This window comes from Oncorhynchus gorbuscha, linkage group LG07 (genome assembly GCF_021184085.1).
Source record: "Oncorhynchus gorbuscha isolate QuinsamMale2020 ecotype Even-year linkage group LG07, OgorEven_v1.0, whole genome shotgun sequence".
NCBI classification, from domain to species: domain Eukaryota; kingdom Metazoa; phylum Chordata; class Actinopteri; order Salmoniformes; family Salmonidae; genus Oncorhynchus; species Oncorhynchus gorbuscha.
Genome location: NC_060179.1, coordinates 41,961,237 through 42,022,184, shown reverse-complemented (window position 1 = coordinate 42,022,184; position 60,948 = coordinate 41,961,237). Strand labels below are relative to the sequence as shown.

General features: G+C 43.4%; 3 protein-coding genes and 1 pseudogene across 4 annotated transcripts in view; 2 read left to right on the top strand and 2 right to left on the bottom strand.

Moving 5' to 3' along the window:
* The first annotated feature begins 2,715 nt into the window (after positions 1-2,715).
* Positions 2,716-24,249, top strand: LOC124039877 (eomesodermin-like). Of its 2 annotated transcripts, none has more exons than XM_046356384.1 (6): positions 2,716-3,579; positions 13,638-13,792; positions 14,504-14,625; positions 19,180-19,338; positions 19,648-19,709; positions 20,042-24,249. In XM_046356384.1, the coding sequence occupies exons 1-6, from the start codon at positions 3,032-3,034 to the stop codon at positions 20,832-20,834; spliced, it is 1,839 nt and encodes a 612-aa protein (XP_046212340.1). In that variant the 5' UTR covers positions 2,716-3,031; the 3' UTR covers positions 20,835-24,249. The 2 variants fall into 2 exon arrangements, with proteins under 2 accessions (XP_046212340.1, XP_046212339.1); XM_046356383.1 differs by having other exon boundaries at positions 20,009-24,249.
* LOC124039876 (oxysterol-binding protein-related protein 7-like) lies at positions 24,206-46,950 on the bottom strand. The gene is made up of 21 exons (XM_046356382.1): positions 46,728-46,950; positions 38,813-39,058; positions 38,434-38,574; positions 38,301-38,354; positions 38,097-38,210; positions 36,616-36,777; positions 36,090-36,243; positions 32,905-33,026; positions 32,327-32,425; positions 32,013-32,036; positions 31,361-31,532; positions 31,168-31,259; positions 30,873-31,035; positions 29,923-30,206; positions 29,504-29,641; positions 29,335-29,398; positions 29,082-29,160; positions 28,683-28,978; positions 26,308-26,434; positions 26,013-26,135; positions 24,206-25,866 (listed from the first exon to the last, which is right to left on the bottom strand). The coding sequence occupies exons 2-21, from the start codon at positions 38,951-38,953 to the stop codon at positions 25,758-25,760; spliced, it is 2,658 nt and encodes an 885-aa protein (XP_046212338.1). The 5' UTR covers positions 38,954-39,058; positions 46,728-46,950; the 3' UTR covers positions 24,206-25,757.
* Positions 46,951-47,621: 671 nt separating this feature from the next.
* LOC124038996 lies at positions 47,622-48,570 on the bottom strand (annotated as a pseudogene).
* A 7,430-nt stretch (positions 48,571-56,000) lies between these two features.
* LOC124039212 (pyridoxine-5'-phosphate oxidase-like) overlaps positions 56,001-60,948 on the top strand; it is a 6,989-nt gene continuing 2,041 nt past the window's right edge. The window contains exons 1-5 of the mRNA XM_046355117.1: positions 56,001-56,566; positions 58,743-58,867; positions 58,965-59,064; positions 59,923-59,976; positions 60,162-60,290. Of these exons, the coding sequence (XP_046211073.1) occupies positions 56,378-56,566; positions 58,743-58,867; positions 58,965-59,064; positions 59,923-59,976; positions 60,162-60,290 (597 nt within the window). The 5' untranslated portion in view covers positions 56,001-56,377. The remainder of the gene's footprint in view (positions 56,567-58,742; positions 58,868-58,964; positions 59,065-59,922; positions 59,977-60,161; positions 60,291-60,948) is intronic.

The window sequence follows — 60,948 nt, the reverse complement described above, 5'->3', positions numbered from 1 at the left end:
AACTAGATTGTAAACAGGTGTTGTCAACTGAGAAGCATGAATTATGCAGTTCAGTTTGACATAGTGTCCCGTGTTGTAGCCCTCCGTCTAGGCACCATACTGCCCAATCAGGTTCAGTGGGGGGTTGGGGGCACTTGTTCCCTTCCTCTCCGCACTGAGCCAATGGGGACATGATACAGACAGAATCAATGTATCCGCCTGAAGGAATAAGGACCGTACTGTTGTCAACAGTTTGTAAATGTAAATGTAAATGTTATGGGTAACAACCAAGCATAGTGTTCATTGATCATTTGAGGTGTTGTCTAATCTATCAGTAACTTTTACGATCATGTAAACCCTTTGGGTATATATCTTCAGAGGCCACTCGCTAATGTCCGATGTGAAATACTTTTCACAAAAATGTGTCACTGTTAAGTCAAGGCGCTATAGATGACAATCATGATAAAGATCTGGATTAACCAACTTGACTCCACACCGGAGCGTAAATCATTCAGAGGTCTAGCACTTCTAATGTTATATCTGTCAGCCCATGGAAGTCTTTAAAAAGCTAATGATCCATTCTAGCTTCTTCGATTGCCAGGTCAAAGAAAATCTTTTAACTGAATTTTGACCAATATATAGTGGCACATGGCCTGTTTGTAATTGTTAGAGGATCAAATGAAAGCTGATTGTGCACACTGAGGTAATGTCCTGGGGAAACCTGCAGTAGGATGACATGAGAGCAATGCAGGAGAAATGGTGGCTCTGCCCCGGAGGCTCATGGGTACGCCTGGCTGGCCTGGCCGCTGTGTTGCTCAGACTGTGGCCCTCTCGCCATTCGTGTCAACAACGATGACTTCAGCGGCGTGCCCTTGTGAGCTCACCTTGCTAGGAGATACACAGGAAGTTAAGATTAGAGCAATGACAGTGTGGAGTGGGAGGACTGTGTCATACCTGCACTTGGGGGATTTCTGTGTATTAGTGTGTGTGTGTGTGTGGGGGGGGGGGGGGTCAATACCCCTGGAGTTATCTGTTTTATCTGTGTTTAACATAAAGATCTTCTCTTTGAGCAGATTTAACAGTTGTGTCTGTGTTCTTGGAACACACAAGGACAGTTGCTGGAGTCAGTCATAGACAATATTTCAGTCACCTCAGTCTCTATTTCATCTTGTACACTATTCTATAGTATTCTTCACTCTGCTACTGAGCTAATACATTTATTGTAGCGGTCACATCCCATTATTGTCACTGAATTATTAGAAATAACTCCCTTCTTTGTGAAATCAATGCATTTATGTTGTTCATTTGACAGCAAATGACACAGATTTGACCAATTTAAGTTCAACAAACAAAACTGTTAAACATTTTAAAAGTCACGGTTAGAAGAACCTCTGGACTATTATGTATTCAAATGTTATACATCCCTTTTCAACCAATCAATAACTGATCATAATCAGGCTCATTTAAATGCATCACGGTGACAATTACTGGTATTTGTTTGTTTTTTTTGTTACATTTTCTGAAACATGATTGAGTCAATATATGAAATACATGTGATATGCATTAATTACAAAACATTTTAGAAACGGCATTTTATTAAACATGACAAAACTCTGAAACTTTTGTTAAATTGAATCGTTCACACTCGTTCTGTTACCCGATTAGACGCTTTTTCTAAATGAAATCCAAACCTTGTGGGTGTGCGGATACTTTTATTAACCCTCCCTCTGATGATGACTAAAACATTGAAAAAAAATTGCGTTTAATTCAAATGTTGCATGTAGGCTGAGGTAAGAAAGTTGGTTTAAAGTCAGAGACGGGTTGAGAGTATATTAATCACAGTCTGGTGTCAGTGTGGTACAGAACGTGTTGCGCACATCAGTGCACACTGTCTCAGTTAACCAATGCGTTGTAAATGGTTGGTATTTCAACATTTGAATTATGACAAAATGAAGCCCAGAAATGTGCATGCGTTTATATCTTAAGGTTACGATTAAACGAAAGACTAACCATTAACTTGTTTTTGTTTGTTTGTTCGTTTTTAAAACAAAAGGGCAAAATATTGTGGGCCAAAATCAGAGAAGAATAGGCTATCGAAGAATAGGCTCACAACAGTTAGGGTATGACTATGTTATCAAGCTATAGGAATAATTTACATCTGATGAACAATATGCCTATATGTATGTATATGTTTATTATCTGTTTCATTTCTCTGTATGCTGTATTCAAAATGACTCATTTATCATTAGGCTATTAGGCCTAGTACAGTAGCATTATAGTGGGTTACTACTAAGTAATCATAATAATATTGTTGATGTTGTTATTATTATAATGTTCATTATAACGGGTTAATGATTTTATCGTTGCCTACCTGCATCTGCCACTACAATAAAATATTGAGTTTATTTTGATCACATGCAATTCCAGTAATCAATGGACTTTATATTTCCTAAAATGTGTTATTGACATTAAGTATCCTAAAGTGAGAAAACGTTGCACTCACAACCGTTTCAGAGAGTTTAATAGTTTGACAATTGTTTATCGTGTTGTCTGCTTATTTAGACTATATGAGCCGCACGAGCAAGTCCTTGGGAAATGGGGAGGGTCTTTGCGAAATTCAAGCCTATCACGTCCAGCTTCGGCATCAGACCCACCTCCAGCCAATTACCAATCGCTAAATGTATATATCATAGGTTAGGAAGCAGGGCATGTGTTTGAGACACTGGTAGGCTCTTGGAAAAAAGACAAGTCAATTATTTCCGAAGGTTAACGATAAAATCATTAACCCGTGACTTTTACTAAAAATATTGCCTATTTCTTGATATATTGAAATTGAGGGTGCGTTTTCCAGGAGTCGATAGACCTATTGTTCTATGAACTTTAGAACGTATTATTTAGTTATTGGGTGAACAAAAAACGGTAGGTGGACGAAATGTTGATTTGTGTGCCTTTATCTCAAAATCGTTAAACGCGCTTTCATTCCACTCGACTTGAAACAAAAGGGGCACGGTGAACCTATGACATTGCGCATACATTGAGACTGGGGCTGCACATGGGCGGCATAGGTCCCAATCTTTATCTCAGTATGTTGAATGGGACTGATACGCAAACTTTCGGAAAAGACACCGATATCAACAATCACCTTCAACGCAGCAAGGATTTAGCGGAGTTCAAAATGGGAATTCAAGACACCAGGTTATATTACCAAGACGCAATTCAAAACGGACAAGACGGGTTGGTACTGCCATACCACGCAGACCAAACTGTGGCAGGTTTCGGAGCACAACCCGGGAGGTTTTACTCACCAACTCCCCTCAATAGCTGCCACTTCAGCAGTGTCAGGTCGCCAACTAGAAACGGAATGGGACAGACTTATTTACCGACGGGAGGCGAAGGTTTCTCGACAACTAGCAAAGAAGTTTACCCTGCCTCTTCAGAGAGTTATTCCGCACCCTTTCAACACGGGTACCCTCGCACTCCGCTCTACCCATTACCTGGGCTACAGGTGTGCGGGAAGACGCAGGCTCTCCTCAACAACTATCCTCTGTGGGCGAAGTTCCACAAATACCAAACGGAAATGATCATAACGAAACAGGGACGGTGAGTAAAAAAAGCAAATTCCCTCAGAAGGAAACGTTATTGCCTGTTTATTATAAGCCTATAGCATCTGATGTAGACACCAAATGACAATAAACTGGGCACAGACGTCAGTTCCAAATGTATTTTTTTGGTTGAGTTGTCAACTAACGTGAATTCAACATGACACCATGACAATGGATTTAAGCTAAACGTTGGTTAAAAAAATAATAATAATCAAATCCCTTTGATGATTTTTTTCAAATCCAATCAGTTTTCTATGTTGATACAACATCGTCACACGTATTGTTTTTGGTGGAAATGAGGTGGAAACAACATGAATTCAACCAGCAAAATGTGTTAGTTCCTTCCATAGGTAATGTAGGCCTAGGTCAATCGCGCTAAAACGTTTTTGACAGGTCTCAAGGCATGAGAACATGTGAGCTAATCATTGGTGAGAAAGTTCAGGGAAAGTTGTTCCTTGGTGCATTGCTCATGTTTTCCTCAAACTCATTCCTAAACATTGTATGTGTAGGCTACATAATGTTAGCCATATCAGTGTGTGCCAAACTGCCAAAGCCGAGTATGTCACACGAAAATGAATTGGGCCTATAACATTTACATTTAAGTCATTTAGCAGACGCTCTTATAAGAATGAATCCAGACACGGCATGAGACTATTGACCCGCTACAGACAAACAAAGTGCTCAAAAATATTCAGGCTTGTTTATTCGATATTAATTCATATGATGCACAAAACATAATCATTCACATGTTAAACTAGCTGGCTATTTTAGTTGTTGCTTTTTGCCCATCATGAAATCTGCATGCTATTTAAGGTTAACTTGAAATAAACTCCAACATTGTGAGCTTCTCACATATTTTTCTAGTTTTCCTTTGCATATTTTTTTACAATTATATGTTCTAACTGATTTAACTTGTGCAACTTATCATGAACATTTTAGGCAAAGCAATCCAAGTTCTCATGCGCTGGTTTGAGTCCAATGTGCTATGATGAGGAGCATAAATACTAGCCACAATATCATGGAAATATTGTTGCTGGAAAACATTATGATACTTCAGCCTGACTCCCTGAAGTGCATGCCGAGTGTATCACCACGCTGGCATAATCCGCCGTCTCTAATTGAACCATTTTCCTATTGGTTTCAAATGCAATTTTGTGCTGCTACAATGGTAAATATGAAAATAAAACCTTATTCCAAATTAAAAGAACACTCCCACTTCTCTGTAATGGTTTAAATCAATGACAGTTGGTTCAGGTTCTGTCAATCGCATTAATCTCTCTACTCGAATCATTACTCTGATGATTGTGTAGGCCTACAGTATATTGGTGCTTGCCTCTGTCTGTGTCTGTGTGTGCGTTTGTCAGTTTTTGATATAACCTCTCCTGGCAGATAACCCTGTGGAAAATGACAGTCTGGTCATGGTCATCTCGGCTCTTATAATTAAAGTAATTAATGCATATCTTAAAATACACATATTGCCGTGCCCCCCGCCACCCCCCTTCACACACACACACACACACACGCAAACACAGAGGCACAGGCAACATACATCCCTACATAATCATGATATTAATGATCACATGCACATTGAATTGAAATACATTATGTGTAAACAGACTTACCACCAAATAGCTACTCTCATGATATAATTTTCCACTGATAGTGAAAGAAAAGTATTGGAACCATTGGGTTCTCTAATGCTACTCACTTCCAATGGAAGTGAAAGGGTGAGAGAGAGACAGAGAGAGACACAGAGAGAGAGAGACATAGAGACTCAGAGAGAGACAGAGAGAGACTCATAAAGAGACAGAGACCCAGAGAGAGACAGAGACTCAGAGACTCAGAGAGAGAGACTCATAAAGAGACAGAGAGACTCAGAGAGAGACTCATAGAGACAGAGAGACTCAGAGACTCATATAGAGAGACTCAGAGAGACATACTGTAGAGAGAGAGACATGGAGAGACACATAGAGAGACATACTGTAGAGAGAGAGACATAGAGAGAGCACGCAAGTGCACGCAAGAAAGGGAGAGAGAGGGGTATGGGGTGAAGGGCAGAGCAGGCACCAGCGAGGCTTCAGATGGCCATACACAGAGCAGTGGTGCTAGGCACCTTTTGAAGTCCAGGAAGGAAGGCAAGCTTTTTTTCCTCTTTCTTCACTCACACCTCTTCTCTGGTACAGTTAAGAGTATAGGGAGTGAGGATCCCATTCCCTCAGAAGAACAAGTCTGGCCTTTTGAAATGTGCAGCAATCCCTAGGCATGCAGCAGGGGCAAGGGTTCTCCTGCTCTTTTCAAGTGTTCCTGTAAGACAAGACCAATTAATTTAACATGGGCTTGGACCAGCCATCTCCACCACCACTGACTCTTTGACTCATGGCAGTGGAAATGGAACCATACCTGTTGGTGAGAGGTTGCTACTGATTGTGATAGTGGTCCACCATGTACTTAGATTGCTGATAGAAACATAACTGAGGAGATTATGTTAGGTGCTGGTTCAACATGATTGGTATTTAAAACTTCTTGGCGCACCCATCCTTTTAGCTGGATCATTTTCGTCAACATCCGCTGGGTTGCAGCGCATCAAATTCAAATTAAATTACTAAAAATATTTAATTTTCATGAAATCACAAGTGCAATATAGCAAAACATAGCTTAGCTTGTTGTTAATCCACCTGGCGTGTCAGATTTCAAAAAAGCTTTTCTGCGAAAGCTATCCAAGCGTTTATGTAATGGCATCTCTCTCAGCAGACAAAACATTACAAACAGCTGGCAGCAAAGTAGATTGGTCACGAAAGTCAGAAAAGCAATAAAATGAATCGCTTAACTTTGATGATCTTCGGATGTTTGCACTCACGAGACTCCCGGTTACACAATAAATGTTCCTTTTGTTCCATAAAGATTATTTTTATATCCAAAATACCTCCATTTGTTTGGCGCGTTATGTTCAGAAATCCACAGGCTCGAGCAGTCACGACGGGGCAGACGAAAATTCCAAATAGTATCCGTAAAGTTCGTAGAAACATGTCAAACGTTTTTTATAATAAATCTTCAGGTTGTTTTTACAATAAATAATTGATAATATTTCAACTGTAGCTTCTTCAATAGGAGAGAGAGAGAAAATGTCTCCTCCAAGCTGCTCACGCATGCAAAACGCTGCTGGCACCCAGCCATCCACTGACGTGATGTGATCTTTCTCGCTCATTTTTCAGTATAAAAGCCTGAAACTATGTCTAAAGACTGTTCACACCATGTGGAAGCCATAGGAAAATGAATATCCCTTTAAATGGAGGGAAGGGATGCAATGGCCCAGGGAGCTTTCAAAATAGAAGGAACTTCCTCTTTGGATTTTCTTTGGATTTTCCTCAGGTTTTCGCCTGCAATATCAGTTCTATTATACTCACAGACAATATTTTGACAGTTTTGGAAACTTTAGAGTGTTTTCTATCCTAATCTGACAATTATATGCATATTCTAGATTCTTGGCCTGAGAAATAGTCTGTTTCATTTGGGTATGTTTTTCATCCAATCATCAAAATACTGCCCCCTACACTCAAGAGGTTTTAACCAAGACATGCATTTTTAGCAACCACTGCATTCAGCCATTGTTAGGTTTCAGAAACATCTCTTGTCAAAGAAGACATGAGCATTATGTTGTGTGCTTTTTGGATTGTTGTAGTATTCAAATTTTGAATACTCTATAATTGGATGACATCTCTAACTGTTATTGATCTATAGCAAGATGTTTTCTTGGACGGAGATATGATTGAGTAAGTTCTTACAGTGTAGGCAGCCCATTTCAGAGGAAGAGTTCTGCCCTAACCTGAGACTCACGGGAATCATGGTAACCTGCTCAGAGAAAAATACATCTCTGTCTCTCTGGTTCAATGAATCTCGGTAATGTTGTGAGAAACACATCAAGTATATATTTCTCACTTAATATGTTCCAAAAAAACATTTAAACATTCAACATTGTAACTAGGATCAATCAATCACAATGTAATTAAACCATTGTGTTTTGACTGTTTATAACCCATTTATAAATAAACAAGTAATGAACACTCTTCAAAGGATAAAGTAGAGTTTTTGTTGATTGGTTTTAAGTGTCTTTGGTCCTATAAAAGTACTATATAAATCCAATGTTTGTAATACATTTTTTTACTATTCAAGTTCATGGAGTAATACTATGTTGGCCATTGACACTGTAGCAGAAAGTGTTGGACGTTTTAGGCTTTTAGGTTTATTTACTGTAGCTGTAGCTGTGTTTCTGAAAACTGGGGTTAAATAAAAATGCACATAAGCGTTTGTAGAGATATAGCAATCAGTGTCTGTCAACATCAAGTGCAACCTAGTCTGTGTCTGGGTAATGCATATATGCTCCACCTCTCTCTCTCTCCAGTGAAGCAGAAGTAGGGACTATTTCAAGGTTTTGATGTCTTAGACTTTTTAAACAACTTGTCACATCCTGTACAGATGTTGGTGTGTGCATACATAAAGTATGCAGTGTCTTGCAGAAACCTCTAATACCAACTTTTCAGAAGGATCTAACCCAAGTACTTCCTATATGCTCTGATGTTTAGGTTCTCATCGCCTCTTGAAAGATGTCGAGAATGGGGAGCATGTCAGGCCTCTACAGTGTGACTCACACTGTAGTAAAATAGTTTAGGAGCACAAATTTCTTTGTGTGTGACTCCATTTTTAAACTTAGGCGCACACATGCTACTTGTAAAAAAATATATTTAAAAAAAGTCTGCGTTGCCGTAGAGCCCGGCATGTATGGTGGCACCCACTCATAGAAACCTTTGATTTGAAGTTCATTAGTGATGCACCGATATGACATTTTTGGCCGATACCGATATCCAATATTTTCCTTGCCAAAACAAAACTGATACCGATATCCAATATTTACAATTCTAGCAGCCTTTTAAGCATTCTACTACAGTTACACAAACACACATGGACGCAACACATGGACGCAGCGGTCTAAGGCACTGCATCTCAGTGCAAGAGGCGTCACTACAGTCCCTGGTTTGAATCCGTGCTGTATCACATCCGACCGTGATTGGGAGTCCCATAGGGCAGCGCACAATTGGCCCAGCGTCGTCCAGGTTTGGCCGGGGTAGTCCGTCAACTGACTTGCATAGTTAAATAAAGGTTACACACACTCACACACCACACTGACCAAAAAGTTATTTTGTTGGCATTTACGTATGTCCCCATTACCAGTAAAACATCATCAAAACCTATTTCTTTCACATACTTGCTGTGCTGTTTCGTTGTCCATTTGTTGAGTCATTTCATTCTCAACCAGGACTTCTATGGAATGCCATTTGGGTCTTTGCATGTCTATAAATATACTATTTAACACTATTTGGTGTGTGAAATAACACTATTTGACGTGTCAAGTAAGCTTGTTGACCAATCAGGACTTGAATGTGACTGCACATCACATAATAATTTAACACGTTCATAAAAAAAATTACGTAGTTATTACACATTGATTACACTATCACTCGTATTTCATATGTCACAATGAGTCATCGATATGTTTGCTATGATGCTGGTAAAGTTGTCTCGCACACCTACAGTGCTGGCCATTTAAAAAAAAAGCTAGCTAGCTCATGGATGCAAACAATGTTCTTCCCCAAAAACATAGAAAAACGACATCTGTTTCGATAGCTATAGTTAGCTAGCTAACTATAAGGCTAGGTGTCATCATCTAAAATTACCCTAATTTTTAAAGACAGTTCTTATTTGACTAATGGTGGTCGGACCCATCTGTAAAGCTAGCCACAATAAGGATTAGCCACAATAGTGGACTTTAAGGTTAGCCTTCAAAATAAAGTATGACATAATTTCAATTTCAATAGGCGAACAACAAGTGGCAACTTAGCGAATACTTACTCACAAGGATTCCTAAATCATTGCTAAGAATAATGAACATGACTGCAGTTTCTACTGGTCATTGTTTTCAGGCTGGTTGTATTGATGCTAGCTAGGTACCAAGCTAAAGCTATCTACCCCGGAAGTTGCGGTTGAACACATTATGCTTAATTACCAACACGGTATTGTAAACACATCGTTCGTGGCCGGTGTTTACTTGTTTCCTGACTCGATCCAGACAGCAGACATTGTGGGCTAGTTTAGGAATGTTGTGTGTTGCAAGTATAGCGCCAAATTTTATGTGGTGTCTTTACGTCATGTTCCTTCATTATATATGCACGTCAGTTTTGACATCGGTTTTGCACATTGGGCGTTAAACTAGACATCGATTCCGATATGTTCACAGATATATCGTGCATTCCTAAAATTCATGCTTTCAGCAAAAATATGTTGTTTGAATATATTCTGTGTATTTTAATTACTGTCCAGCCAATATCTAAAGTCCAATGCAAACAGTACATTATCAATCATATCTTCATGGTGTTATCAAATAACATCATCTGACTATATTCCTGAGCTGCTGTTCGGTCTTCTGTCTACACAAAGGTTCTCTGTACTGTACCTCGATCCATTGGATAGAGAATAGGTGCCTATAAATAGTGTGATACTCTCCTTGTGTCCAGCAGCAGCTGTAGACTGGCATGTTCTCATCACAGATGATCAAGTGTACATGTGTGGTGACATAAACTGGACCTGAACTCCTGTCCTGTTGAATCAGTGGGTGCACTCAAGCAGAAAAGTCTTCTCCCCTGTGAATATGCAGTCACTCACCGGCTTCTGCTTCAAATCCCCAGGGCTACCCCCTTTCTCTTTCTCTCTAACCCCAGCCGATGTTTGTTTGTCATTGAGCTTTGTTTTTCCCAACTACACCCACATGTTGAATGATTGGCTGTCTGGCAAGTATTTGACTTAAATATGCTGATTTAGTTAGAACAGGTACTACCTGTGGCACACAGACAGTAAAGTAGGAGTCAATAGACATGGAATCATGGCATGGCTTAGACCAGTCTGTGGCTGCCCACTCTCAGTCAGGCTCTCTGCCTTTCAGACTCAGCCCAAGAAGTTTCCAGATCTCATCCTGCATAATCAATAATGAAAACCCCTGAACCTCCCCCACATCTCTGTGGCTCGCCTTTTGGTTTCCTCTCGACATGTTCTGATTTCCTATAAAAGGCCTCAGTTTAAATAAGTCTGACAATATCAGTGAAGGAAAATGTCAGCTATCAGTGTTCTTGTTTTCTGTTTTAGGGTAATGGGGTTCCACTCATGACTCAAACAGTGCCAGTGTCTGTTTTCACTTATATTAAACACAGCCATGGAAGGAGAAACCTATCACCTGTTATGTCCTAGCAGCTAAGGAGCTGCCACAATACTTGGGTTTCACAGAGATTTGAGATTGATTGTTGCACTGGACTGCCCATGATTCAGGTAGACATATTCATATCCAACAGTGTGGAGATTTACTGTAAAAGGAAAAAATATCATCACCCAATTGTATTTTGTCTTACCATATGGTATGATGCGTGTAAGGTCTCGTGTGGGTTTTGTCAATGGCACATTTCCTCGTACAGATATGACAGCCTCTTCCATCTTGTCACATAAAAGCATGCAGAACAAACACAAACCAAACAGATTTTATAACAATGTCACAACCTAAAGTGGTCTGTTTTCTGAATACATTTTAATTTATTATATAGTATTCTGGCACAGATCCTTTGGGTTCCCTAATGTCTGTCATTGAAGAGGAGAGGTTAACGCTGTCTCAGCAGAGTACAGTTTGCCTTGACTAATTGACTGTGGTATTGAAATCTGTGAGATACACACATATGCCATGCACACACACCCAATTGGAGTAGGAGTTACCCTCCAGAGTGGATGCCCTCTGCCTCCCCCCCACACACACACACAAACAAACATTTGCCCCCAAAAGAAATGTCTCTTTGTACACCTCACTTGTTTTACACTGCTAAATGCTGAAAAAGCTTGAGGGTCGAGCAGACTGAATTTAAATGAGCTGGCTAAGTGGAAAAGGTAATGCCCCTTCTGTCATACCGAGGTAGACAGGGCTGTCAGTGTAAGAGGCAGAGAGTAGCTCTCTCTCAATCTCTGCTATAGTATTGTAGCATTACATACGTTACCATGGTTTCATTTAAAGCAACCTACATATAACCCTATAAAAAGTAAGTGCCTTCAGTATTAATTCGGAATATTATAGCAGAAATTGCCTTCATATTCTCACCATAGTAGTCAACCAACAAATAACCCTCTAAAACGTAAGCACCTTCAGTATTAATGATGAATATCGTAGCAGAAATTGCATTCAGGTTCTCACCATAATAGTAATTTCCTGAGTTGGCTAGTTGGTGGTGGTGGTGAGAGTATCTGGAAAGGAAGTGTGTTTTTAGCGCAGCTTTTTGAACCACTAAGGAGTGGGCACAGCCTTATCTGATCAAGTATCTACCTTCACTAGAGGCCCACTATCTCGGTCTATGTGTTGCGTTGGAAGTGCTGTACAGCTATAGCCTCAGGTACTATGAAGTATCAAAACAGCAGGCCAAAAGCAAAGCAACATCAATTACCCTGTGCTCATCTCAAACAGCCGCAACTTGCTGTATCATAATGAAGGCATATACAGCCTAGTGTAAACTGATATGTATAGTGTATATGCCAGGGCGACAAAGGGCAAGGGGTTATAAAATGTACACAGGCTTAGAGACTGTTAATCCACGCCGACAGAAAGTAATCCTGTGGTTGTGTTGTGCCATGCTGTCCCGGTAGCCTTGTGTGTGTGTGTGTGTGTGTGTGTTTTACAGTACATTATGTATGTATGAGTGTGTTTTTCCTGTTTTTGGACAAACTTTACCCTCCATTTCCCCACTGTATTGCCTTGGGACAGGCTGACCTCCCCGTTACCTCCTCAGTGACTGCCCCGGTGATCAAATCAGTTCACCAAGTAAAGCTCCAGCAATCAGACGCTGCTTTCTGGCCCATCTTTTATTAACAGCCATATTAAATATTCACCTCCACTACAACACCCTGCCCCCCCTCTCCTATCACCCCGCTCTGCCCCTCAGCCATCTGACCTCACACAGAAGAAACACACACAGAGCTTTTAAAAAGAAATCCCCTCTCTATCTTGCTCAATGTTGTTTCTGACAAAGATGCCTTGGGGTTGGTTCAGATTGTAGTACAATTTGTAGCTCGAAGTAGATTTAGTCATTCTGATGGTAGTGTTGTAAAAGCTGTCAAGTCAAGAAATGTTTGTGTATTTTAATTCCAATTGTTTGTACTGTGTATATCCACATTGAAATAATAGGGGTAAAACGTGTACACCAAACATTATAAGGTTATTAGAAAGAGCAATACTGTATCATATTTGTGTTTCTTAATGGAATAATTCCACTCAAACTATATTTTGCTATTTGTTTCGTTATTCAACTGTCTTTTTGACTGTATCAACAGTGGACCAATAAAACAAATACCAAGAAATGCATTTTTTAGTGGTATTTACCTCTCAATTAAATCTTGCCCTTACAGTACATCTCTTTTGTTGTATATTTAATTTATTTTTAATTTGACCCCTTTTTCTCCCCAATTTCGTGGTATCCAATTGCTTTTGTAGCTACTATCTTATGTCATCGCTACAACTCCCGTACGGGCTCGGGAGAGACGAAGGTTGAAAGTCATGCGTCCTCCGATACACAACCCAACCAAGCCGCACTGCTTCTTAACACAGCGCGCATCCAACCCGGAAGCCAGCCGCACCAATGTGTCTGAGGAAACACCGTGCACCTGGCAACCTTGGTTAGCTCGCACTGCGCTCGGCCCGCCACAGGAGTCGCTGGTGCGCGATGAGACAAGGACATCCCTACCTACCAAACCCTCCCTAACCCGGACGACGCTAGGCCAATTGTGCGTCGCCCCACGGACCTCCCGGTCGCGGCCGGTTACGACAGAGCTTGGGCGCGAACCCAGAATCTCTGATGGCACAGCTGGCGCTGCAGTACAGCGCCCTTAACCACTGCGCCACCAGGGAGGCCCCTCTTTTGTTGTATTTTAACCAACTATAACTCCCTCTTCTCTCATCTGACCATGATCTCTCTTCTACTCTAGGAGGATGTTCCCCTTCCTGAGTTTCAACATCAGCGTTCTGGACCCGTCAGCCCACTACAATGTGTATGTGGACGTGGTCCTGGCTGACCAGCACCACTGGAGGTACCAGGGAGGCAAGTGGGTCCAGTGTGGCAAAGCAGAGGGCAACATGCCAGGTATGATTGTATTATAATTAAGCAATAAGGCCAGAGGGGTTGTGGTATATAAACAATATACCACTGCTAAGGGCTGTTCTTAAGATAGACGCAACGCGGTGTGACTGCATACAGCGCTTCACTGTTGGCTGTATACCACAAACCCCCGAGGGGCCTTATAGCTATTATAAACTGGTTACTACACATAATTAGAACAGTTCAAAGTAAGGTTTTGTCACACCCGTGGTATACGGTCTGATAAACCACGGCTTTCAGCCAATCACTATTCAGAGCTCGATCCGCCCAGTTTATAATATTTCCACACCCCACTCTCTGTCATCCATACAGCTCCAATCAATGACATACAGTGGTACAATCAGTGAATCCCCAATACTCCTCCAGAGGAGCCTTGAGAGTTAGAGCATCAATTTGAACTACCACACAGCACTGCAGTCATCGAAATAGGTCAACTTGTGTCATAGCAGGTATGGTGGCTGTGTGGCACCGGACTTATTACAGTGTAGAGGTAGTTGTGGTAACATTGCCATGGTAGCTAACGATTATGTGGTGGCGGGTTAGAATGTTGTTGTGCCCATGTTAACTGGAGCTGTGATTGTGTAGTAGGGCATTTGCTTGTAAATGATTTGTGAAGCATTTATATAGACTTATTTAGACTTATAAAGGGCTCAGGAAGGCTTCATTAACGTTGTTATTAACTCTTTCTTCCCATAGGGAACAGGATGTATATGCACCCAGACTCTCCCAACACAGGGGCTCACTGGATGAGGCAGGAGGTGTCATTTGGCAAGCTCAAGCTCACCAATAACAAGGGCAGCTCCAACAACGTTGCACAGGTAGCAGAATACAGTATGCTCAGAAAGTCATTTAAATATGTCATAAAATCCTAATGTTTTATGTTGTTGCTTTTTTGCTGTTTGTGTGTTTGTTCAGTAGTTTGAATATTTATCTAAATTAGATTTTCTATTGATGGTGCTTTTGATCGTATTTCATGGTCGTCATAGTAGGGGTGCGTATTTCATGGTCGTTTGTCTGTTGTAAGAAGAGAGTCAGACCGAAATGCAGTGTGTAGGTTACTCATGACTTAAATGAAGATAATCGCGGTACATGAAATAACTGAATAAATACAAAAACAACAAACGGAACGTGAAACCTATTACAGCCTATCTGGTGAACACTACACAGAGACAGGAACAAACACCCACAAAATACACAGCGAAAGTCAGGCTGTCTAAATACGGTTCTCAATCAGAGACAACAACAAGCACCTGCCTCTGATTGAGAATCGCCTCAGGCAGCCAAGCCTAACTAGACACACCCCTAATCAGCCGCAATCCCAAATAATACAAACCCCAATACGAATACAACATATAAACCCATGTCACACCCTGGCCTACCCAAACATATAACAAAAACACAAAATACAATGACCAAGGCATGACACCCCCCCCCAGAAAAATAATGAAAAATATATGTATATAATGTGAGGTCGGCCGATTATGATTTTTCAACGCCGATACCGATACACCAAAAAAAAAACTGCTGCCGATTAATCAGACTATTTTTATTTTATATATATATATTTGTAATAATGACAATTACAACAGTACTGAATGAACACTTTTATTTTAACTTAATATAAAAAATACATAAATAAAAATCTATTTAGTCTCAAATATATAATGAAAAATTTTCAATTTGGTTTAAATAATGCAAAAACACAGTGTTTGAGAAGAAAGTAAAAGTGCAATATGTGCCATGTAAAAAAGTTAACGTTTAAGTTCCTTGCTTAGAAAAGGAGAACATATGAAAGCTGGTGGTTCCTTTTAACATGAGTCTTCAATATTCCCAGTTAAGAAGTTTTAGGTTGTAGTTATTATAGGAATTATAAGACTATTTCTCTCTATACCATTTGTATTTCATATACCTTTGACTATTGGATGTTCTTATAGGCACTATAGTATTGCCAGCCTAATCTCGGGAGTTGATAGGCTTGAAGTCATAAAGAGTGCTGTGCTTCAAGCATTGCGAAGAGCTGCTGGCAAACGCAGGAAAGTGCTGTTTGATTGAATTTCTTACGAGCCTGCTGCTGCCTACCACCTCTGTCAGACTGCTCTATCAAATATCAAATCATAGACATAATTACAATATAATAAACACACAGAAATACGAGCCTTAGGTCATTAATATGGTGAAATCCGGAAACTATCATTTCGCAAACAAAGCGTTTATTCTTTCAGTGAAATACGGAACCGTTCCGTATTTAATCGAACGGGTGGTATCCATAAGTCTAAATTTTGCTGGCTAAAATTCAGGCAAGTCTTTGTTAGGAAGAAATGGTCTTCACACAGTTGCAATGAGCCAGGCGGCCCAAACTGCTGCATATACCCTGACTCTGCTTGCACAGAACGGAAGAGAAGTGACACAATTTCCCTAGTTAATATTGCCTGCTAACATGAATTTCTTTTAACTAAATATGCAGGTTTAAAAAATATATACTTGTGTATTGATTTTATTTTAAGAAAAGCATTGCTCTTTATGGTTAGGGACATTGGTGCAATGACAGTGCTTTTTTTCGCAAATGCGCTTGTTAAATCATCACCCGTTTGGCGAAGTAAGCTGTAATTCGATGATAAATTAACAGGTACCACATTGATTATTTGCAGGACAAGCTACTTAGACAAGTAATATCATCAACCACGTGTAGTTAACAAGTGATTATGTTAAGATGTATTGTTTTTATAAGATAAGTTTAATGCTTGCTAGCTAGCAACTTACCTCGGCTCCTTGCTGCACTCGCGTTACAGGTGGTCAAGCCTGCCACGCAGTCTCCTCGTGGAGTGCAATGTAATCGCCCATAATCGGCGTCCAAAAATGCCGATTACCAATTGTTATGAAAACTTGAAATCGGCCCTAATTAATCGGCCATGCTGATTAATCGGTTGACCTCTATATATATATATATATATATATATATACACAGTGCTTTCGGAAAGTATTCAGACCACTTAACTTTTTCCACATTTTGTTTCGTTACAGCCTTGTTGTAAAATGGATTTAGAAAACAATTATTGTCAGCAATCTACACACAATACCACAAAATGACAAAGCAAAAACAGTTTTTTTTTACATTTTAGCAAATGTATTAAAAATAAAAACATATACCGTATTTACATAAGTACTTCAGAACCAATTCTGTGAAACTCGAAATTGAGCTGAGGTGCATCCTGTTTCCATTGATCATCCTTGAGATGTTTCTACAACTTGATTGCAGTGCATGTCAGAGCAAAAACCAAGCCATGAGGTCGAAGGAATTGACCGTAGAGATCCATCATACTTAAATGGAAGAAGTTTGGAACCACCAAGACTCTTCCTAGAGCTGGCCACCCAGCCAAACTGTGCCATCAGGGAAGAAGGGCCTTGTTCAGGGAGGTGACCAGGAACCCGATGGTCACTCTGAAAGAGCTCCAGAGTTCCTCTGTGAAGATAGGAGAACCTTCCAGAAGGACAATCATCTCTGCAGCACTCCACTAATCAGCCCTTTATGGTTGACTGGCCGTATGGAAGTCACTCCTCAGTAAAAGGTACATGCCAGCCCACTTGGAATTTGCCAAAAGGCACCTAAAGACTCTCAGACCATGAGAAACAAGATGCTCTGGTCTGATGAAACCAAGATGGAACTCTTTAGCCTGAATGCCAAGCGTCACATCTGAAGGAAACCTGGCACCAGCCCCCACATTGACATAAGTATTCAGACTCTGTACTCAGTACTTTTGTTGAAGCACCTTTGGCAGCAATTACAGCCTCAAGTCTTCTTGGGCATGACGCTACAAGCTTGGCACACCTGTATTTTGGGAGTTTCCCCCTTTCTTCTGTGCAGATCCTCTCAAACTCTGTCAGGTTCGATGGGGAGCGTTGCTGCACAGATATTTTTAGGTCTCTCCAGAGATGTTCAAATGTGTTGAAGTCCGGGCTCTGACTGGGCCACTCAAGGAAATTCAGAGACTTGTCCCGAAGCCACTCCTGCATTGTCATGGCTGTGTGCTTAGGGTTGTTGTCCTGTTGGAAGGTGACCCTTCGCCACAGTCGGAGGTCCTGAGCGCTCTGGAACAGTTTTTCATCAAGGATCTCTCTGTACTTTGTGCCGTTCATCTTTGCTTCGATCCTGATTAGCCTCCCAGTCCCTGCCCTTGAAACATCCCCACAGCATGATGCTGCCACCACCATGCTTCACTGTAGGGATGGTGCCAGGTTTCCTCTAGATGTGACACTTGGCATTCAGGAAAAATAATTCAATCTTGGTTTCATCAGACCAGAGAATCTTGGTGCCTTTTGGCAAATTATAAGTGGGCTGTCATGTGCCTTTTTAGCGAGGAGTGGTTTCCATCTGGTCACTCTACCAAAAAGGCCTGATTGATGGAGTGCTGCAGAGATGGTTGTCCTTATGGAAGTTTCTCCCATCGCCACAGAGGAATTCTGACCATCGGGTTCTTGGTCACCTCCCTGACCAAGGTCCGCCTCCCCCCGATTGTTCAGTATGGCCAGGCAGCCAGTTCTAGGAAGAGTATTGGTGATTCCAAACTTCTTCAATTTAAGAATTATGGAGGCCACTGTGTTCTTGAGGACCTTCCATGCTGCAGAAATCTTTTGGTACCTTTCCCCAGATCTGTGCCTCAATTACAATCCTGTCTCGGAGCTGGACAATTCTTTCTACCTCATGGCTTGGTTTTTGCTCTGACATGCAACTGTGGGAACTTATATAGGTAGGTGTGGCCCTTTCCAAATTATGTCCAATCAATTGAATTTACTACAGGTGGACTCCAATCAAGTTGTAGAAACATCTCAAGGATGATCGATAGAAACAGGATGCACCTGAGCCCAATTTCGAGTCTCATAGCAAAGGGTCTGAATACTTATGGAAATAAGGTATTTCTGTTTGTAATTTTTAGAATTTAGCAAACATTTATAAAAACCTGCTTTTCCTTTGTCATTATGGGGTATTGTGTGTAGATCAATGAGGGAAAATAATTATTTAATCAATTTTAGAATAAGGCTGTAACGTATTGTGGGGAAAAAATGTGGAAAAAGTGAAGGGGTCTGAATACTTTCTGAATACTTTCTGAATGCGCTGTGTGTGTGTGTGTATGTATGTTCTCACAAATGTAGTGCACTGGGCCTTTACTAGTCCTGTATTAGCAGACCGATATAGCCATCTGTAGCGCGGATAACACTTTTTTCAGCGCCGCCCCCCTCCCCCTTTGACCCAAAATTCTCAGCATCCCCCCTTCCCTCCCACAGCGAAAAATACCGCAGCACCCCCACTACTTCCTAAGGCTATGATGGTTGTAATGCTCTTCTATAACTAACTCTACAGTGCTGTTCCCTCCTAGATGATCGTGCTGCAGTCACTCCATAAGTACCAGCCGCGGCTGCACATCATTGAGGTGAAGGACGATGGTTCTGAGGACCCCTTCCTCACCACCAAGGCCCAGACCTTCATCTTTCCGGAGAACCAATTCATCGCTGTCACAGCCTATCAAAATGCAGACGTGAGTCACCTCGCCTGACCTCAACAGCTCATTGGGCGTGCCCTTTTCCATAGCGTATCATAGACAATTATAACTTAATTAGGAATAGAAGTATACTCGCACAAAGGTGCCAAAGCAGAAGACTTTCCCATGATAAGAAAAGAAACTGTGTGTAACCCTCATTAATTATTTCATGCAGTCAGTGATCTCTCTCTCTCCCTCTCTCTCTCTGTTTCTAATGCATCTACGCTCTCACACTCTCTCTCCAACGATCTGTCTGTCCTATCCTTGCCCCCTCTCCCATCCTGTCTCCTGCTATTTCTTACACAGATCACTCAGCTGAAAATAGACCATAACCCCTTTGCTAAAGGTTTCCGGGACAGTTATGACACGTGAGTATGCCAGAAAATAACTGAATTAATAAAGAGAAAACAAAACCCTGCTCTCCAGAGGGGCCTCTAGTCTTGAATGAGAATGTTTAAAGCTGCTCTATGTCTATACAAGCAGGCGCTGAGGCACAGTGCTCACACACCTACTCAGTCCAACCGTATCAACACGAGCTATCTCCATCTAATATATCATGTAAAATTGCTAACACTAGTAGGCCTATGTATTTCTATCTCACAAAGATGTGTTGATATGAGTAGGCGTTAGAAGCCTTTTAGTTGATTGAGAGATATTTTTGGCTTAGGTTTTGCCAGGAAGTAACACCTCCCCTGCCTAGGCTGTATGCACCGCCTGACACGGACCGCCTCACCCCGTCCCCCACCGAGGGCCAGCAGTTTTTGGCGGGGACCTGCTACACACAGGGGTACCTGACGGACCAGTACATGAACCCGCTGCCCCAGAGCCGATTCTACAGCCGGGAGCACATGGCTGCCATGGGCCAGCAGTCCAAAGACCCTTCAGCCAGCCCCCACAGCCGCTGGTACCTTTCCCCCCAGCAGAGTGTCACCTCCAACCAGCTGGACTTCAACACCTACGAGAGTGACTTTGCTAACAACAGCTTCTACAAGCCCTTTCCCCTGCAGACGTCGGCCCACCACGCGCTGGGCTACTACGGGGACAGCCCCTTCGCCTCTGCCAGCGTATCCGTCTCGGGAGCCTCCTCAGCAGCCTGGACCACCAGCCGACCCTCCCCTCAGTACCTTAACCACCCCCACCCCAGTAAAGCCGGCCCCAGTCTAGGCTGGTTCAGGCCCGTGTCCTCTACCAACTCCTCCTCTTCAGGTCATGCCAGGCTCCACCCCCCGTCCCTTCTAGAGCCGCTCCGCCCCCCACCCCCACAGGACAAGTCCAAGGAGGTGGGGGGAGAGGACCCCTGGCTGGAACCCCCCTCGGTCAAATCAGTGGACTCGGCCGACTCCGGCCTGTTCGAGAGTGGGGTGGAGAGCAAGAAACCGCGAGTGTCGCCCTACGCCTCTAGCACGGAGAACTCGCCACCCACCCGCAGTGCGGAGGTCTGTGAAAAGGACAGCAGTAGTGACGCCGGCTACTACGGCTTTTACACCCACTGAGCCCCCCACCCACCACGTAAATACCCTCTCCTAGTGTCCTACCCGATCCTCTTTGTGCTTTAGTATCTCCCACATGGCCGTGTGTCTCTGCCTGTCCAATGAAGTCATGTAATGGCGCTGGACTGGAGCTCAATTGGCTACGGAAGTCCAACAACAAAGGGTGAAGACAAGCCAGATATCTTGTACCTCAGCTATTTTCACACACACATATATATATATATATATATATATATATATATATATATATATATACCTACTTTACAAATAGAGTAGACCTCTCTATAGCCCAAACGTGTGGCTACTCTACTCATAAGACCCTCTCTTTGTGTGTTGGCTACGTGTTTCAGAACAAGGACCCTTTGAGGTCAGACACTAACACTTTGAAGGTGACTGTCAAAGTGTGTGAGGGCCAAAGAGCCAAGGCGATTTGACTGGGGCCACTGACACTGCCCTAGAGACACGTAGACACAACGACACGCAGACCTGTGACTTAAGTCTTTCTAACGTTTGGGGATTAGAAAATAAGACGTCTGCACACCTGCTGACAGACCCCTGCAGGGACTGTCCGGTCTTCCCACGTCACACACACACACTTACACAATCGCCCACACACTTTCTCTCTCACACACACATGCTCACGCACAGACATTTCTCTATTCTCCCAACTCTTTTAGTATATGATCACAATTACATGCCCCAATGTACAAGACTGGTTGCATGTTAATAACATAGTTGAATAATTTCTGATTTATCCTCCCTCTACTGTCTGAGGAGATTGCAACTCCCCCTTGTGACAGCAGTGAAAAACTGCAAGCTGAGGGTTGAGCACACAGGCGAGAGGTGAGGGGGACCTTAGCCCTGAAGTGGCAACGCTAATCAGCCTCAAGCCCGACGGGCCAGTCTTCCTCTGGTCTTCTGAAGCCTACAGCACGTCTGTCATTTAGAACTATTGGCCTTAGCAGCCGATAAGGAGTCGCCACTCTGAAAGACTCACAACACAATGGAATTCAACATATCTCACAGACACTCTGGAGGCAACTACAATAGTGATTCATTTGAATTTGTAAGCGCACAAAGGGAACCTAAATCATTGGTTGAATTTACTCTCAGGCTTCCATCCCAGACCATTTCAGGGAGCTGCGTTCGGTATTACAGGGTCAAAGTTTTTGACGGTTTCGCTGTAACAGAGGTCGCCCTCTGTGTGATTTAAATCAATCTGAGAGTGTCCCCGTCACCACACAAATAAAGACCACAATCAATAACTGCATTAAAACGGGGGCCACTCGGACAACACACACTGGAAATCCTACTAACAGAGAGCTGATAATGACACACACAAACACACAGACACAATCATAATGCCAAAAGCCCATTATATGGCCTACACAGGGTAATAGTAATATAGGGTAGTATTTGTATTTATTTATTGGATTTCATGCCCTCTGTTGCTTCTCCATTTCCACCCACCCCGATACCAGGCAAATATGTATCCTAGGGCTAAGAGAGAGCCAAACAGACAGGGTACATGTAGACTATGTATTGTCACTCCCAGGCTTGGTTAGGGTGACCTGACAGACCATGTCCACCCCCAGACGTTAGGTTCATCATGTCGTGACAAAGGCGCAGCTTCCTGGCAAGGTGACGAGATCTATATATATATATATAGAGAGAGAGAGAGCCTCCAGTCTGAGCTGATCAGAGCCCTGGCCTTCACAAGGTGCTAATGACCACAGACAACTATTGGGTGACAGTCAGCCACTCACTCAGAGGACCCTGGGATAGTGGTGGTCTTAAACCACGTATTGCTGGGTTTGTGTGCTCCAATTGCAAGCCCATCAGAAAAGAGACAGGAATGTAATCAAGGCAAGACCTCATTATTTATCACACTTCTGTAGCTAAAGTATATGATTACAGTATATGATGCACAGAGGACAGACATGGTATAATTAGCATTTAGTGAGTGACAGGCCAACCATGAAAACATGACTCATAAACACAGTCAACCACTCACTGGAAGGTGACAAACACATCCACTTTCAAATTTTAAAAATAATAGAGGTCTGTGTGTCTATAGTCAACACTGCTGGCTAAGATTGAATATACTTCATGTAAGATATAATTGTATTTAAAAAAAACATACATATACAGTATACTAGATGTTCATTTTGTTGACCTCATCAAAGTGTTTTTATATTATTCATTCATGACTTATAGGTGCCAACTTTCAAAAGGAAATTCTGCCATTTGTGTCAGGCTAATCAGGGATTCTCTGACAAAAACTGGAGCGATAGGATGGAAAAGACAATCAGGTCTGTAGTATTGCAGAACTCTATATTAAGTATGTTTGTAAACAGAAAGACATCCCTAAACGGAACTAATCTTGACTACTGTGACACCATCATAATGGAATAATGCTGCAGCACAGTAAAGGTCTCGCACAGGACATTGGACTGACTTCATGTTTTTAAATAGGGAAAGGGAATAAACTGGAACTTGAAAAGTCAAGCAAGATGTTTTCTTATGCAGAATCTTATGCTGGACACTGTACAGAAATATTATATTGCTTCCTGAACATTTTGGTTTTACCATTAAGCAGTTCAAATGAAAAAAGGACGAGGTTTCTTAATATATCTTATTTGATAAGAGGTGGAGATTTATTTCACGTTATTTAAGTGCAATTATTTATAAGGTGTTCAATATGGCAAGAGCAATTAAAAACGTTGGTTTTATCAAATGCTATGGAAATGTGCTGACATTTTACTCTGTATCTTTTTGTATGTTACACTGGCACTGAACCTGCACTAACATGACAGCTCGTGAGTGTCTCTGTTGGGAGAATTCTGTATGCGTGGTGTGGACTCCTCAGGACTGCCACCTAGTGGTAATCTTACTCCTTACAATGAGCAAAACAAACCCAACTCGTGACAATAGAAATCTTCCGTAAACACTCCATAACCAATGATTATTTTCCATCCTCTAACGTTCATGTCCCCAATATCAGAATAAACCTGTGAATGGGAAATGTAGTCCCCTGGGATTGCCATTGTCTACAGAAGTAATGATGACTTTAAAAGGCTTAGAGAACAAGGTGTAGACTTGAAAGGTCAAATTCTCCATCCAACATTGGATAGTGAATCATCTTCCTTTGTGTTTAATGTGCACTGTTTGGTCTTGGAGTAGGGCACCTTCCATTCTGTGAGATGAATTATCCTCATGTTTTATAGAGGTGTATAAATCATCATTAACTCAATCGGTCCGAGGAGGCTGGAAAGGGATACAGACTCAGATGATTCAGGAATGCTGTAGAGAAATGCAAAATGTTGTGTTTGATTTATTCTAATGTAAAAAAAAGACTTGAATGGCAGAAAACAGAGGGGGAAAAAATGTTATTTATTAAAGGTGGCTTACGTGTGTATTGTACTGTTGTTTTTTATTCATGAATTAAAGTTTAACTATCTTAAATCACAACTGTTTGGTTTGGTATCTCATTGAATGTAAATACAAACTATTGAATAATAGCCATATATCCATTGTACTGTATATTACACATGTTGATATTAAGTCTAGTTTGATCATAATTTGATTATACTCATAATTCACCATTATCAAAGGTACCATAAAGCAGATTAATTCTGATGAGTACAGTACATTCAGTTCCCACTCAACCAGTTTCGACTTGGTAACCTCTTTCATGAGAAATATCTTTAATAATCACAATAGCATTATTAGTGTTAACTAAAATCACAAATCAAAAGCACAATTTATGCAAGCTAGATGACAAGTTATAGGTTATATTCCCATGTCAAATTGTTTGACTTACTAAAATTAACTCTTGTAAAAGAGAGATATTTAATACACTAGTGCCACTGAAATAAATATGATTCAACAATAATTCATAAAGGGTCGTATCTTAACTTAAAATCCACTCACATAACTAAGAATCATGCATAGATTTCTTTGGGAGATGTATGTGAAAGTGTTGAGTGATGAAAGACAAACATCTAGTTAGGATTCAGCCCAGAGAGTATAAAATACACATTTCAAAATATACAATCTATGAATATTAGTCCACAGTAAATGTTTTTTTGACCTGAGCAAATGAACCTCACACTTCCACCCCTCGAGGCCGCTCAAACTCAAACTCTGAACCGCGAAGCCAGTCCCACTGATTGTTTTCATTGATCCCCTCTAATCAGGTACTGATTTAGACCTGACACACTAAGTGGTTGCAATTAATGATCAGGTAGAACAGAAAACCAGCTAGCTCCGGACTTCGTAGGGCAAGAGTTGAATACCCCTGCTCTAGATAGTGTTTCTCAACTCGAGTCCTCCAGTACCCCCCAACAGCACACATTTTTGTTGTTGCCCCGGACTAACTCATCTGATTCAACTCATTGAGGGCTTTGTTGATTAGTTGACAAGTTGAGTCAGGTGTGCTTGTCCAGGGCTACAACAGAAATGTGTATTTTGGGGGTATTCGAGTACAGGAGTTGGGAAACACTGCTCTGGACAGAAAATGCATCTTGATAGAGGAACATAAATGTACACAAACAATAGGGAATGATCGTAACTACATTGCAATGGACAATACAAGTACCAGTAGAAATGCATTAGAAAAATTAACAAAGTCTCTCTTTATCCTTCTCAGGTGATGCTACACTTTCAGGGGATTCTGGGAACTATTTTCAACTTGACTGTTCACTGTTGACTGTTCAGTGGATTCAAGTAGTTTCCAGACTTTCCTGGAAGTTTTCTTTGTCTTGGGAGTGCATATAAGATGGTGATGATAGAAGGTGGGCTTCTCAGGACAGTTCATCCAAGCCTTCATCAATTCCCACCACGTATCCTCTGGGTTTCAATACAGACTTGGGTCATTTTGTCATTTGATTCTCGCAGGCCACCAAATGGCCCCAGTGCGTTTCTTCACCATAGTTCCAGGTTGTTTGTGTTAGCAAACCCAGGGTTCTCTCTGAATTTCCAATAGGTTCCGTTGGTCAGCCACACATCCCTCCCAGAGGAATCCACGGCTTTCCTGAATATGGAAAATGAACAGAAAATGTCAATTACTGAAAGCATACCTTGAAGTTAGGGCTTGGCCAAGTATTATCCTAGATATAAGATGACACACTGATTGTTATTGCTTCAGTATCACTGAAGACTAAAAGAGCAGGGACTTACTTGAAGAAGCGTGGCTTGTGCTCTTGTCCTTTCTTGGCCAGTTGTTTCCTCCGCTCCCTCTGCATGTCCTCCACTTCTTCTTTAAACTTATCACAATCATCCACCCTCCCATCCTCCAGCATCCTGAGGAAAAGAAAAACCTCCAATTCATCAAACCTATCACATCGTATCAACAAGTAAGGCCCTGAATTTTTCCTGGTTCAAAAATGTAAGGCCCTTATCAATATAAAAACATGATTTGTAAAATTGTTTCATAATAATCGAGCCCTCCACGGCCCATTGAGGCACCACTCACCTCTGGTCAGGGCGAAGGCGTGAGTCTGTGGGGGGCAGAAGAGGCTTCAAGCCTGGGGTGAGCTCGTTCAGCTCCAGTGCGAAGTTGGAAAAGCCGTAATACAGGTAGTAGTCCTTGGGCTGGGGATCTGCACAGTGAAAGAAGCCAATGAGGTGAGCTACAATAATAAGCTACTGTAACCACAGTCTCAAACCACAATGTCTTTAGTTAGCATACCACGAACCATGAGAAAATGTCCTAAAACACCGATGTATCTTAACAAGTGGTGTGTATTCATGGATGCCAAGGGAAACCAGGCTTGCCCAAAACGTTTATCAAGAAAAAAAAGAAACAAACATTTAAAAAATGATTTATCTTTCGTCTCTCTGTGTTCATAGATTTCCTTCAATATGCAAGAGGCTGAATGTATCTGACCGGAGAAAGCATCAGAGCGAGTGAAACAGTGCCCCTCTGTCTCAGTATGTGTAGCATATCTATTTGATGCTGTCTGGTTAAAAAGAGTATGACATTGTTGCCGCCCGTAGCATTGAATGTAAGGGGAGCCAGCGAGCATTTGGCCTACCTTGATATATATATATATATATAATATATATAATATATAATAATAAAAATAATAGCCAATCAGTGTTGAGCTAAACTGAGTGAGCTCTGCTGTGAATAGTCCTGGCGCACCCAAAAAAAAGTGTCATGACTGGGCCCTACACCCAAACAAGGGCACTGCGTTCATCCACCTCTGGCCTGCTCGCCTCCCTACCACTGAGGAAGTACAGTTCCCGCTCAGCCCAGTCAAAACTGTTCGCTGCTCTGGCCCCCCAATGTTGGAACAAACTCCCTCACGACGCCAGGACAGCGGAGTCAATCACCACCTTCCGGAGACACCTGAAACCCCACCTCTTTAAGGAATACCTAGGATAGGATAAGTAATCCCTCTCACCCCCCCCCTTTAAGATTTAGATGCACTATTGTAAAGTGACTGTTCCACTGGATGTCATAAGGTGAATGCACCAATTTGTAAGTCGCTCTGGATAAGAGCGTCTGCTAAATGACTTAAATGTAAATGAATACAGATATGCATCTGTTGGTCACAGATACCTTTAAAAAAAGGTAATATCAGAAAACCTGTCAGTATCTGGTATGACCACCATTTGCCTCATGCTGCGCGACACAGGGGCAGAGGGTAGCCTAGTGGTTAGCGAGTTGGACTAGTAACCGAAAGGTTGCAAGTTCAAATCCCCGAGCTGACAAGGTACAAATCTGTCATTCTGCCCCTGAACAGGCAGTTAACCCACTGTTCCTAGGCCGTCATTGAAAGTAAGAATTTGTTCTTAACTGACTTGCCTAGCTAAATAAAGGTCAAATTAAAACATCTCCTTCACATAGAGATGCTGATTGTGGCCTGTGGAACGTTGTCCCACACCTCTTCAATGGCTGTGCGAAGTTGCTGGATATTGGAGGGAACTGGAACACCGTCGTACACGTCGATCCAGAGCATCCCAAACATGCTCAATGGATGACATGTCTGGTGAGTATGCAGGCCATGGAAGAACTGGGACATTTTGAGCTTTCAGGAATTGTTTACATATCCTTGTGACATGGAGTCGTGCATTATCATGCTGAAACATGAAGTGATGTCGGTGGATGGATGGCACGACAATGGGCCTCAGGATCACGTCACGGTATCTCTGTGCATTCAAATTGCCATCGATAAAATGCATTGTCCGTATCTTATGCCTGCCCATACCATAACCCCACCGCCACCATGGGGCACTCAGTTCACAACGTGAACCAGCAAACCGCTCGCCCACATGATGCCATACATGATTCACGCAGACGGTGTCTGCCTTCTTCCCGGTACAGTTGAAACCGCGATTCATCCCTGAAAAGCACACTTTTCGAGCGTGCCACAGTGGCCATCGAAGGTGAGCGTTTGCCCACTGAGGTCGGTTACAATGACAAACTTGCAGTCAGGTCAAGACCCTGATGAGGATGGCGAGCACACAGATGAGCTTCCCTGAGACGGTTTATGACAGTTTGAGCGGAAATGATTCCGTTGTGCCAAGTCCCAGTTTCATCAGCCGTCGTGGTTACACGTGGTAACAGCTCTGGTGGACATTCCTGCAGTCAGCATTTGAATTGCATGCTCCCTCAAAACTTGAGATATCTGTGGCATTGTGTTGTGTGACAAAACTGCACGATTTAGAATGACCTTTTACAACTTGGTCTTTCTAAATAGGCTTCCTACATACTACATATTTGTATTCAATGGGTGTCGAACATAATGAGTCCAATTTTCTTTACAGGAGAAATAAAGCCTTTATACAAGATGTATGCTTTAAACTCTCTGAGTTTTTTCCCTGTGTGGGTGGGATACTCACTTGGCTTCCAGATACACTGCGGAGTGGGAAAAGTGTCACAGAAGATGCCCTCATGCCACAACCCGCCGAACCGGTGGATAACACTCCCAGTCTGGTCCAGCACAGTGCCCTGCACCTCGTTCTTGATGGTGTCCGAACCCCAATAGCGGGACTTGACAAAGGTGATCTTACAAGTGCACGCGTTGCTGTTGAGGTTACGGATGATAACCTCCCCATAGTGCTCCAGGTAGCGTTGCTGGCTCAGGACATTATGGACACAGGTCACTACTTTGTTCCACTCATAGTGGTCCCCGAACCTGAAAGAGTGATTGAAGGTAGAGTATTTCACATTTTATTTTCTAACAGCTAGAGAGAGTAGACAGTAAAGATGGCCACCAGGATGGCCACCAGGACACGTACCTTGGGAGAGTGACGTTCACGATCCCTGTTGGCATGATCTCCAGTGACTTTCCCCAGAACTTATTCTTCCATCGCTGGTCTGTTCAGGTGAGATAAATATGTTGTGTTCCATGAGAAACATTATTGATACAAGTGTACGATATTATAGTTACAACAACAAAAAAATCTAAAATGGTTCAAGGCAAATGTTAAGACGCTTACCGCTAGCTGACTAGAAGAAAGGTTTTGCTCGTTTATAATCAAGAAATCTCACCCTGCCACAAGGAGAAGTTATCTGAGTCAGCGTGACACGCAGAGATGGGGGGATGGTGGCAGACCTGATGAAAGACAAGAATGGTCTAGTCTGAATCTGACAGAACTAGTCTGGCCTGGTCGCTCTTCAGTTCTGCTGAGGGATGTCAGAGAAGGTTCAGTCCTCCTACCTGCTCACTGATGTAGCGGAAGCCCTTGTCCTCTCTCAGACATTCATAGGTCTCCCCCAGGAGTGGATTAAAGGGCTTGTAGCGGTTGCGGTAGTGAGCTGTAGCATAACCAGAGATGGCAAAGGCACCAATGTAGACCTGCGCAAGAACAGAGAAACACCTTCAGTCTTCTAATCTAACATACTGCAGCTGTCGTTACGGGGTTTCATTTCAATCCTGAGGCTCAATGTATACTGTACTCTATCATATACATTTGACAGTATGGAACATCTTTATCATAGTTTATTGATGTGAAAAAATGCTGCTACTTTGAGCACTTTCCCATTCAGTGTCTTTAAGATGTATCTAAAAGCCGTACATCCTTTGCGTTACCAAATATTAAAGACATATACATTAATGTATTTAAATAAAATCTTTACCATCCTCTGGTAGGGGTCCTGTGTGTTGTTGGCAATGTCCAGCAGCTCGGAGTACTCCAGTTCCTCACACAGTCTTTGTATCAGGTTGATAGGCTCGTTGAGAGCAGCAGGCATGGAGACACGGGACAGGTCCTTGCCTATATTGTTGTAGAGGATCTGCATCAGGCCCACATGGGCATTCTCTGGGCAGTGGGCAGGCAGAGTGGTACGGCGGCCAGTGTTCATGGGCACAACACTGTTGGGAGCCTTAGAGATGCTGGCACGGTACTCACGAGTGGCCGAAGCTGTGAGGAAAATGTATAAAAGTTTCAATACATTGAAAACAACATATTTCATTTTTGTACATTTTTACCCCCTTTTTCTCCCCAACTTCGTGGTTACGATCTTGTCTCATTGCTGCAACTTCCCAACGGGATCGGGAGAGGCGAAGGTCGAGTCATGCGTCCCCCGAAACATGACTCACCAAGCCGCGCTTCTTAACACCCGCTCGCTTAACCCGGAAGCCAGCTGCATCAATGTGTCGGAGGAAACACCGTTCAAGTGACGACCTAAGTCAGCCTGCAGGCGTCCGGCCCGCCACAAGGAGTTGCTAGATCGTGATGAGCCAAGTAAAGCCCCCCTGGCCAAACTTTCCCCTCACCCGGACAACGCTGGGCCAATTGTCTGCCGCCCTATGGGACTCCCGGTCATGGATCGAACCCCAGGCTGTAGTGACACCGCAACACTGAAAAACGACTTCTAATTGATAACTGGTTATAGTGTGTGTGTGTGTGTGTGTGTGTGTGTGTGTGTGTGTGTGTGTGTGTGTGTGTGTGTGTGTGTGTGTGTGTGTGTGTGTGTGTGTGTGTGTGTGTGTGTGTGTGTGTGTGTGTGTGTGTGCGTGCGTGCGTGCGTGCGTGCGTGCGTGCGTGCGTGCGTGCGTGCGTGCGTGCGTGCGTGTTCACACTCACCATGGCCCTCCTCAGGTTCAGAGTTGCTGGTGGTCCTGTCGCTCAGACCAGACTCGTCAGACTCAGAGGAGCTCCCATTCAGGACGTCGTCACTCGCATCAAAATACTCTGCTGCAGAGTCTGTCACTGAGGGCGTGCGGCGGGACTCGTTCCCAGATGCAGTCTAAAGAGAGGGGAAGAGTGACGAACAATAGACACCATGAGAAAGACAGCAAAACAGACAGAATCGGTGACGAAAAGCACTCACAGGTCTATTGTAAACCAAACCTATCTCTTTGAAGGTGTGTACCCTCACCTCAGCCTGTGTGGTTGATTGGTGGTAAGTGTCCTGCAGTCTCTGACGCTCCTGGGCCAAGGCCTCATGCACAGACTTGAGGGACGTGTGCACTGATGGGGACAGGAAAATCAAGAATTCACATTTAGCATCAATAGTAACAGTAACACCTGAAGGCAAAGTGTGTGTGTGTATGTGTGTATTTGGCTCTGACCTCTTTGGGACAAAGTACAGATGTCCTGCTGGATCTTCTTTCCTTCAGCAGAGGTGTTGGTGGGAGGGGACAGCTGGGAGCAGACGTAGTCTGGGATGGAGGGTACATAGTCTGGGAGGGAGGGGACAGACGCACCCAGTTGGGAAGAGCTGTTCAGGTGACTGGAGGACAGCTACAAAATTGAGGAATGGTGAAGAATGAAAAAGTAGAACAAACAGAATAGCCATTGTCTACAGTATTTGTCAGTCACTGATTCCCCGCATTAGTGAGATGTTAAATATGTTCAAATGTAGATGGAAAATTAAGGAGAGCTGTGTATAAGCCATGCAATATAACTACTATGGAAGGCTAAAAGCTAACGTCAAGTTCTAGGAGCATGTATGTCCTACAAGGTTTTAGCCAAAACAAATGTCTTATTTCTCAAACTTTTATCACAACTACAATTTGAAAACGTCCATCTGATAGCAATGTTTACTGTAAAGTCGTTGCTTTACTCTGTCCCTAAAGTTACATCTGATATGATGTTACTTTCCATTGTAAACAAATATACCCCTTTGTCTATATTTGGCTGTCTGGACAACATGGAAGAGCTAAATTAGGACTAGTTGTTCCATGCTTTGGCAGTCTGCCTAGTGTCATAGTCTTGACTCACCGATTTTGTAATCCCACGAAAAGGCTTTGGATTAAAAAGAAGTCTAAAAGTTATCAGGGGATTGGGTTGGCTAATACACAAAAGCAACACATTCTATTCATAACAGATTGGTTAGTGGTACACGATCACCGTTAGGAATTTCAGGATTTGGGGGATTTAAAAATATCTGAATATTAGTACCAAATCCATTGGAAAATTCACTGGAACAATATCCATAAGTCAGAACTAAAAGGTGAGTCTAAAGTTTTCCTAAATCACCTTCACATTTAATCTAAGAACCACAGCTAAAACCAAATGCTTTATGTGTTACAAACCTGTCTTACCATTCCGAGGGCCTCCACCCTTGACATTGTGCGTGAGTGACCCCATATCTTGCCAGACCTGGACTTCTTGGGTTTCTCAAGGGAAAGATTCTTGGTGGAATTAAAAAACAGACTCATCTTAAATCACTGAACAGGCATCCCATTGTGCACAGACATGAATTCAACGTGAAATCAACCCAACATTTCACCCCGTCATTGGATTTAGTCTAGTTGGGTGAAGACAATATGAAATTCCCTTTTCAAAGTCATCACGTTGAATGTTTTGGTTGAAATGGTGTGGAAACAATGTTAATTCAACCAGTTTTTGCCCAGTGGGATGAGCCAGTTGTCTCATTACATTACTACATTCGAGCATATCTCACACCCTTGTCCTGAAACTCACTGGTATGCCTAGTTCCAAAGTCACCCCTAGCCCCTGGGAAAATGTGTAGACATGAAACATCTGGTTAAGTGTTGATATTTGATCCTATCCTCTGAGACGGCTGGGGTGGAACCATTACCACATTGCTAAACCTATCCTAGGAAGTTTTAGATTGGAACTGGGCCGTAGTGGTGTTGCGTCATCTCACCTGCATGCTGATGATGCGCCGCAGCTCTCCATTGGTGAAGGCTTGCTGCCCCCCCTCCAGTGACTGCAGCCTCTGGACCAGCCGGTTCAGCTCAGACAGGTCCAACTGACAGCGGTTCAGCTCTGCAAAAACAATACAGATGCTGTTAAGGGCAGGTCCTAGAACAGTTCTATTGGGGAGTTAAGAGCAAAACACTTGTATCTCCTAACTGTGGTCGTCCATGATTCATGATAATTAGGAGCTATAGATATTGTTTGCATGAGTACAAAAAAAATCCTATATTTATACCGTTTGGCAGATGGCTGCTGTTTTGCAATACCATAACCAATTGTGCTATTGTGTATGTTTTTTCGGGTTATTTGTAACTTGTAACTTACTTTGTACATAATGTTTCCGCCACCATGTCTTATGACCGAAAAGAGATTCTAGACATCAGGACAGCGATCACTCACCCCGTACTTGAGGAATAGTTTTTCATCAAAGAGTCGGACGGGAAGGATTTACTTCAGACGCCCGACAAGGCCCTCATCCCCGTCATTCGCAGGAGAAAGAGACGGAGCTATCGGGGACCAAGGTCCGGGATCCGTCACCGAGAGGGTAATCTACCTTTATCATCAGTCATATTAGCCAACGTACAATCAATTGATAATAAAAATAGACGAACTACGATCACGTATATCCTACCAACGGGACATTAAAAACTGTAATATCTTAAGTTTCACCTAGTCATGGCTGAACAACGACAAGAATAACATAGAACTGGCGGGTTTTAAGCTTTTTCGGCAGGATAAAACAGTGGCCTCTGGTAAGACAAGGGGTGGTGGTCTATGTAAACAACAGCTGGTATACAAAATCTAAGGAAGTCTCAAGGTTTTGCTTGCCTGAGGTAGAGTATTTCATGGTAAGATGTAGACCACACTATTTACCAAGAGAGTTCACATCTGTATTTTTTTGTAGCTGTCTATGTACCACTACAAACCGATGCTGGCACTAAGACCGCACTCAATGAGCTGTATACAGCCATAAGCAAACAGGAAAATGCTCATCCAAAGGGGGCGCTCCTAATGGCCGAGGACTTTAACGCAGGGAAACTGAAATCCGTTTTACCTATTTTCTAACAGCATGTTAAATGTGCAACAAGGGAAAAAAAACTCTAGACCACCTTTACTCCACACACAGAGATGCATACAAAGCTCTCCCTCGCCCTCCATTTGGTAAATCTGACCATAATTCTATCCTCCTGATTCCTGCTTACAAGCAAAAACTAAAGCAGGAAGCACCAATGACTCGGTCAATAAGAAAGTGGTCAGAAGAAGCAGATGCTAAGCTACAGGACTGTTTTGCTAGTACAGACTGGAACATGTTCCCGGGATTCTTCCAATGGCACTGAGGAGTACACCACATCAGTCACTGGCTTCATCAATAAGTGCATCGATGGCGTCGTCCCCGCAGTGACCGTACGTACATACCCCAACCAGAAGCCATGGATTACAGTCAACATCCACACTGAGCTAAAGGGTAGAGCTGCCGCTTTCAAGGAGCAGGAATCTAATATATAATAATAATATATAATAATAATATATGCCATTTAGCAGACGCTTTTATCCAAAGCGACTTACAGTCATGTGTGCATACATTCTACGTATGGGTGGTCCCGGGGATCGAACCCACTACCCTGGCGTTACAAGCGCCATGCTCTCCCAACTGAGCTACACAATGCCCTCCGACAAACCATCAAACAGACAAAGCGTCAATACAGGACTAAGATTGAATCGTACTGCACCGGCTCCAACGCTCGAGGGATGTGGAAGGGATTGCAAATTATTACAGACTACAAATGGAAGGACAGCCGCGAGCTGCCCAGTGACACAAGTCTACCAGACGTGCTAAATTACTTCTATACTCACCTTGAGACAAATAACACTAAAGCATGCATGAGAGCATCAGCTGTTCTGGATGACTGTGTGATCACATTCTCCATAGTCGAGCAAGTTAGACCTTTAAACAGGTCAACATTCACAAGAACGCAGGACCAGACGGATTACCAGGACGTGTACTCTATGCATTTGCTGACCAACTGGCAAGTGTCTTCACTGACATTTTCAATATGTCACTGATTGAGTCTGTAATACCAACATATTTCAAGCAGCTCACCACAGTCCCTGTGCCCAAGAACACAACCTGCCTTAATGACTACCAACCCGCAGCACTCACTTCTGTAACCATGACGTGCTTTGAAAGGCTGTCATGGCTCACATCTACACCATTATCCCAGAAACCTGAGACCCACTCTAATTTGCATACCACCCCAACAGATCCACAGATGATGTAATCTTTCCCACCTGGACAAAAGGAACACCTATGTGAGAATGCTATTCATTGACTACAGCTCAGCGTTCAACACCATAGTGCCCTCAAAGCTCATCATTAAGATAAGGACCTTGGGACTAAACATCTCCCTCTGCAACTGGATCCTGTACTTCCTGACGGGCCGCCCCCAGGTGGTAAGGGTAGGGAACAACACATGTGCCACACTGATCCTCAATACGGGGCCCCTTAGTGGTGCGTGTTCAGTCCCCTCCTGTACTCCCTGTTCACTCATGACTGCATGACCAGGCACAACTCCAACACCATCATCAAGTTTTCCGATGGTATGCTTGATCACCAACATCAATAAGAGGTCAGAGACCTGGCCGTGTGGTGCCAGGACAACATCCTCTCCCTCGACGTGATCAAGACAAAGGAGATGATTGTGTACTACAGGAAAAGGAGGACCGAGCACTCCCCATTCTCATCGACGGGGCTGCAGTGGTTGAGAGCTTAAAGCAGATTGAGAGCTTAAAGTTCCTTGGTGTCCACATCACCAACAAACTATCATCGTCCAAACACACTAAGACAGTCGTGAAGAGGGCATGACAAAGCCTATTTCTCCTCAGGAGACTGAAAATATTTGTCATGGGTCCTCAGATCCTCAAAAGGTTCTACAGCTGCGCCATCAACCTGACTGGTTGTATTACTGCCAAACCTGGATAACACTGGGCCAATTGTGCGCCGCCCTATGGGACTCCCAATTACGGCCGGTTGTGATACAGTCTGGATTCGAACCAGGGTACCTGTAGTGACGCATCAAGGGTGTACAAGGGTGTACATGGGTGTACTTTGTATACAAGATAAGAGTGCAGTACCTTCAGCACAGCTGTCTGGGTCATGAGTCTGTTGTAACCAGGCTGACACTTTCCCATTCACCCCAGGGTTGACCGAGGGAAACTCTGACAGTGTTGGTGCAGCTGTCTCACCCATGTAAGAGCCTGTAGTGCTTTGGTAGTGTTGGTAGGAAGACTGGTATACGAGAGAGAGAGAGAGAGAGAGAGAGAGAGAGAGAGAGAGAGAGAGAGAGAGAGAGAGAGAGAGAGAGAGAGAGAGAGAGAGAGAGAGAGAGAGAGAGAGAGAGAGAGAGAGAGAGAGAGAGAGAGACAGACAGACAGACAGACAGACAGACAGACAGACAGACAGACAGACAGACAGACAGACAGACAGACAGACAGACAGACAGACAGACAGACAGACAGACAGACAGACAGACAGACAGACAGACAGACAGACAGACAGACAGACAGACAGACAGACAGACAGAGAAGAAAGAGAGTCAATACAAGACTATGAACCACCATCATTACCAACAGAGACTGGATCTCTACAAAGAGAATTTACCACGTCCTGCATGCCGTTCCGCTGTGCTAGTCCAGCCACACTGGTACCCTGGGACAAGGCCTGGAGGAAGCCATTGTGCACTTGAGCAGCCTCGTTCTTCTTGAACATGCGGTGGGCACTCAGCTTGGTCACCCAGATGTAGAACAGTTCATGACTCTTGGCCTAGGAGACGAAAGAACAGGAAGAGTGGCGTCAAGTTCATTTGAATTACTACAGGCATCTAAAAGTAATCCCAAAAAGATCATCCAACTCAACTGTTCTTCAATTTAACCTTGGACAATACTCAACTTAGTTTATTAAGTTGTTTAATCATAATGTACACTGCCGTTCAAAAGTTGGGGGTCACTGAGAAATGTCCTTGTTTTTGAAAGAAAAGCATTTTTTTTGTCAATTAAAATAACATCAAATTGATCAGAAACACAGTGTAGACTTTGTTAATGTTTTAAATTACTATTGTAGCTGGAAACGTCAGATTTTTTTAATGGAATATCTACATAGGCGTACAGAGGCCCATTGTCAGCAACCATCACTCCTGTGTTCCAGACGCCTCACAAGTCCTCAACTGGCAGCTTCATTAAATACTACCAGCAAAACACCCGTCTCAACGTCAACATTGAAGAAGCGAATCCGGGATGTTGGCCTTCTAGGCAGATTTGCAAAGAAAGAGAGATATCTCAGACTGGCCAATAAAAAGATTAAGATGGGCAAAAGAACACAGACACTGGACAGAGGAACTCTGCCTAGAAGGCCAGCATCCCGGATTCGCCTCTTCACTGTTGACGTTGAGACTGGTGTTTTGCTGGTACTATTTAATGAAGCTGCTAGTTGAGGACTTGTGAGGTGTCTGTTTCTCAAACTAGGCACTCTAATGTACTTGTGCTCTTGCTCAGTTGTGCACTGGGGCCTCCCACTCCTCTTTCAATTCTGGTTATAGCCAGTGTGCCCTGTTCTGTGAATGGAGTAGTATACAGTGTTGTACGAGATCTTCAGTTTCTTGACAATTTCTCACATGGAATAGCCTTCATTTCTCAAAACTAGAATAAACTGATGAGTTTCAGAAGAAAGTTATTTGTTTCTGGCCATTTTACACCTGTAATCGAACCCACAAATGCTGATGCTCCAGATACTCAACTTGTCTAAAGAAGGTCAGTTTTATTGCTTCTTTAATCAGAACAACAGTTTCAGCTGTGTTGACATAATTGCAAAAGGGTTTTCTAATGATCAATTAGCCTTTTAAAATTATAAACTTGGATTAGCTAACACAACGTGCCATTGGAACACAAGAGTGATGGTTGATGATAATGGGCCTATGTACACCTATGTAGATATTCCATAGAAAAATCTGCCATTTCCAGCACAATAGTCATTTATAACATTAACGATGTCTACACTGTATTTCTGATCAAAAATTAGCTTTTCTTTCAAAAACAAGGACATCACTAAGTGACACCAAACGTTTCAATGTTAGGGATGGGGCATACCTTCATGTGATATAGAATGTCTCCTGCATCCAAATTGATACGATTGGATTTCTTGTTGATTGACATGACTGCAAGGCTGATATCTAATGAACCATGGAGCTTTCCCCTTGTGATCTTTAAAGTAAAAAATAAATGCTTTCCATTATTAATGGGGAGGTTTTCATAATTTAACTAAAATATATAATTAAGGGAATGTGCACTTACATCTTGTTGGGTTTTGGAATATCGCAAGATCCCTGTTTCCAACACAAAGTACCTCTGAAAGTAGGATAAACACATGAATTAAGGCCAAAATGAACTAATTTCCAAAATAGTGATGAATGGACAGTTTGCTGACCTTGTGCCAGCCTTTCAGGGGCCATTTTCTCCTCTTGTGGAGGTATCCTTCACAGATGCCTGGGATGGACAGGTCCTGGGGGTTGTCACCTGACGTCACGTCCACCTGAAGGTCGTCCATCACCTCCCAATCTTTAATGTTCTGAGGGTGAAACAACACCATAACAAACACATCAACAACCATCTAGAGACAGTCCAGTTGTTTGTGAAATGTTAACATCCAGTTTGAAGTTTTGTTTGGATATTTGATATTTAAACAAGTGCAGGATGGGCCTAAAACTCCTTACATATAGAATGTATTTAGTTCTGTCAGTGACTGTGAATGTGTTGATGTTGATTCTTTGTCATTGTGACTCTCTTGGTGGAAGAGACATACTCACCCGGGAGTGACGGGAGGAGGCAGTGCTACTGCTCCGAGAGTGGGTGGGCTTGTTGCAGGTGGGAGGGGTCTTCTCCAGGCCACTCATCAGCGATTGGCTGCGGTTGAGCGTGGCCCCGTAAGGATTTTGAAATGATTCCATTTTTGAAATTATAATGTCAGGCTTCCCTCCCTTGTGTTATAATGGTAGATTTTTCAGTGAGACTGTCCTGCTACAAACTCCCTGTCATTTCAGGAGGGTATGGGTCTGAGAAAGAAAGTAAAACACATGAAATGTGAGCAATAATCAAACAACCTTTACAGAAATAAACTATGACTTATGTGGACAACACAGACACTGTACGTGGAAGGTTTTGAAATAGTTGTTATTTAAGATGATCTCAATGGCATCTCAACGGAGCTGCATTCTTAATAATACTAAATCCTATGCACCCTTCCCCCAGGTGTCCAACACACCCGAACACTGACACAAATCTGTGAAACATACTAAACTTCGGAGGACTTGAGGGGACTCACTCTAATCTGGTTCCCAGAGAGATGATTCACTTGAACACATGGCCTAGGCTTACCTGGATTGTACTGGATCTACCTTGTTCACCTCAGAAAGACTGTCAGTAAACAAATACTCTCTCACTAAAGACAAATCTATGCAGTGCTATAATTCTGCAATAGTAGCCAGCCTCACATCAACATCTGGGGTAGACCAAATGGGTGTGGAAAGGGACCATCAGCACTGGCGTGTAGCTTTTTTTGAGTAAATTGCCCATTCTGAATTGGACAATTGTTTGCTGCAATTATGTGAATAAGAGGCTGAAGAGACTCTTCAACATGTTTGATTCACAAATCTCTTGCCTGAGGTCGTTGCATGAAGATATGAGGCCTGTATTCATAACTTGACAGCAGGTGTTATTTCTAAAATACTAAAACCACATCTAGGTCTTGGCAAATGGTTTCAATGGGGGCTTGTGACAGAACCTGAGATCCCTCTCAGCCTTGAACTACAGGTATTTGTGCTACTAAGCTATTTAAGATCAATGTCAGAATTCCCATCTAGTGTAATAACCATTTCCATTTCAATATACAGTAAAGGAAGAGCCGTGATATCAGAGGCCATTGCCTGTAGGCTAGTAAGAGTTGTATAGTTGTGCTCACTTCCTCCCAACAGGCTGGGAATCTGAGAACAGGATTAGCAACCGTCCTTCTAATTGGCTTAGCCAAGTCTTTTTTTTAGCAACACCCCGCCTGCACATGCAATAATGACATCACAAGGCAGAGAACACTGAAGCTAGTGGTGACAACAAAACAAAGTTTGAGGCCTATGTATGGGAGTGCTAGGTCTATGCAAAAGTGACACGTCTACAGCCATCAAAAACACAATAGATGATGTGTGTTAGGCTGTGAGGCTGTGTGTCCATGTGCACCCATGCAGGCTTGGCTTGGCTTGGTGCTACATGTGATGGTTGAGGACAGAGGTAAGGATGGGTGCCTCTCTGACCTCAGTCAGGAAAGCATGTGGCAGGAACTGGATAATGAGATTTGCTGCTAGCCAAGCTTCAAGCTTGCTTACTCAACACAGAAAAATACACAATTACAGTGCATGCTCCGTGTATTGCCTTGCATGGCATTTTTAAGCGGGCCATTTGTCCATTGGATTATGAATACTATGTGGGGATGTTGCATGCTAGGTGATGTTTATGGTTTACATTTGATCACACCAATTATCTATATGTTCAAGGGACCACTTCCAACTAACTGAATCCATTTCTTTTATTTTGACAGGGAGTCAATGGAGGACGAAGGATATGTCAAAACCGTCAAATAGGCCGGCACGATCTAAACGTGAATCGATTCACAATTGCAACTCGGTTCTAGAAACATAAGGCCCTCTACTTTCATATCACGTCAAAAGGATAAATGTGTCACACCCTGATCTGTTCCACTTCTCGTTGTGATTATCTCCACCCCCCTCCAGGTGTCGCCCATCTTCCCCATCATCCCCCGTGTATTTATACCTGTGTTCTCTGTCTGTCTGTTGCCAGTTCGTCTTGTGTCTTCAAGCCTACCAGCGGTTTTTGTATCAGCTCCTGCTTTTCTCCCCATCTCTCTTTTCGCATCCTCCTGGTTTTGACCCCTGCCTACACTGAGCCCGCGCGCCTGACCACTCTGCCTGCCCCTGAGCCTGTCTGTCATCCTGTACCTTTGCCCCACCTCTGGATTACCGACCTCTGCCTGACCTGAGCCTGTCTGCCATCCTGTACCTTTGCCCCACCTCTGGATTACCGACCTCTGCCTGACCTGAGCCTGTCTGCCATCCTGTACCTTTGCCCCACCTCTGGATTACCGACCTCTGCCTGACCTGAGCCTGTCTACCATCCTGTACCTTTGCCCCACCTCTGGATTACCGACCTCTGCCTGACCTGAGCCTGCCTGCCGTCCTGTATCTTTGCCCCTGTTGCTCTACTAAACATGTTTACTTCGGCACGGTCTGCATCTGGGTCTTACCTGATTCCTGATAAAAAGCTAAATATACACATGTCCTGACGTATTTCACATCCATAGTAACCTTACTATAAGGTTATTATCGTAAACTAAAAATGGAACTAAAAAGAATCATGAAAAAACTATTTAGTAAACTGAAATTAAATAATTAACAAACCCATTTGAAAAACTAAAACTCTACTGAAACTATTATCTTTGACTCCAAAACTAACTAAAATAAAGTAAAAATCATGAATTATGTTCGTATACTACATAGACACACCCGGCCTGCACAGCAGTGTAAAGGAAAACTGGAATATAACATTGCAGATAAAGTTTGGAATGACAATTTCATGTGTACAACATCTAAAGAGCTGCATCACTATACTGAGAGCTTTGCCGTCTCTAAAAGGACGATTCACTGTTGGGGTAAGTTTCTCAAAAACAAGTGAAATCTCAAAAAAGATGTCTGGACCTTTCTATAACATACAAAAAATAGAGATTTGGTTGTAAAAATACAACTTCTCCTTTAAGCCTCGCCTTCAATTGCTCTTTGTTGTTACGGAAATGTACCCACTACTACGGTTTACTTTGTGCATCTACGTCATCTCGATGAGTCTACGTTTATAACTAACCAAACCTATGACCTGACCCATCACCTTATGTATTACTGCCTCACAGTGGCAATAGGTTATATCCCTAAAAGTACAAAACCTATAGGCTACAACCCATAGCGGAGTGGCTGCGGTTACGGATTTTCAGGAACCCAACTTGCTCTTTGCTAAAAATACAAAGATTTCTACGCATGCGGGATCCATTAGTCTACCTCCTTTCAGCTGCTGCTCAGTGCTGTCACTGTGAGTTCACAGATAGAACAAGGGGCCAGCTGTTTCACTGTATGTATACATCTGTATGGAGTGAGGTGGCACTGGGCCGACATTCGGATGATTTTCTCACCAAAGAAAAGTCCCATCTCAATACAGTTTTCTATTCCCAAAACTATTATCAGTTGCAAACAGAGTACACTAAGTTTTGTAGACGTGACCCTTTGCCAAAATATTGTTTACAAGGTGTGCAAGGGTAAATTTAGTTATTGTATACGTGTACTTCACAGAGAAGGCGTTCCCTAACAGAAATATGCAAATACATGCTAGAACACGACAATAGGATCTCGCTAGCGCATGCTTGGCTCTGCCCACCTCCTTGCCTATTCTGCTCACTATGCTTAATTTAATCCCATTGAAAACGACACAGATGAACTATCTTGGGTTGGTTATAAAATATCTTTAGTGACTTCGCTGCTGCTTGAACACAAATCAGTTCGAACAAACTTCCAACTGGGCACAAACTGGTGGAATCAACGTTGTTTCAACGTCATTTTCCAAAGTATTGTGGCGTGGAATCTACATGGAATGTACATTGTACCTTCAAAGGGGAATTAAGAACTATTCTACCTCGCTGATATACTGTTTGCGTTATTTAAGCAATAAGGCCCGAGGGTTGTGGTATATGGCCAATATACTCCCTTGTGCATTATTGCATAATTATAAACTGCTTCAGCCCTGAATACTGATTTGCTGACAGCCGTGGTATACAGTACATTCAGAAAGTATTCAGACCCCTACACTTTTTCCACATTTTGTTACGTTTACAGCCTTATTCTAAAATCGATTAAATAAAGTAAGAGCCTCATCAATCTACACACAATACCCCATAATGACAATGCGAAAACTGTTTCTTTACATTTTTGCAAAAATAAAAAAATAAAAAACCGAATTACCTTATTTACATAAGTATTCAGACCCTTTGCTATGAGACTCGAAATTGAGCTCAGGTGCATCGTGTTTCCATCGATCATCTTTGAGATGTTTTTACAATTTGGAGTCCACCTGTGATAAATTGAATTGATCGGACATGATTTGGAAAGGCACACACCTGTCTATATAAGGTCTCACAGATGACAATGCATGTCAGAGCAAAAAGCAAGCCATGAGGTAGAAAGAATTGGCCGCAGAGCTCCAGGACAGGATTGTGTTGAGGCACAGGTCTGGGGAAGGGTACCAAAACCTTTCTGCAGTATTGAAGGTCCCCAAGAACACAGTGGCCTCCATCATTCCTAGAGCTGGCCGCCCGGCCAAACTGAGCAATCGGGGAATAATGGCCTTGGCCAGGGATATGACCAACAACCCGATGGTCACTCTGACAGAGCTCATAGGATAATCTTGCAGAATGATAACCATCTCAGCTGGTGCTTCAACAAAGTACTGAGTGAAAGGGTCTAAATATTTCAGTTATTTGTATTTTTATACATTTTCAATCATTTATACAAACCTGTTTTTGCTTTGTCAGTATTGGGTATTGTGTGTAAATTGATGAGGGGAAAAACTATTTAATTCATTTTAAAATAAGGCTGTAACAAAATGTGGAAAAAGTCAAGTGGTCTGAATACTTTCCGAATGCACTTTATCAAACAGTAAATGACAGGTATGCAAAAAATCATGTATTTTCTTCTGTTGGTAACCAGTTCATAATAGCAATAAGGAACTTCGGGGGTTTGTTTTATATGGCCAATATACCACGGCTAAGGGCTGTGTCCAGGCACTCCGTGTTGCACTGAACAGACCCTAGCCATAGTATTTTGGCCATATACCACACCTCCTCTGGCCTTATTGCATAATTATACCATTGCATTGTTGAATACTCGTTTCTGATTAGCTTGAAGGACATTCTATTATTATTTTCCATAGAAAGCATAGCCCCTTGACTATCCCTTACATAATGCACGCTCTAGAATGCCCTTCAAGCCAATCAGAAACAAGTATTCAACAATGCCATGGTATTAGCGATATTGAATTGTGTTTGGTTGTCAACGCAACCAAATATCAACATTTGAAGGAGATATATATTTTACTTGGATAGTTCCATCTGTACCACTGTCTGGATTTAATTCCAGTTTGTTTTCAAATGAATAATGTATATGTTGGATTCACATCTCCATTTCAATAGGATGTTTGGTTGAGATGGAGACGTGAATCCAACATATCAATTATTCATTGTAGACAAACTAGAATTAACGCCAGACAGTGGCACAGTAGCACAGATACTTATCCAAGATAAGTATCATTCAAATGTTGATATTTGGTTGTGTTGACAAGGAGATGATTGTGTACTACAGGAAAAGGAGGACCGAGCACGCCCCCATTCTCATCAACAGGGCTGTAGTGGAGCAGGTTGAGAGCTTCAAGTTCCTTGGTGTCCACATCAACAACAAACTAGAATGGTCCAAACACACCAAGACAGTCGTGAAGAAGGCACAACAAAGCCTATTCCCCCTCAGGAAACTAAAAAGATTTGGCATGGGTCCTGAGATCCTGAAAAGGTTCTATAGCTGCAACATCGAGAGCATCTGGTTGCATCACTGCCTGGTACGCCAATTGCTCGGCCTCTGACCGCAAGGCCACAACCCAGTACATCACTGGGGCTAAGCTGCCTGCCATCCAGGACCTCTACACCAGGCGATGTCAGAGGAAGGCCCTAAAAATTGTCAAAGACCACAGTACGCTGCTGCTACTCTCTGTTTATCATATATGCATAGTCACTTTAACTATACCTTCATGTACATACTACCTCAATTGGGCCGACCAACCAGTGCTCCCGCACATTGGCTAACCAAGCTATCTGCATTGTGTCCCGCCACCCACCACCCGGCAAACCCTCTTTTACGCTACTGCTACTCTCTGTTCATCATATATGCATAGTTACTTTAACCATATCTACATGTACATATTACCTCAATCAGCCTGACTAACCGGTGTCTGTATGTAGCCTCGCTACTGTAATTTTTACTGTTTTATTCCTTTACCTACCTATTGTTCACCTAACACCTTTTTTGCACTATTGGTTAGAGCCTGTAAGTAAGCATTTCACTGTAAGGTCTACACCTGTTTGTATTCGGCACACGTAACAAATAAACTTTGATTTGATTTGAAATAGCTGTGCAGCGACACTTCCCATCCAACCTGACAAGAGTTTGAGAGGACCTGCAGAGAAGAATGAGAGAAACTCCCCAAATAGAGGTGACCCAAGCTTGTAGCATCATACCCAAGGAGACTTGATGTTGTAATAGCTGCCAAAGGTGTTTCAACAAAGTACTGAGTAAAGGGTCTGAATACTTATGTAAATGTGGGGGGGGTTAAATACATTTGCTAAAATTGAGAGAAAAAAAAACAGTTTTTGCTCAGTCATTATGGGTATTGTGTGTAGATTGATGAGGGGAAAAAACAATTTAGTCCATTTCAGAATAAGGCTGTAATGTGGAAAAAGTAAAGGGGTCTGAATACCTTCCTAACGCACTATATAGGTTCGTACCTAGGTTCCCCAATGGTGGAACAAACTCCCTCACGACTCCCTCACGACGCCAGGACAGCGGAGTCAATCACCACCTTCCGGAGACACCTGAAACCCCACCTCTTTAAGGAATACCTAGGATAGGATAAAGTAATCCTTCTCACCCCCCCCCCCCCTTAAAATATTTAGATGCACTATTGTAAAGTGGTTGTTCCACTGGATGTCATAAGGTGAATGCACCAATTTGTAAGTCGCTCTGGATAAGAGCGTCTGCTAAATGACTTAAATGTAAATGTAAATGTAAATGTTTTGCCTTTTGAATTAGATTTTTTTAAATTAAACACATTTTTTTACTTCTTCCAATGACTTGCCAAACCTCGGTCTGGTCTGTCGAATCTGCTTTGCGACGCGTTCCTAGAAGTATCGCGATGTTGTGCCTCTGGGATTGAAAACTCTGATGCCACTGTCTGACAATTGCGTGAGTGTACCACAGACAGGGTGGAGGTGGTGATCAAACAAATGAGTCAACTTGCTATGTGGTTAAATAATACAAACTACTTGTTGTTCTCAAGAAAGCACTATGCAAAAAGGCATAACCTTGGGCCTCATCACAAGGGTTAAATAGGGGCAAGGAGGCTCTTATCTAAAGCCCATTATGAATTTTTGTCCCACACAATTGACTCATGGTCTGAACTGAACAAAACCATTTTAATTAAGCATGGCACAAGTTTAAAATGTGGGATATTTTTTCTCCAACCATCCATTGATTAAACATCTCCTTAATACCCAGAAGATCCTAGTCTGATTAATGAAGTGCTTAATAAAGTGTTTAAAAAAAATGTATTCTATACTAGCCAAATCTATAATTATTTGATTTATTGCAATATTTTTGTCCGATAACAACACTTTGAAATAGGTCAACCCAATAAATACTGTAGCTTGTTTTGGTTATGTGGTTGTTTGTTTAGTTGGCTAAAGTGTGAATGTTGAAATTGCAATTCATATACAATTCTTGGAAATTCCCCTTTCCTGAAAAGTCATCTCGTCAAACTACACATTCAATAAATGCAAATATCAGTCTGTGTGCTTACCTGAAGTTCATGTGTGACCACACTCATCATGGTAATTATTTTTTCTTCAAATGTCCAACAAACTTTGTGATTTCCCATTTGTTTGTCAAATCACAGAGCCTTACCATATCGTTGACCATGGCTTTCTCAACAAATATGCAGGAAAAACAAGAAATGCCTTCAAAAAGTGTTGTAGAAACGGCCAATGACGGCTTCCCTGTCCTCAAGCAATGAGTAAAATGCGCATCCCCCAAATCCATGGAGAGCAGTGCCACTGCGCAATGTGGCCAGGGCATTATCCGCATTAGCTTAAGGAATTAGATGTGCTTATGGGGTGTTGCTAGACATGTAGACCTGGCAATTTATGGTGCACCTAGGCTTGTCTGTCCCTATATCTCTATTGGATAACTGCATGTTTACAAGACATTTAAATCAAGTCTCTTCAATGTTGTTCTGCAGCATAGAATACACATGATCCAAGGTTTTGACATCATGTGAAAAGCTATTTTCTATAGTTAAATTAGAAACTCAAGAGGGCTATTTGAAAAGGATGCTTTGTGTGATATAGCACACACACATTCAATTAATGCGCAACCCTGTGGGTTAGTAGGGCTTGCCCTGTGACAGACTGATATTGAATTGAGATTAATATGTTAGGTTCTCTCCCACAAACCCAGAATAGCAGCGGTAATCGGTAATAGATTGACCCAGGTGAACATTCTGTAATCCCCAGATTAGCATTTGTCAGGATCTCCCCGAGACCACTTGTGTTTATTTTGGCTAGACTGATTCTCATTACTATTACAACATGCATGACTCTTGGTAATGACTTTTGCAAATGTCTACTCAGATTTTGATATATTAAAAAAAGATCACCCCAGACGATTACCTCTTTAACCAAGTAGGTTGTTGCATTTACTTTTTTTGCTGGAGCAGCAATGAGAGGTGGACGGGGTGGCGTTGCAGCATGGAGGCTGTCTGAGGGGTCATCATGGCCAGGTCGCTCACCAACTTTCTCTGGACCAGGGTCACTGACGACAGCTTGGCAATAGTTCAACACCCCCTGCCGACTCAGTAATGTCTTCCATTTACGGGCCCCTAAAACAGTGGGAGGAAAAGTAAGACATTACACAATTGCTTGTCTTATAGTATCTCCACTGAAGTCATGTAATACAGTTTTGCTATACTGGTAGTAGGACCATCAAATTGTACTTACCCAATAATACCACCCGGGGGCTGGTCCTCAAACTCAGAAACATCTGCTTCACCTTTGGCTCTTTAATAACAAATATAACAGTCTGGCCAATGAATAGAGGCCCCATGTTAATGTAAGGGCTGTCTGGCAGGTAGGACCTCATCACCTGTGGTTAAACCATTTTAAAAATGCAAACGGCTATACAATTTGCCTCAAAGGCACAATATAAATAAACTTAATGTTGATTCCATGCTAGCAGAGCCTATGCTTGAGAAGCAGAATGTCTTCTGAATTGGTGGGGTTGTTTTGGATCACAGCGATCATCTTACAGTCCTGGAACACTGTCTGCAAATCCTTCAAGAGCAACACCAGGCCACTTTCCTGTGAATAAACCAGGACTCATAAATCAGTCCACATCTCGATACCAGCTCACAACACTACTATTCCTAACTGACCGGATGCTATTCCTAACTGACCGGATGGAGGAGCTCTCCTTTCACATCTATAGTTGTGTGTTTGTGTGGTGCTGAAAAGACAGCTCCAGTATGCATGCTTGTTTTTGAGTTATAAACACATGCGCTGGACTTCACTGACCTCCTGAACTGGTTTGACCGCTGCGCCACTCAGGAGCCCTACCGTTCTATGCAGGCAATAAAACCTGTGTTGCATGGAATAAAAGTGTTCATGTATATACATTCCAATAATACAGTATATGTGTCATGTTTTGTCTTATATTGTCTTGTCATTATGCTTTCCCTTCTGTTCGTTTCCCCCTGCTGGTCTTATTAGGTTCGTTCCCTTTTTCTATCCCTCTCTCTCCCCCTCCCTCTCTCTCCTCTCTCTATCGTTCCGTTCCTGCTCCCAGCTGTTCCTCATTCTCCTAACTCACTCATTTAGTCTTTTCACACCTGTCCCCTATTTTGTCGTCTGATTAGAGTCCCTATTTCTCCCCTTGTTTTCCGCTTCTGTCCTTGTCGGATCCTTATATGATGTTCGCTGTGCTGTGTCATTGTCTCGCCCTGTCGTGTCTTGTCTCCTTCAGATGCTGCGTGTGAGCAGGTGTCTAGTCTGCTACGGTCGGTGCCTTCCCGAGGCAACCTGCAGTCAATGGTCGAGTCTCCAGTCTGTCCTCGTCACTACGAGTGGATTTTAGTTTTTCATGTTTTGTTTTCTTCTTATATTGTCCAGGAGTATACTTTTGCCAGTTACTGGAATAAAGACTCTCTTTTCGCTAAGTCGCTTTTGGGTCCTCATTCACCTGCATAACAGAAGGATCCGACCAAGAATGGACCCAGCGACTACGGATTCTCGTAACACTGCCGTCGAGATCCAGGGAGCTATGCTCGGCAGACACGAGCAGGAATTGTCTGCTGCTCGTCATGCCGTTGAGACCCTGGCCGCTCAGGTTTCCGACCTCTCTGGACAGTTCCAGAGTCTTCGTCTCGTGCCACCAGCTACTTCCTGGTCTGCCGAGTCTCCGGAACCTAGGGTTAATAACCCACCTTGTTACTCCGGGCAGCCCACTGAGTGCCGCTCCTTTCTCACCCAGTGTGATATTGTGTTCTCTCTCCAACCCAACACATACTCAAGAGAGAGAGCTCGGGTTGCTTACGTCATATCACTCCTTACTGGCCGGGCTCGAGAGTGGGGCACAGCTATCTGGGAGGCAAGGGCTGATTGTTCTAACAATTACCTGAACTTTAAAGAGGAGATGATACGGGTTTTTGATCGTTCAGTTTTTGGTAGGGAGGCTTCTAGGGCCCTGGCTTCCCTATGTCAAGGTGATCGATCCATAACGGATTACTCTATAGAGTTTCGCACTCTTGCTGCCTCTAGTGACTGGAACGAGCCGGCGCTGCTCGCTCGTTTTCTGGAGGGACTCCACGCAGAGGTTAAGGATGAGATTCTCTCCCGGGAGGTTCCTTCCAGTGTGCACTCTTTGATTGCACTCGCCATCCGCATAGAACGACGGGTAGATCTTCGTCACCGAGCTCGTGGAAGAGAGCTCGCGTTAACGGTGTTTCCCCTCTCCGCATCGCAACCATCTCCTTCCTCCGGCTTAGAGACTGAGCCCATGCAGCTGGGAGGTATTCGCATCTCGCCTAAGGAGAGGGAACGGAGGATCACCAACCGCCTGTGCTTCTATTGCGGTATTGCTGGACATTTTGTCAATTCATGTCCAGTAAAAGAGAGCTCATCAGTAAGCGGAGGGCTACTGGTGAGCGCTACTACTCAGCTCTCTCCATCAAGATCCTGTACTACTATGTCGGTCCATCTACGCTGGACCGGTTCGGCTGCTTCATGCAGTGCCTTGATAGACTCTGGGGCTGAGGGTTGTTTTATGGACGAAGCATGGGCTCGGAAACATGACATTCCTCTCAGACAGTTAGGGAAGCCCACGCCTATGTTTGCCTTAGATGGTAGTCATCTCCCCAGTATCAGATATGAGACACTACCTTTAACCCTCACATTATCTGGTAACCACAGTGAGACTATTTCCTTTTTGATTTTTCGTTCACCTTTTACACCTGTTGTTTTGGGTCATCCCTGGCTAGTATGTCATAATCCTTCTATTAATTGGTCTAGTAATTCTATCCTATCCTGGAACGTTTCTTGTCATGTGAAGTGTTTAATGTCTGCTATCCCTCCTGTTTCTTCTGTCCCCTCTTCTCAGGAGGAACCTGGTGATTTGACAGGAGTGCCGGAGGAATATCATGATCTGCGCACGGTCTTCAGTCGGTCCAGAGCCAACTCCCTTCCTCCTCACCGGTCGTATGATTGTAGTATTGATCTCCTTCCGGGGACCACTCCCCCTCGGGGTAGACTATACTCTCTGTCGGCTCCCGAACGTAAGGCTCTCGAGGATTATTTGTCTGTTTCTCTTGACGCCGGCACCGTAGTGCCTTCTTCCTCTCCTGCCGGGGCGGGGTTTTTTTGTTAAGAAGAAAGACGGTACTCTGCGCCCCTGCGTGGATTATCGAGGGCTGAATGACATAACGGTTAAGAATCGTTATCCGCTTCCCCTTATGTCATCAGCCTTCGAGATTCTGCAGGGAGCCAGGTTCTTTACTAAGTTGGACCTTCGTAATGCTTACCATCTCGTGCGCATCAGAGAGGGGGACGAGTGGAAAACGGCGTGTAACACTCCGTTAGGGCATTTTGAGTACCGGGTTCTGCCGTTTGGTCTCGCTAATGCTCCAGCTGTTTTTCAGGCATTAGTTAATGATGTACTGAGAGACATGCTGAACATCTTTGTTTTTGTCTACCTTGACGATATCCTGATTTTTTCACCGTCACTCGAGATTCATGTTCAGCACGTTCGACGTGTACTCCAGCGCCTTTTAGAGAATTGTCTCTACGTGAAGGCTGAGAAGTGCGCCTTTCATGTCTCCTCCGTCACTTTTCTCGGTTCTGTTATTTCCGCTGAAGGCATTCAGATGGATCCCGCTAAGGTCCAGGCTGTCAGTGATTGGCCCATTCCAAGGTCACGTGTCGAGTTGCAGCGCTTTCTAGGTTTCGCTAATTTCTATCGGCGTTTCATTCATAATTTCGGTCAAGTTGCTGCCCCTCTCACAGCTCTTACTTCTGTCAAGACGTGCTTTAAGTGGTCCGGTTCCGCCCAGGGAGCTTTTGATCTCCTCAAGAAGCGTTTTACGTCCGCTCCTATCCTCGTTACTCCTGACGTCACTAAACAATTCATTGTCGAGGTTGACGCTTCAGAGGTGGGCGTGGGAGCCATTCTATCCCAGCGCTTCCAGTCTGACGATAAGGTTCATCCTTGCGCTTATTTTTCTCATTGCCTGTCGCCATCGGAACGCAACTATGATGTGGGTAACCGCGAACTGCTCGCCATCCGCTTAGCCCTAGGCGAATGGCGACAGTGGTTGGAGGGGGCGACCGTTCCTTTTGTCGTTTGGACTGACCATAAGAACCTTGAGTACATCCGTTCTGCCAAACGACTTAATGCACGTCAAGCTTGTTGGGCGTTGTTTTTCGCTCGTTTCGAGTTTGTGATTTCTTATCGCCCGGGTAATAAGAACACCAAGCCTGATGCCTTATCCCATCTCTTTAGTTCTTCTGTGGCTTCTACTGATCCCGAGGGGATTCTTCCTTATGGGCGTGTTGTCGGGGTGACAGTCTGGGGAATTGAGAGACAGGTTAAGCAAGCACTCACTCACACTGCGTCGCCGCGCGCTTGTCCTAGTAACCTTCTTTTCGTTCCTGTTTCTACTCGTCTGGCTGTTCTTCAGTGGGCTCACTCTGCCAAGTTAGCTGGCCATCCCGGCGTTCGAGGTACTCTTGCTTCTATTCGCCAGCGCTTTTGGTGGCCTACTCAGGAGCGTGACACGCGCCGTTTCGTGGCTGCTTGTTCGGACTGCGCGCAGACTAAGTCAGGTAACTCTCCTCCTGCCGGTCGTCTCAGACCGCTTCCCATTCCTTCTCGACCATGGTCTCACATCGCCTTAGACTTCATTACCGGTCTGCCTTCGTCTGCGGGGAAGACTGTGATTCTTACGGTTGTCGATAGGTTCTCTAAGGCGGCACATTTCATTCCCCTCGCTAAGCTTCCTTCCGCTAAGGAGACGGCACAAATCATCATCGAGAATGTGTTCAGAATTCATGGCCTCCCGTTAGACGCCGTTTCAGACAGAGGTCCGCAATTCACGTCACAGTTTTGGAGGGAGTTCTGTCGTTTGATTGGTGCTTCCGTCAGTCTCTCTTCCGGTTTTCATCCCCAGTCTAACGGTCAAGCAGAAAGGGCCAATCAGACGATTGGTCGCATACTACGCAGCCTTTCTTTTAGAAACCCTGCGTCTTGGGCAGAACAGCTCCCCTGGGCAGAATACGCTCACAACTCGCTTCCTTCGTCTGCTACCGGGCTATCTCCGTTTCAGAGTAGTCTGGGTTACCAGCCTCCTCTGTTCTCGTCCCAGCTCGCCGAGTCCAGCGTTCCCTCCGCTCAGGCGTTTGTCCAACGTTGTGAGCGCACCTGGAGGAGGGTGAGGTCTGCACTTTGCCGTTACAGGGCGCAGACTGTGAGAGCCGCCAATAAACGTAGGATTAAGAGTCCTAGGTATTGTCGCGGCCAGAGAGTGTGGCTTTCCACTCGTAACCTTCCCCTTACGACAGCTTCTCGTAAGTTGACTCCGCGGTTCATTGGTCCGTTCCGTGTCTCCCAGGTCGTCAATCCTGTCGCTGTGCGACTGCTTCTTCCGCGACATCTTCGTCGCGTCCATCCTGTCTTCCATGTCTCTTGTGTCAAGCCCTTTCTTCGCACCCCCGTTCGTCTTCCCCCCGTCCTTGTCGAGGGCGCACCTATTTACATTTACATTACATTTAAGTCATTTAGCAGACGCTCTTATCCAGAGCGACTTACAAATTGGTGCATTCACCTTATGACATCCAGTGGGACAGTCACTTAACAATAGTGCATCTAAAACTTAGGGGGGTGGGGTGAGAGGGATTACTTAACCTATCCTAGGTATTCCTTAAAGAGGTGGGGTTTCAGGTGTCTCCGGAAGGTGGTGATTGACTCCGCTGTCCTGGCGTCGTGAGGGAGTTTGTTCCACCATTGGGGGGCCAGGGCAGCGAACAGTTTTGACTGGGCTGAGCGGGAGCTGTACTTCCTCAGTGGTAGGGAGGCGAGCAGGCCAGAGGTGGATGAACGCAGTGCCCTTGTTTGGGTGTAGGGCCTGATCAGAGCCTGGAGGTACTGAGGTGCCGTTCCCCTCACAGCTCCGTAGGCAAGCACCATGGTCTTGTAGCGGATGCGAGCTTCAACTGGAAGCCAGTGGAGAGAACGGAGGAGCGGGGTGACGTGAGAGAACTTGGGAAGGTTGAACACCAGACGGGCTGCGGCGTTCTGGATGAGTTGAAGGGGTTTAATGGCACAGGCAGGGAGCCCAGCCAACAGCGAGTTGCAGTAATCCAGACGGGAGATGACAAGTGCCTGGATTAGGACCTGCGCCGCTTCCTGTGTGAGGCAGGGTCGTACTCTGCGGATGTTGTAGAGCATGAACCTACAGGAACGGGCCACCGCCTTGATGTTAGTTGAGAACGACAGGGTGTTGTCCAGGATCACGCCAAGGTTCTTGGCGCTCTGGGAGGAGGACACAATGGAGTTGTCAACCGTGATGGCGAGATCATGGAACGGGCAGTCCTTCCCCGGGAGGAAGAGCAGCTCCGTCTTGCCGAGGTTCAGCTTGAGGTGGTGATCCGTCATCCACACTGATATGTCTGCCAGACATGCAGAGATGCGATTCGCCACCTGGTCATCAGAAGGGGGAAAGGAGAAGATTAATTGTGTGTCGTCTGCATAGCAATGATAAGAGAGACCATGTGAGGTTATGACAGAGCCAAGTGACTTGGTGTATAGCGAGAATAGGAGAGGGCCAAGAACAGAGCCCTGGGGGACACCAGTGGTGAGAGCGCGTGGTGAGGAGACAGATTCTCGCCACGCCACCTGGTAGGAGCGACCTGTCAGGTAGGACGCAATCCAAGCGTGGGCCGCGCCGGAGATGCCCAACTCGGAGAGGGTGGAGAGGAGGATCTGATGGTTCACAGTATCGAAGTCAGCCGATAGATCTAGAAGGATGAGAGCAGAGGAGAGAGAGTTAGCTTTAGCAGTGCGGAGCGCCTCCGTGATACAGAGGAGAGCAGTCTCAGTTGAATGACTAGTCTTGAAACCTGACTGATTTGGATCAAGAAGGTCATTCAGAGAGAGATAGCGGGAGAGCTGGCCAAGGACGGCACGTTCAAGAGTTTTGGAGAGAAAAGAAAGAAGGGATACTGGTCTGTAATTGTTGACATCGGAGGGATCGAGTGTAGGTTTTTTCAGAAGGGGTGCAACTCTCGCTCTCTTGAAGACGGAAGGGACGTAGCCAACGGTCAGGGATGAGTTGATGAGCGAGGTGAGGTAAGGGAGAAGGTCTCCGGAAATGGTCTGGAGAAGAGAGGAGGGGATAGGGTCAAGCGGGCAGGTACGTAGGATCATGGACATGCGTTCTCGGGGACGTGGTCACCAGTACTTAGTGGATTGGGAGGGTTACGGTCCTGAGGAGAGGAGTTGGGTTCCATCTCGGGACGTGCTAGACCGTTCGCTGATTGATGATTTCCTCCGTTGCCGCCAGGATTCCTCCTCGAGTGCGCCAGGAGGCGCTCGGTGAGTGGGGGGGGTACTGTCATGTTTTGTCTTATATTGTCTTGTCATTATGCTTTCCCTTCTGTTCGTTTCCCCCTGCTGGTCTTATTAGGTTCGTTCCCTTTTTCTATCCCTCTCTCTCCCCCTCCCTCTCTCTCCTCTCTCTATCGTTCCGTTCCTGCTCCCAGCTGTTCCTCATTCTCCTAACTCACTCATTTAGTCTTTTCACACCTGTCCCCTATTTTGTCGTCTGATTAGAGTCCCTATTTCTCCCCTTGTTTTCCGCTTCTGTCCTTGTCGGATCCTTATATGATGTTCGCTGTGCTGTGTCATTGTCTCGCCCTGTCGTGTCTTGTCTCCTTCAGATGCTGCGTGTGAGCAGGTGTCTAGTCTGCTACGGTCGGTGCCTTCCCGAGGCAACCTGCAGTCAATGGTCGAGTCTCCAGTCTGTCCTCGTCACTACGAGTGGATTTTAGTTTTTCATGTTTTGTTTTCTTCTTATATTGTCCAGGAGTATACTTTTGCCAGTTACTGGAATAAAGACTCTGTTTTCACTAAGTCGCTTTTGGGTCCTCATTCACCTGCATAACAATATGGTGTGAGTTACACAATACAATCCATCTTTCTGTCAATGTGATTATCTTTGTACAGTGATGGTCTTGGATCAGGTTGACATCAAAGAAAGGATGGATATGATGGTAGTGTACAGAGCATTTTGCACATCAAGCTTTCTGTAATAACTTTCCACCCAAGAGTAAAGCATGAAGTTGCCATTCGTTTTTTTCTCCAGGTGTATTTTTAAAGGCTGTTGTTGCTATGCACTTGCTAGCCAGGTACTTGCTACAATGTAGCTAGCTTTTTATGTAACTAGCCGGTGTAACTAACTAATGACGGCTAGTTAGGAAGTCATAAGGTGTACAACCGAGGACATAGACTCGTGCTCCAACAACATGGTTTGACTCGACATGTAGCTGTATTCATTTAATAATGTAATTTTCTCGAAATCTAAAGGAACTTCCAAGATTCGAGCAAATGCCTTAACTAGTTGAACATGTTATTTCTCCAACCTCGTGCAAATTAAAAACTGACAAGTTTTCATTTTCGTTTTTTTAATTAATCATTTGATTTGACGGCCTGAATATGCGTAGTTCGAATGTGCGTAGTTCTGCGCATAAGCTTAGCTTGCCACCTATTTCTCCTGGAGAAGCAGTTTCTGCCTCTCTTCATACAGTATTGTTTTTGGTTTAAAAAAGTCAGCGAATGTTTGCGTAATACTTTACGTGAGACAGTGAACGTGATTACGTCGGTCAGGCTTTGCGTGGTTGTTGTACAAGCATGAGGCGCATACCCAGTTGCAGTACATTGAAGAAAATCAGTGAAATTGGTCAATACTTTCATCCCCGTGCCTCTTTGACAGCTTGCTGTCGAGCCTTATTTTCTCGTTCCTTTTGCACGAAATCTACGAGTGATTCTACAGCCATGGATCTCAGTGGCATGCGGAAAAAATACAAAGGAGACGAAGAGGTGAGAATAAACAAGAGTTTTTATTCCTTACATTTTTTATTCCTTACATTCTTGTTATGGCACAAGCTACCTCACTTACCCTTCTAATTTGGGTTGAATGTCAATGGCAAATGCAGATACTTGCATATTCCAGCGGCACAACAATGCCTATCCAGTTTGCCCACATTGTTTCAGTGGTGTATTATTTAGCACTGTTTTGGAGTGTAAATGACCTTGATGACCCCAACATTTCCATCACATTGCACTTTAGTCAAATGTAAAATCTGCTTACAAAGCTGACATTGCTTACGTGCAACGTCTTGTGATGTAATGAAGGGGCATCTCCCAACAGCTCCACCACTGGCGAAAGGGAGCATAACGGCCCTATAATATACACTATATATGCAAAAGTCTGTGGACACCCCTTAAAATTAGTGGATTCCGGTATTTCATCCACACCCGTTGCTGACAGGTGTATACAATCGAGCACACAGCCATGCAATCTCTGTAGACAAACAGTGGTAGTAGAATTGCCTTTCTGAAGAGCTCAGTGACTTTCAACATGGCACCATCATACGATGTCACCTTTCCCACAAGTCAGTTTGTAAAATTGCTGCGCTGCTAGAGCTGCCCTGTGGTGTTATTGTGAAGTGGAAACGTCTTTGGAGCAACAACGGCATAGCTGCGAAGTGGTAGACCACACAAGCTCACAGAACGGGACCGTTGAGTGCTGAAGAGCGTAAAAATCTTTTGGCCTCTGTTGCAACACTCACTACCAACTTCCAAACTGCTTCTAGAAGCAACGTCAGCACAAGAACTGTTCCTCGGGAGCTTCATGAAATGGGTTTCCATGGCCGAAAAGGCACACACAAGTCTAAGATCACTATGCACAATGCCAAGCATTGGCTGGAGTGGTGTAAAGCTTGCTGCCTTTAAACTCTGGAGCAGTGGAAACACGTTCTCTGGAATAATGAATCACGCTTCACCATCTGGCAGTCCGACGGACAAATCTGGGTTTGGTGGATGGATGCCAGGAGAACGCTACTTACCCCAATGCATAGCGCCAACTGTAAAGTTTAGTGGAGGAGGAATAATGGTATGGGGCTGTTTTTCATGGTTCAGGCCCTTTATTGTTCCAGTGAAGAAAGTTTTAACAATACAGTAAACAATGATATTTTAGACCAGGTTTCCCCAACTGGCAGCCCGCTGTCTGAATTTAGCCCTTTGGTGGTTTTATTTGTCCACCCAAGTTTTCTGAGAAAATAAATACATATATGTTTTGTTGTTAAACATATTAGACTAAAAACACCAGGAAATCAGCTAAAAATGATTTTACTTTAAAACATCTGTTCCCAAGTAGTCCCACGCATAATAGAGAGAAACGTGACCATATACAAATGTAAGGATGGTTAGAAATCATTCGGTTTCAGTCATACTGTATTTCTTGAGGTCAATTTGCCATATACAAATTATTGTAAATATGTTCCCGGCCCCCCGACCATCACCTCAAGATAAAATTGGCTCGCGGCTGAATCTAGTTGATGATCCATGTTCTAGATGATTCTGTGCTTCCTACTTTGTGGCAACAATTTGGGGAAGGCCCTTTCAAGTTTCAGCATGACAATGCCCCCGTGCACAAAGCGAGGTCCATACAGAAATGGTTTGTCAAGATCGGTATGGAAAAACTTGACTGACCTGGACAGAGCCCTGACCTCAACCCCATCTAACTCCTTTGGGATGAATTGGAACACTGACTGCAAGCCAGACCTAATTGCCAAACATCAATGCCTGACCTCACTAATGCTCTTGTGGCTGAATGGGAGCAAGTCCACGCAGCAATGTTCCAACATCTAGTGGAAAGCCTTCCCAGAAGAGTGGAGGCTGTTATAACAGCAAAGGGGGGACCAACTCCATATTAATTCCCATGATTTTAGAATGAGATGTTCAACAAGCAGCTGTCCACATACTAGAATAGAGAATTGTGTCACCTCTAGTCATAACATCTTTATCATCTACAATGTTATGAAGGTTCACCTCACTGCATACACCCCAGTAATTGGAGAGATATCAGAAATGTATTGAAGATGGCATAATAGACATTGCTTAAAATGTATTTCCTTAAATGTCAATGTCTGCTTATGTCTTCAATCTAATGTGCATTTTGATGTAAAAGTGTCATTATAATAACATGTCGTAGTGCTTTGAGGAGAATCAGCTCGTGTCTCTGGACCCCATCAAGCAGTTTGGAGATTGGTTTGATCAAGCCACAAAATGTCCTGAAATTGGAGAGCCCAATGCAATGTGCATCGCCACATCCACTAGGTGAGTACCCCCATAAATACTCCATCAAACACAATGCTTGCTTCTTAAGCTCAAATTGTAACACATTTTCAATCAATCTGCTTATTTCTCTGTGAAGAGAAGGACGTCCATCTGCTCGTATGGTCTTGTTAAAAGGCTACAGCGATGAAGGCTTCTGCTTCTTTACCAACTACGAGAGCCGGAAAGGTGGAGAGCTGGTTAGTGTCTGCTACTGTCATAAGTCAGGCATCTTCCTGTCCTCTCAAATGTATGTACTACTAGACTATGCCAAACTATTCTTAGGGTTGGGCAGTATACAGGATTTTACAATATACCGATATTGATGCACGGACCGGTTTGGGTTTTTACTTTACCTTCTATAACAGTATTTGGATGTATGGTTTTGTTAAATGTGATATGTGTGTAACGTCCATTTTTATAGTTTACACCTTCTACTTGAGTCATCCTTCTCCGCTCTATATCTATGCCGCTTTCCACACAGACATAGCCCCGCCCCTTGTCACTCAAGGAGCGCATTTGTTGTTGCGAGACACTTCCGTTCAGTCTGCATGGTCAATCCAGCACATGCAACAATGTTGATGACAACGATGTTATTTCCACTTGTCTTCTTCATTTAAATCCACAAAAGCGTTCTATAATTACACAATTAGTTTGTGTTACATCTGCAAACAGCTACATTGTCTTTTCTCAGCACGTTTTAGCTAAATCCTGTTAGCTGCTAATCGCTAGTTAGCTGGCAGTGTGGAAATGATCTAAAATGAGTGCAGGAAATGCAGCGATTGATGATTAGGTTGAAGTTAAATTGAACAGTATAAAACAATCAGAAGGAAGAAAGACCCATTAAAATCATGTAGAATGTATGTGTTGCCACCGTAGCATCACGCACTACTCATAAAGCAAATGTAGAACTTTTATTATTATTATTTTATTTTAAAAATAGTAAATTACCATCAACACTAAAAACTACTGTGATATGATATTTGGGCCATATCGCCCAGCCCTACTACTTGTGTTTGCAGACTTTACATCAGAATTTTTTATTTCCCTTCCTGTAGGAGAGCAACCCTTACGCATGTCTGTGTTTTTACTGGGAGCCCATCAACAGGCAGGTATGTGCTTCATTTGACCTCTTAAAATGTAGCCTACTTGTCAACCCATTGTTTTAATATCTTCAAATATCTTTGATTTTCAAAAACACATTGTGATGTGCTTAATGAATGAATTAACTAATGCAGGATGACACTGAATTTGCTGTACAGTAGTTGGCACTACCCTTGAGAATGTGTGTGTGCAGATCCGTATCGAGGGCAATGTGGAGAGAATCCCCTACCAGAGCTCCTGTGACTACTTCCACTCCCGGCCCAAGAGTAGCCAGATCGGGGCCATTGTGAGCAGACAAAGCACTGCCGTCCCTGACAGAAATGTAAGAACCAGTCCATGCTACTCCACTGTATTATTCCCTCAAAATTAGGGAAATTAATGAAATATGTTCATTCTGGGCAATTCCAGGCCAGGATCCCCCAAAAATATTTTGGGGTATCGCAGATTGTTCTACCAATTTTCACATAGAAACTTCATTGGCAGGAAGGATGCTTGACATGTATGACAAACAATTATTTTTGAAAATGATAATGAAATTGGCTATTTTAGGTCCTTTTTCAACCTATACATGCCTCCTGTAAGACCCTATAATCTGTGAACCGTAGATGATACAGACAACATGTTGGTGTCATTATACTCCTTATAGTGTGCTTCTAGTATGCTCTTACAAAATGGAGTACCTCTAGATTCAGATTTCTCTTCTTCACATGAATCTATTCAACATGAAAAATAATATTTCTAAAGTACCCTTTTTGATTTAGTTCATTTTAAGACATACTCTACAAGTGCATACCATTTTTAAGTTATTATTTTATAAGCATCACCCACACTGCCATGCTATGTTGTGGTCGTAGGTCTCTCTTTATGTAGTGTTGCGTTGACTCTCTTGGCGTGATTTGTGTTTTGTCCTATATTTTTATTTAAATTATTTATATTTTTAGTCCCAGCCCCCATCCCCGCAGGAGGCCTTTTGGTAGGCC

What these genes read in the sequence shown, in the direction of transcription:
- LOC124039876 (XM_046356382.1), bottom strand. Translation starts at nt 38,953, where the DNA reads ATGGAATCATTTCAAAATCCTTACGGGGCCACGCTCAACCGCAGCCAA. An exon ending in CCTCCTCCCGTCACTCCCGG is followed by an intron (nt 38,575 to 38,812) that starts GTGAGTATGTCT and finishes TTTCACCCTCAG; the next exon opens with AACATTAAAGATTGGGAGGT. An exon ending in CCCAGACAGCTGTGCTGAAG is followed by an intron (nt 33,027 to 36,089) that starts GTACTGCACTCT and finishes TTGTTTTTGCAG; the next exon opens with AGCTGAACCGCTGTCAGTTG.
- LOC124039877 (XM_046356383.1), top strand. Translation starts at nt 3,032, where the DNA reads ATGGGCGGCATAGGTCCCAATCTTTATCTCAGTATGTTGAATGGGACT. An exon ending in GCTCCAACAACGTTGCACAG is followed by an intron (nt 14,626 to 19,179) that starts GTAGCAGAATAC and finishes GTTCCCTCCTAG; the next exon opens with ATGATCGTGCTGCAGTCACT. An exon ending in CAGCCTATCAAAATGCAGAC is followed by an intron (nt 19,339 to 19,647) that starts GTGAGTCACCTC and finishes TTTCTTACACAG; the next exon opens with ATCACTCAGCTGAAAATAGA.